Below are 71,897 nucleotides of genomic sequence, written 5' to 3'. Positions count from 1 at the left end.
ACACCCAGGGAAAAGAGAGAGAGAAGTCAGCTCTATAATAATTGCTTATGCAATTTTATTTTACTTTTAAGATAGCTATTTTATTTGCCCGGTACCCTGCTGCCTGGGAAGTGCACGGGAATGGGAAAAGCGTCTCTCTCCGGAAAAAAAAAAATATCTGAATTTCCTGGTAAAGGACGTTGCCCTTGTTATGAGTATTAAACGGAGGAGGAGCGAAAGCTAGAGACACGGGCAAGATCTATTCGGTCATGTAGACCATCTCCCTGCCAGTGCAAAACTGTTTCCTGTTGGACACTTGTTAGTGTTTTGATTTAAATAAGCGATGACACTTCCCTGGAGAGGTCATTCTGAACAGCCTATGGGGGAGAGTTTGATATATGATAACATGAATATAACGTGATGTATTTTTAAAATGCTTCATATCTGCGTGGGTTGACATTACATGGCTTTGGGACTATCCTGGCCTTTCTACGATCTCTGGTATCAGGCGCTTTCGGACCTTAAAAAAACCCCTAACAGGTGAAGCAAATATTTAATAAATACCTGTCCCTTGGAAACAGAGTAATTTCACAATCCCGAGCTGCAATTATATGGAAATTAAGTCAGGTACAAAGTCAGACACATTATCACCAGCTCTTGCAAAAGCTTTTGAAGGGAGAATGTGTTTACTTTGTGACTCTTTCTTGTAACAGCCTGACCTTCTGTTCACATTCCCATTTGCATTGTGCCTCTTTTCTCTCTTAACCCCCTTCTAGAGCTTCAGGAAATTCTTACTTTGCAAAAGACTGGAAATCTGCCTCCCTCTCGCTTTTCCTTTTATATTTCGATGTGTTTGTGTAAGATAAGTAGGTCTAATAACACTATTGACAAAACTAAATTTTGGTGGCAGGCTTGACTTCCTGACTTACAGATGTTTATTCTTTCCAACGCGTTAAAAATCTGTTGGCAGCGCATATACTGTAAATATTTGAAGTATCCAGGAATGATAGAAAACTGAAGTTTAATACACTGCATACCCCAGCTTGGGCTTTCGATATAGGCAAACATATATAGGGCTTTAAGGTGGAGAACTGAGTCCCCATTGCTGAGTATTAGTAGAACTGCAGTAATTAACACTGTGATTTTTTTGGTCTATGTGAAACAATATTTTTCATTCCGATTAAAAAAAAAACAGCGCTGACGTTCTCACCCAGGCATAGAGAATTCGACCCCCCCCCCTCTTTTTTTCGAGATTTTACGTGGTCTTTTATTGTAAGGCAAGTTGCCAAATGAATAGTGTGGAAGGCAAAAGCTGTGGTCTGTGTAGGCATAGAGTGTATATAAAACATTGTTGCCTTCTCATTGGCACATTGTGTGACCGCTGATTTGTCACTTAATAATAGAAAATCACTGTAAAATATCGTGCTTTTATTTAATCAGCAGCTGGTGCCTTCTCGTTCTCTGAAAGTACGTAGCAATTGCTATTCATTTTGCAAATGTGATCGCCAAAGCTATGCCATTTAACAAGGCTAAGAAAAATCCTTGCCTGGTATATTATCACTGGCTAGTCGTGTTGTAATTATACATATCTACAGTGTTGTAAGCATACCGAGAATAGAGTAAGGCAGTGCTTTCAGGCTCTTGGCGTAGCTGAATTTTTGTTGCATAACTGTGAAAATAAAAATGCACTGTTCATCGGTGAGCTGGTGATACAGGTCAGACATCTGCATGAAAAGCCTGGGATCAGGCGCAAATGCCGGTTTATGATGTTTGTTGTTATTTAAAGACTTGACATAAATTTCATCCAGGTCCTGTTTTGTGGTCACCAAATTGACACATTAGATTAGAAACTGAATATAGGTGTGGACACTATCACATCTGGAAAGACGTATCAAATAAATCCATATCCGGCTAGAGATGAATATTATCCAATATGTCATCCCAGATGTGTTATGTTGACTATGCATACATAGTATGTAAGAGTCTGAGAACATATTTCATCTTATTTGTCCATGCCCGGGCCTTTCATCACAACAAAATAACTACAGGCCGCTTAAGAGGGGATAGATTCCTTAAACCACCCAAACGAACTGTACGAACATCTCACTTAAATCTTACACAGATTAAGGTAACATCACGTTAACTGCAGCATTGGCTAAACAGACACAAGTGGAGAGAATCCTTCGAGCTGTACATTGTGCCGCGATCCAGGTGCTCGCTCACACACACACACACACACACACACACACACACACACACACACACACACACACACATTTGTTGTGGCCCAAGACTCATTATAGCAGGGTATGAATGTAGAACGATTAACGCATCATTGCTGATGATGTTCAAGCAGAATATGTTTGCGTTGCGATGATTGCACATTATTCCTGGCTGAATTTATCTTCAGTCTTTAAAAACCAGGCCTAACCGAGGAATTTATTTTTGTTTTCGTTTTTTGGGGGGTCGGGAGGAGATAAATACAGAAGCTTCTCAAGTCACTTTCCTTTCTCTGTGTTGGTCACCCCCCGCGCCCCCCGCCCCGGGAGACCAAGCAAGCCTTTCCCTTCAACCTGCTCTAGAGGGCAAAGAAATGAAGTGGGCAGGCCCATTCCCGAAGCGTTGACAGGTGTGCTGCAGGGCCAATCGCGGCTGCCAAACCCTAGTACCGGCCACCAATAGTGTTTCCTCCAGCCTCGGGGCCAATGGGAGCCGGATCTGAGCCTTCAAGTGAGTAGAGTTTGGAGCTGAGGTGCTTACTATCTGCCGAGAGACATTTTGCAGCGCTTGGCCTGGGGGGCTGGTCCTCTGGTCTAGGCAGAGCCCCAGCGCTGGGAGTGGGAGGGGATACGGACTCTCCACGGGGCGCTGTGGGGTCGGGCGGGGGCTCTTACTATTATTTTATAGGCTAAGGGAGGGTGTTTTTCTAGAAACAATCCGATGGAAAAATCCAAAAATTTCCGGATCGATGCTCTCCTAGCAGTCGACCCTCCCAAAGCAGCCGCCGCCGCCTCCGCACAGACCTCACCGCTGGCCTTGGTCACCTCCCTCGCCAACACATCTGGCCACAGCAGCAGCAGTAACAGCAGCAGCTGCAGCCCCCCGTCTTCCTCCGAGCGCCACAGCGGCGGCTCCTCGGACTGCCTGCGGACTGAGAGCCCTTCGCCGCCGCGGATCCTCGCCGCGCATTGCGGGCTGGTGCCCAAGCCCGGCTTCCTGACCAGCACCAGCAGCACCAGCAGCCATCACCACCACCATCACTCCGCCGGGGGCATGGCCCTGGGACTGCACCAGGGGGGAGCGGGCATCCCCACCCAGGCCGCCCTCTACGGGCACCCCATGTACAGCTATTCGGCAGCCGCTCTGGCCGGGCAGCACCCCGCTTTGTCTTACTCCTACTCCCAGGTGCAAGGGGCTCACCCTTCTCACCCTGCCGCAGACCCCATCAAACTCAGTGCCGGGACTTTTCAGCTGGATCAGTGGTTACGAGCATCCACAGCGGGCATGATCCTCCCCAAAATGCCGGACTTTAACTGTGAGTATCTCCGGGCCAAGCGCTGGCATTGGGGGCGCTGGGTTTGTTATGATCTGTCATTTTCCTTTGAGCCTATCCTCACCACTTCCTCGCCTGCCCTTCTGCATTGCCCGAGCCAGGCTGTAGCGTTCCAGGGGCCTACGGCAAGGATACATTGATTCTCCCACTGGCCTTTCCTCGTAGTTAATGTCCCACGCCATTCAGCTAGCGCCGGAAAGGATTCGGTCAAGACTTCAACCGGCGGCGGGTGTAATAATATATATATTGTATTTGGTAATTATTAGCAGGAGGGAGGAAATAACGATTAACAATGGGAAGCTGGAATGCGTTGCAGCTCATTATGGCCGGCACCTTAGCAGTAAATAATAGACTGATCTTTCTTGGGACGTGAAAAAGGTGACAAATCATTCCTTACATTCTGAGTTCTAATTCAAACTGTACCCTGGGGGGAATTGTGCTAAATAATGAATGAGAACCGAATACCGGTGTATATGAAAATCCATGAAAACTGACGATATTTTTTTTCTTCTGGATGGCAGAGCGATCCTGCTCATATTTGTTAATATTACGGTATAAGGAGTATGAGGTACAACTTTGCAGGGCTCTGTCAATTTCACCCAGAATGGTGCTTTGTCAGATCCTGTCATCCAGGCAAATTTCACAGATCACTTCTTCAGGAAAGAGTTGATAGTAATAACAGCACACTCCTCTCTTAGATGGTTTCAGTGGACATTCTAGGCTATAATTAAATTTTTATTTGGTGTAATTGAAATAAGAAAGCTAAATAAATGCAATCACTTATATTTGAGCTTGTTAAAAAAAAAAACGCGTTAAAAAGCAGAAACACTGACCTGTCCTAACAGCAGCTGGGCTGCTAGGCCTCAATGGAGATGGGGACATTTCTTGCATCTCTGTGTTAGGCAAAGATCATTTTCTTAGGTGTTAGCTCTCTGTGGGAATTACTGGCTTAACAATACCTTAGGTGTAGTTTTACTTAAATCATGCCAGGAAAGAATTACGGGTTTGGTGTTTTTTGTTTTTTTTTAATACACTCCACACACATACAGACAAAAAAGTCCATTGTTTTCTCTTAAATAGATTTGTTTAGACTAGGACATTCAAGAAGAAAAATAATTAGAAAAGCTATCCGAATTCTTGCCCTTTCAAACAAAATGCACTAGTGAATAAATAGCCAAGAGAAAAGATAATGGAGGCCTGGAAAATCACACAGCAGTGAGAAAATCTCATCTGTGTTACTGTTTGTATGCCGGACACTGCTTTTTTATTCTGGTCATTTTAGCAGGTTTGCTCCAAATGAGGTAGTAAAGGCAGGCTCCTCCTCCCCTCTCCTTTTAAAGGCTTTTAAGTTTCTAAAGCAAACAACAACAAAAGAGGAGAGGATGTCCAAGAAATCACAAATCACATGTTATGATTGTGTTGCCTCTTAGAAGGAGCATAAATATCATCCGCAACTACGGAGACTGGATTTGTTGTTTAAGAAGGATTTCAGCTCGCATATTTCCTAATTGATGTTCTCATTTATGTGTCCATTAAATGTGACCGCAATATTTTAGGAGAATAATCTCGCCATCAGTTCTCTTTACTTCCAACTTTCAACCGAGTAAATTTTGACGCAGCCCCGATTTTGAATCCAGAAAACGTGCTGAGATTATAACATCTAATTGTATAGTTCGAAAATATTGTTGAAAATAGATATTTCCTATATATAGTTACCTCACTCGAATACTGAACAATATTCCATGTCATGTTTCATGTCACATTTGTCTCCTATTGTCTGCAAATATAAGACTTGACAACTGAGATAATGAAATAAAATAAATAAAAACAAATGGAACTGATTGGAGAGAAATTTCTCTAATCTGGTGGGAGAGCGGGGGGATCATTGCTTGGGCCAACCTTCCACTGAACATTTTCCCAAAGTCACTTTGGAGTCTGTGTTTTAATTAAAGTTCTAATGTATTGTCAAGCTGGGAATTCGGGAGACTTGTTTAACTAAAGCAGGGGGCGTTAAAGTTAAATGAAGCAAATTGCTGTTCCCTTGAGAGACTGATATCATTTCACCGTGATCCCGGGTTCCTTTTATTGTCTAGCACTTGTTAGGCTCTTGGGAAATCAAGAAGTCCCTCTTTGGTCATAAATTTCCTTGCGGTGAATCTATGTGAAATTATGTAAATAGAGAAGTCCATCTCCTATTGCCATCAGGCGTGGCTTGAGGTGTCTAATTTAGGGAAGGATAATGTTTACTTTAAAGTGCCTTTAATGCTTCTGTAGTAACAATTTGAGGACGGGAGGCTTTCCTGCTCCCCCCTCTCCCCAAGTACTGCACTATTATCAGATCACTCTACTCCACTGCAAAAAAATTCCCCGGGATTTTACTCCGCGGTGCCAGTACATTTGCCTTCGTTGTGAGGGCGGGCCCGAAGGAGACTTGCCCGCTCAGGGCTGTGTGTGTGATAGATACCGGTCTGAAGCCAGGACTGCGGAGATGAGGTACTAATTGGAAGTGGTTTGGGTAGTTTTTCATCGTGGCATGTAGAAAGGTCACCGCTGGGGTTAACTATGGGAAGAGGGCATGCGGCGGGGAGATTTTAATCACTTGTTCCTCTTCCTTTCCCTCCATTTTTAAAAAGAATTTCGCACGGATATATTTTTTCTAACCCCCCCCCCTCACCTGCTGCCTCCCTTCTTCTCTCCCTCGCAGGGGACCAGCAGTTCTCTTCCTTTCCCAACCCTTTCCCATTGGATCTAGCTTGCCCCCCATGGAGGCAGGTGGACGCAGCCAGGGACACTAGAACGACCCCCTTTAATGCTGAAGGTAGCTGGGCCGCGGCAGTCCCAGCTTCGGCCCGTGAGAGCCGGCTGCCCTGGGAGGGTGGCGGGGGTCGGGCTGCTCCCCCCCGGCTGCCCGCGTTGTGCTGATGCGCCGTTTTGTCTCCAGCCCAGGCGCAGTCCAACCTGCTGGGGAAGTGCCGGCGGCCCCGCACCGCCTTCACCAGCCAGCAGCTGCTGGAGCTGGAGCATCAGTTCAAACTGAACAAATACCTCTCCAGGCCCAAGCGCTTCGAGGTGGCCACGTCTCTCATGCTCACGGAGACCCAGGTGGGTGGCGGCTGCAGCGGCCCCTCCGGGCTCAGGGGAAGGGGCCCGGCGCTTAGAACCAGCGGCTCGGGGCTCAGGGACGCAGGATCGTTCAGCTCAGGCCCAGCCCGCCCCGGGCCACCGGGGCGTGGGGGGCTTCCCAGCTCCGTCCCGGCGGAAGAGGGGGCTCGAGCACCTGGATTCAGGTTGGGCGGCTCCGGGGCCAGCCCGCGGCGCAGGTGCTCAGCCCCGAGGCGGCCCCCTGGGCAGAATGGCCGCAAAGCCTAACCTCCTCCCGGGCTCCCCTGCTACCGCTCCCCCCATGGCCGCTGGGCTCGGCCTGCCTCCGCCCGGGCTCCCCTGCCACCGTTCCCCCCATGGCCGCTGGGCTTTGCCTGTCCCCTCCCGGGCTCCCCTGCCACCGCTCCCCCCATGGCCCTGGGCTTTGCCTGTCCCCTCCCGGGCTCCCCTGCCACCGCTCCCCCCATGGCCCTGGGCTCTGCCTGTCCCCTCCCGGGCTCCCCTGCCACCGCTCCCCCCATGGCCCCGGGCTTTGCCTGTCCCCTCCCGGGCTCCCCTGCCACCGCTCCCCCCATGGCCGCTGGGCTCTGCCTGCCTCCTCCCGGGCTCTCCTGCCACCGCTCCCCCCATGGCCGCTGGGCTCTGCCTGCCTCCTCCCGGGCTCTCCTGCCACCGCTCCCCCAGGCTTTGCCTGGCGACCCTCGGCGCCGAGGAGGCTGCGGGCCGCGCGGGGGTGTTTCCAGTCAGGGCCAGCTGCACCGGGGGTTCGCAGCCCCGTCTTACCCCGGAGCGGTGGGGTCCCTTCTAAGCAGCCCCCCGGCCCGGGGGAGGCGCCCAGTGAGGGGTGGAGGCTGGTCGGGGGCAGCGGGGGCTGCAGGCCGGAGAGTGGCCTGGGTACGGGAGAGGTGTTCGGGGGAGGGCTGCAGGTCACCGGGTCCTGGGTGGGGGGGGGGGGCGGAGGTGTGTGGGGTCCCCCCGGGGGCTGCGATCCCCCCTCAGCCCCTCTCTCGCCCCGCAGGTGAAGATCTGGTTCCAGAACCGGCGCATGAAGTGGAAGCGGAGTAAAAAGGCCAAGGAGCAGGCGGCGCAGGAGGCCGAGAAGCAGAAGAGCGGGCTGGGCGGCGAGGACAAGGCGGACGAGGAGCTGCTGTTGCCGGCCCCGGAGAAGAGCAGCGGCCGCCGGCTGCGGGAGCTCCGGGACAGCGACCCCGAGGAGGAGGAAGCCGGACACTGCTGCCCCTACAACTCCTCCGACTGCTCCGAGGGTGACGAGGAGGAGACACAGCCCCGCAGCAGGCACGCTGCCCCGCTGCAGCCGCCCCCCGGCCAGCCCCAGTGAGCCGGCAGGGGGCTCCCCTTCTCCCTGCTGCTGCTATCCGGTCCCAGACCTTTTAGCCAAACTCCAGCCTGCCCACCCTCACCCCAGCCACCTTCCAGACAGACCCCTCTGCCCACCCTTACCCCAGTAACCTCCAGACAGACCCCTCTGCCCAACCCCACCCCAGCAACCAGACAGACCCCTCTGCCCACCCTTACCCCAGTAACCTCCAGGCAGACCCCTCTGCCCAACCCCACCCCAGCAACCAGACAGACCCCTCTGCCCACCCTTACCCCAGTAACCTCCAGGCAGACCCCTCTGCCCAACCCCACCCCAGCCACCAGACAGACCCCTCTGCCAACCCCTACCCCAGCAACCTCCAGACAGACAGACCTCTCTACCCACTCCTACCCCAGCCACCTCCAAACAGACCCCTCTGCCCACCCCACCTCAGCCACCTCCAGACAGACACACACTCCTCTGCCCACCCCTTCCCCAACTACCCCACACACCTCTGCCCACCCCATCCTTAAGCCCCTTCGCCAGACCACCCACCTTTCTCCTCGACCCCCCCTTTCCTCCACCATCCCTTACTCGGGCCCTAGTGACACACATCTGCCCACTGCCCCATGCCACCATCAGCACATACTCCTCTGCCCCATCCCTACACATCTGCTTTTGCTCCATCTTTGCAGCCTTTGGCTTCAGTGAAATGAGTCCCAAATGCAGCCATCTTCCTGCACAGGAGGAAGAACAGCCAATCTTATACCAGTATCTTTTATTTCTACATGGGAAATACTCGGTCTTCAGCTGCGCACAAACCCAGATCCATCATTGCTCTTTGGTGTCAGCATTTCCGCGGTCATGTAACAAACAAACAGAGAGACCAAGCAGGTAATATTAGAGGTGAGCAGCTTTGGTAAGGTTTGGATTTTTTGTTTTGTTTTGAGGATTCTTCTTCCTACACATGCTAGAGAAGATTTACAGTTCACCACAGTGTTAAGAGACATTTAAAAAACTTGAACCCTAACCATGGAAACTCTATTCTTTTGCTGAGTATTGGAGATGTTTTGTGCTTATTATATAGCTGGAAAACTGTCATGAACGTTAAAACTGCTGGAAATCTCAAGACTGTACTGTCTTTATTTTTGTATATTGTATTTATAAAAAGGGGTACCTCGACTTATGCATGCTAAATTATTATCCAGCTTCTCCATCGTCCATGATGGTATGTAAAATAAACATTTTGTACTTGAGCCTTATGTACAATTTTTTGTAAAGGAATAGGATTGGCTACCAGGGTCTGGAGTTTATACCGGGCCCGGAAACATATCATTTGTCACTTTACTATACACGTAAATATGTATATTTCATGGGGGAAAATGGAACGAAATGATGTCTCTGAATCCATACACTACCTGATAGGGGCTGGAAGAAGGACCCTAGATGTATAGTTAAATAAATCGACTAGACGTTGTATAATTTCCTGTGAAAGAGGTTTTTGCCAGATTGTTTTCCAAACTTACTTTAATTCGATCTAAACACTCTAAAGTTTATTTCTGTATTAGTGTTCTACTACCTCAGCAGTCCCCAGAACATCCAGTAGTTTCCTCATACTTACACCTAACAATACATTTACGAGGACAATTTATATAAAAAAAAACCTCTCTATTTTCTTCCTCGTTTTTGCCTGTCGGGCCAGATTCAGATCTCGGTGTAAATCTGGAATAACTCCATTAAAATCTGGAGCGGGATACTGGATTTACCTGCAATCAGAAACTGCTCCTATTTGTTTTTTTATGAAGCAGAAAATAAGAGGAGACGGATTCATGCGAGGGGACTGCTGCTGTGTTTCAAATGGAGTGGCTTTCTGATCTTCCCCTAGCTGCATGGTGAATCCAACTCTGTTTCTGATTGCTTGTTGCTAAATACTCTTCCCTTTTGATTTTGATTCCTCCCTGCCATGCAATTCAGCCGGCTTGGCCTGGCCCTAAGGCCCGCTGGTAATAGCTCTCTCGGATCTGTGCAAATGTACAGCCGAGCAAACATTAGAAGAGAGTCAAACTGCGGAAACATTTCACAGGAGAGCTGCAGTGGCTGTAGATTAATAAACCTCTGCAATGTGGCTCATCAATCAGCGAGCTGCAGAAGCTGCGAGCATGTGCCCTACACATGGAGGAAGGGATCCTAGCTGGGGACAGAGAGGACCGAGCAACGATCTGCATATGCGGGGTAGCTTTTCACCCAAGCGTGCTTAGCAGGAGACATGCACCCTCCGGAGCAATCTGCTGCGCAGGATCCTCGCTCCCCTAAACTGGGAATGTGTGCACCTACTGCTCAACGCAGCCATTGCATGTTTTAAAAACGGGCACACAGGCAGGGCAGTCAAACGCGGTGAACGAAACACGCTGTTTTCATGGTCGCGTTTAAAACTTATTCCCTCTGGGACGTGCATCATTTATGCGAATGGACTACAGAGGCGAGCTCTTCATTCCTTCAGTGGAAACACTATTTAGACTGGATCATTAACACACCCCTGCATTAGAAGCACGGTTTCTATTGCGGAAAGAAGGATGTTTAAATAGACTTTAAAATGATCAATATTTAATATAGGGTGAGATGGAGAACAACCGTCCTTTGATCAACATCTGTCTATAATTTTGCTATGAAGCCATTTTGCTTTATCTTACCCTTCCCTCCCTTCACAATTTTAAATGCAAAAATCTAACCCAAATCCTGGCTCATATCTTATTTGCTCCATCCCATACCTAGCACATATAAATCAGCGCTACTTCCTTGCCTGAATGACTCTCCTTTCCTGGTATATTGCCACGTACTGTACAACCCCAACGCGTGGGAATGCTAGCTAAAAATCCTAGCAGGATTGAAGTACCACTTCCATTGTGAACTGCCCCCAGTTAAAAGGAAGCAATTGGGTTATTAGTGTTCAAGTGGGAAAAATTAAAAACCAACCGTCTGAAAGCCCTGGCGCAGGAAGGAAATTAGAAAGCAATGCTAATTTACAGGCATTGTACTAATTCAAGGGCTACCACCATGGAAAGTTGTTGTTAGCCCCGGCAAGCAAAGTGGAAAGGAATCAAATGACCTACCGAAACAGCCCTTTCAAGAGATTTCATGAGGAAACCCATTCCCACTCCATTGTCTTTAACTATTGAATAATGAAAAAGGTATAACGTTATTTGCTAGTTAAGCTTCCCACTTATAGCCCTGCTGTTATAATATTGCTGCATTTGGGAGCCTCCAGGCAGATTTCTGGTGGAGTCAGCATAACTGTCGTCATTCAAACTCCTTAATAGCGGCGAAATTTATCTCTCTAATAAATTTAATGATCAATTCGTTCTTGTCACCGCAGCTCTTCCCCAAATCAATTATAGCAAATTTAAATATAATCACTGGCTCATCCTAACTAACTCGGGGCCACATCTAACAATTCATTCCCACTAATGAATTACTATGCGTCTCTGCTCTCTTTTTAGTCTAATACCATCCTCCCCGGGCCGCTTAGAGATGCAAAAAGAATACTAGCACCCGAGCACCGGGGTAGAGACCAGAGGATTCCAGGAAGGTGACTAATTACCCTAGACTAGATTCTACATTTCCCATTAGGCCAAATCCTGCTCTCCGTCACCCTGCTTTACATCCGGAGTAACTCCGCCGAATTCAGTAGAGCAACTCCGAATTTTTACATTAGGGTACCGAAGAAGAAAATATGTCTGGGGGAGTTTTGCTTACCCAGGAACAGAGTAGAGTAAAAGTAGTTTTATGAATCCTGTTAGCTTTTCTCCCCACAGCACTCCGATTGTGGTCTCGTTTCCACTGGTGTAACTCCATTGATTTTAACGTAGTGACTCCCGGTTTACACAGCTCGGAATCAAGCCCTGCGATTTCAGTAAGGCAGGGAGGATTGGCTCACCAGGTCTTTGTTCTTTGTGTCCCTCAGCCCTCCCTCCACCCCCAAGAACGGGAAAGACAAAACAGGTCGTCTGGGATTCCCGAGCAGCATTCATCCTATCAGCTGGTGCTGCTAAGGTGCACAATCCCTCCATTCCGAGGTTGCAGAACTGCTCAGCAAACATGACATCTTGGCGATCTTGCTATTTTTTGCTTCTTACCCAGAGACTCTCACCCTAACAGAGTTTTCAACTGTATCTGAATATGTAAATTCGGTCACAAAATTATTGCTCTCAAGTATATCCCAGATTGCACGGAAGAATAATAGCCTATAAAATATGGAGTGTCCCCACTCCCGCACACCTTTTTAAAAGTGATTTTTTACAAACCTGTGTTAACCTTTCAAATGAAAACAGTATGGCCCATATAAATTACTTCTATAAAGATTTGGCCATACAAGGCGTGTGAAATACAGTCTGATGCATGGATGAGGTGGTTACTAATGATAATAAGAAAAACAGTTTTAGGTCACTGAGCTCTTCAGGTGTTGCTAAGTCGAAATGTAATCTATAAAGCATATCGTTTATGTATTAGCTTGGCACTCCAGCACCCTCGCTGCATTGGAGGGATATTAAATAAGTATTACACTCTGCCATATATATAGCTTAATAAAGTAGAAATCTGTTCAATGCACAACCTCCTTACATACAAATATGGAAGTATTTTAATGGATTCCAGCATATAGAATATGACTTCAGTTTCCACATGTATTTTATAGCATTCTCTACGCTCCAGGCAGTGGGATTTACAGAATTTATAGACACACTGGATTTAGGAATACATTTCTTAATTTTATATACTCACTATATCAATATTTGTGTGTGCGTGTATATATATACACAGGCACACACCCAGTCCATAAATCCGGTATATGGCCAGTTCTGATTTTACACCCCAGGAAGACTATGAGGGTTGTCCAAGACATAAATTAGCAGTAGAATTTGTCTTTATGTTTATATTAAAACCCCAAACAAATACAAACTTTTCCAAAAGATACATAACAGAATAATTCCAAAGAATGAACAACCGATGAGATGTGAGTTTAGCATATGAAAGTTTTCATCCGCATGACGTTAATTTATAGTTAAATACGTGATAATTAAACAGGAAAATAAACCCGATTGAGGCAGAAATTTACTGTTTGCCTAAGAGGTGTGTGTCCAAATGTGTTTCAAGAGTATAAAAAATAGCCTAGCAGGCTACAGGCAGCTATTCATGGACTATGTATCAAAGTCCTACCGGTGTATTGTGTCTTTCTCAATAAAACTAATCTCTTTAAAGCTCCAGCATCTCACAAGAATACCTTCAGTGTTCCAGACTACAAGGGCAAATATGTTTTTCAGATTCTGTTTTTATGGACGGATTAAAGTTTATTTTCCATAATAGGGCACCTAATAAAACCCATAAAGCTCTGTCAGACTTACAGCTGGTGGCCTCATTTAACACTTTCACTTCGTAAATCATTTTACAGCTTTCCAGGTGTTTCCAAAAGTGGAGGGGGTGTGTGTGTTAAATCTACGTAAAATATGTATCTAAAGGTTTCAGTGGCTGTGTGAATTTGCATTATCATTTGGAAGGGGTTCAGTGAACGTGTTGCTCCCAACAGGCGAGAAATGGCTTTTATTAAAGATTTCGCCGGCCTGGCTTCAGAGTAACAATCCTTATCCCCATGTGCGGGTGATAAAAGCCCCAGAGCGATTAACAAGGAATCCATTAACAAATGCGCCACGCTCCGCTATCCTCTCCCGAAACGGTCCCGCTGGGCCAAGCCGCCGCAGGACAGGACCCCTACGGTGCCTAGCAAAGCAGCGGTGGCCCCATATCAGGAAAGCGATCGGCAGCCTGGCCCGGGCCGCTGATATTCATCTCCGCCAGCCCGAGGTGTCCGCCCGGCCTGGCGCGGGCCGCTGCCCCCTGCGCTGCACGCGCTCCGGAGCTGTGTAAGGCCCAGGCCAGCGCCCGAGGCCTTGGCAGTGAATCCCCGACCCCGCCGGGTGCACACGGGGGAGCGCTGGCTCCGAACGGCTCTCGCAGGCGGGGACTGTGCCGCGCTGCTTGCCCCGGGAGGGGGAGCCCCGGCGTTTGCCCCGAGGAGCCGGGTGAGTTAGTGGTTGGAGGGCTGCAGGCCGCGGCTGGTTTACCCAGATGCCTGAGGCGCCTTATCGCCGCAGCCCCCCCTTTGCCAGGTCAACCTGGGCCCAGAGAAGGGTTCCCAACTCCCCGCTGCGAGTCACGGGGGTCAGCCCCCGTTGGGGGGAAGAATCATAGAATATCAGGGCTGGAAGGGACTTTAGGAGGTCATCTAGTCCAACCCCTGCTCAAGTCAGGACCAATCCCCAGACAGATTTTTACCCCAGTTCCCTAAATGGCTCCCTCAAGGACTGAACTCACAACCCTGGGTTTAGCAGGCCAATGCTCAAACCACTGAGCTATCCCTGCCGCCCTCAGGAAGCCAGGGCATAGGGCATAGGGCACATCCGCTGCTGCGCTTCCTTTGCCTCCTGGCCTGGCCCTCCTCGGGGTGTTATTTTGACATTGCAACTTAGCTGGAGTCTAAAGTCCCAGGCCTGAGCGGGCTCCAGCCCTGAGTCGCTGCAGAGTGTGGGGAAGTTTGGCTCCGGGGTCTCGGTTTGGCGGTGCAGGGCCAGCTGGGAAATTCACACTTCCCCAAAGCCTGCGGTTTTCCCACTGGGCTCGTGATTCAGGCCCACCTCTTGCTAGAGCTACAATCCCGCCGTGCACGCAGGCTGGTGAGGTACAGACACACGTGGCCTGTAGTTGTACCCCTCTTTGGTTTTAATTTCATTATTCGATCAGTCACCATCTAAGACAGGATAGGCAACAGGACTCTTAAAACGTTCATTGCTGTACTTGAGAGGCGGTGAGTATGAACAAAGACCTTTCATGGAAATTTTATTTGAAACAACACTGTTTAGGCATGGATGTCATTAACCAGCAATTTCATACAAATTAAGTGCTATAACAAAAAAGTGAAAATAGGATCCATATGTTCTAGGTAACCCTGCTAAAAGTCTTCCAGTGGGAAATCATATATATAATCTATACCATCCTACCATGAAACCTACATGAACAAAGTACTTTATCAATTAAAGGAATATGGATTATTTCTGAAGTTTCAATTTTTATACTCAGCCAAGACTGTAACAGTTTATTATCTATGTCTTGTTTTCACCTAGTTCTCAAAAAGGCACTTGAATATATTTAATCTTTTTCTTTTATAACCCTTTCCCTTTAAGCTTAAGGGATCACAACATAGGCTCCATTCCTGCAGTTGGATTTGTGCAGGCTCTTGCACCCAAGTGGTTTCCATTGAAGGACCACTTCCTTTAATTCAGTTGCAGGATTGGGGCCTTACTATGTGGAGGGGATATGGATTAGATCATAGGTTCTCAGTGTAGGGGTTGGTGTGACACTCAGCGGGTCACAGTCACCCTGCCCTTTCCATATTGCTAAATGGGGGAGGTGAAGTAGATGCCTCCTAGATGGGAATGGGCTACCAGGGAGTCCTGGTATGTTAAAAGTTAAGACACTTGACTGGATGACGTAACACTGGTCTACAGCCAAAATGCTTCTGAAATAAATGTAGTCAAACTTTACTAATTCTGGGTCACTGAGAATGAAAATGATGCTTAAAATTGTTGATTAGCTCTAGTTTTCAAGATATGCTATTGGGTCAGTATATACGACCTTTGACTTGGGAATGGCGGAGGATAAGTGAGTTATAAAGAGAAGGGATCTCAATTTCAACCAGAAATGACTAAAATACATCTTTGACTGGATCTATGAATAAATCTATGACTGGGTTTGGACAGTACTTGCTTTTTAGGCAAAACAATGAATGATGCAATCTGAAGCTGGTATTGCGTCATACATGATATGAATTGCATCATGTTATTCCTAGAAGTCATGGATGATGCAATCATAACGAAGCTTACATCACTCTGCTGAACAAATTGCCCTATATCAGCTCTAGAAATCATACAGTGTCGTGCTCTCTTATTTGTCAGTGTTTGATTTTGCAAAGGGACACATTTCTGTTTAGCCAAAGTGAGCAGAGATGCCTCGTACTTGTGTGAACAGTGCAGATAACTTCTGCTGTGTTTGTGGTGAAGTGACTTTTGCATCACAAAAGTGCAGTATAACCACTATGGTTAAGAAAGACTATCACCTTTATTTTGGCTGCAAAATTGGAGATCGGGACAAGAGGTGGGCCCCACACATATGCTGCAACACTTGTGCAACAAATCTTCGCCAGTGGTTGAACAGGAAAAGGAAAGCTATGCCTTTTGCAGTGCCAATGATTTGGAGAGAGCCAACAGATCATACCAGCAATTGTTACTTCTGCATGGTGCCTCCAGATGGGAAAGGTGTGTCAAAGAAGAAAAAGTGGACTGTGCATTATCCAAACATTCCATCAGCTATATGCCCAGTACCCCACGGAGAAGGACTGCCGGTTCCTGATGCACCAGAATCATTCTCACTTGAGTCAGACGAGGAAGAGGAAGAGGATGAAACTTCTGGTCCTGAACCATCAATGTCACAGGACCCACATTTTCTCCCATCCTTCTCCTCTGAACCACACCTCATAACACAAGGTGAACTGAATGACCTTGTCAGGGATTTGGAACTACCCAAGAGTAAGGCAGAGCTGTTGGGCTCCAGACTACAGCAGTGGAATCTCCTGGCAGGTGATGTTAGGGTTTCCATGTTCTGTGACCGTCAAAAGGATCTTGTCCCATTCTTCTTCATGGAAGGTGATCTTGTAGCCTGCAACAACATCGATGATATGATGGCAGCCCTCAACATCGTTCACGATCCAGATGAGTGGAGACTGTTCATTGATTCATCGAAGACGAGTCTTAAAGCTGTTTTACTGCATAATGGCAATGTTTTGCCATCAATTCCAGTTGGTCATGCAGTCCATATGAAGGAAACCTGTGACAACATGAAACAACTTTTGAGGTGCATAAACTATGACCAACATCAGTGGCAGCTTTGTGGCGATTTGAAGGTTGTTGCTCTCTTGCTTGGTCTGCAGACTGGATACACAAAGGTCTGCTGTTTTCTCTGTGAATGGGATAGTCGTGCAAGAGATTCCCACTACATCAAGAAAGATTGGCCACTCCGACAGTCATTGGCGCCTGGGAGGAAAAGTGTTCAGCATCCACCACTTGTTGAATCAAGGAAGATTACCACCCTTACACATCAAGCTGGGTCTGATGAAGAACTTTGTCAAGGCCATTGACAAAACACAAGCAGCTTTCAAGTACCTCCGTGGAAAATTTCCAAGGTTAAGTGAAGCTAAGATAAAGGAAGGTGTCTTTGTTGGTCCTCAGATTCGTGAACTTCTTCGAGATGATGCATTTGACCATGCACTGCGTGGCAAGGAAAAGACGGCATGGAAAGCCTTCCAGTTAGTGGCAATAAATTTTCTCGGAAACAACAAGGCAGACAACTACAGGTTGTTGGTGGAAAACCTCCTCAAGGCATACAAAAGCCTTGGTTGCAACATGTCACTAAAGATACATTTTTTGCACTCTCATCTAGATTTTTTTCCACTGAACTGCGGAGCAGGGAGCGACGAGCACGGCGAGCGATTTCACCAGGACATTGCAACAATGGAGAAACGCTATCAGGGCAAATGGAGCCCATCAATACTTGCAGACTATTGCTGGACAGTGACAAGAGATGCTCGATTTAATGAATACAAGAGACAAGCCAAGAAGCGCCGAGTAGACACTGAATAGGATTAAACTATGTACATAATAGTTTTTTGCCTTTTGTTTCATAATAAATTTTATTTATATAACCCTTTTGCTGATTTTTAAAGTGTTACATAAACAGGACAGGTGAAATATTATCATGTAAAGCAACCATAAACACATGAAAAGACCTAGGTTTACAATTTATGATTAAAACTCTACTATCTACACAATATACATAGACATAAAATGTAAAAACTTAAATATCTTAGAAACAGTAGCCAATCAGTTGTTTTAATTGTCATATTTGAATTCAGCACATCAAAATACATAATAAATAGCACATTTTATCTCTGAAGCAGATGACTTCTCAAAAATTGTAGACCAGTGTAATAGGTCTTTCCCAACTCTGATTTCTATGACTGCATGATGAGCCAACTCTGCAAAGATGATGCTTGCAGTGTCATCACCCAACATTCACAGTAGCTATTATGAAATTAAAGATGTTAAATGTTTTATTAAAACTCAAAGGAAAACCAAAGTAAAAATGGAAACAAATCCATTTTTAATTCCTCAGTTGTGCATAGCTGTTGCTGCACATATGGTATCTCTTTGGACCACTTTTTGAATTCCAACAGTATTGTGTCATAGGCACCAGAACTAATGCAAAGGATAAAGTTTCAGCCTTCAGTCACAATATTGTCTCTTTTAGGATGGCTGGATTGTTCAGGTGCTTGGCAAGGGGATATGGAGCCCTTCTCCTCTAGGTCATTGCCTTAGTTCCAGCCACAACTGACAGTACAGGAATGTAGCCATTTGATAGTTATTCAAAGGCTTATGTGAAATGAGTATTGTGGTTTTAGTCTCGTTTGTTTATTTTTAAAGCAAGTAGTGATATAGCAGGTAGGTGCTATTTTATAACTGTTAATGAGTAATTACATAAGGTTGTCCACAGTCACTAAGCTTTTGCCAGGAATAGTCAAAACAGGAATCAAATAGGTTAAACCATATGAGAGCATCTCAGAATATATCTTTCTCTGACGTTCATATGAATCTGCATGGATTGGATGTGGAAGACTATCAAGGGGAGCGAGTTCCAGCTGCAGGACCCTCTGATGAGAATGCTCTACTGCTGCTTGTAGTGTGATTCAAAATAGGAGTTGAGGGTAAGACCCTCTAATCCAGTGATTCTCAAACGTTTTTTTTCTGCGGACCACTTGACCAAGCTGGGGCTGGGAAGCGGGGGTGTCTCTCCCTCTCCCCCCACCGCAGCAGCCACAGAGCTGAGGCTGGGAAGGAGGGCCGTCTCTACCCGGCAGCTGCAGTCCTGGAGCTGGGGAAAGTCATCTCTTTCTCTGGCTGCCGCAGCCCTGCGCATCCCAAATTTCCCCCCTCTTCTTACCCCACTGCCCCCTCCCACCTACCCCCTATTCCTCCCAAGGCCACCACCTCACCTTACATATGTGTCTTCTCCAGGGTCCAGGCACCTAATTAGTGGAGCCGGTGGCCCTTCATTGTCTTGTGTGCGGCCGCCCAGGTGTGCACCTTAGAGGGAACTATCTGTGGACCACCTGAATGGAGCTTGCGGACCACTGGGGGTCCGCAGACCACAGTTTGAAAACCTCTGCTCTAATCTAATCTTTCTACCCAAGTATGGAAACTGTAATGGGGCACAGGTGTTGCTCTCAGACAGGGCCTGATCCAAAGTCCATTGACTTCAGTGGGAATTGTGTCCATGATGGGCCTGATATCACTACTCTCCTGCCTCTTCTGAAATCAGAGAAAGCTCTCTTTTCTCCTTGGCTTGGCTGTAGCAGTCTTTTCCCCACCATCTTCCTGTTCCTTGGCTGGTGTAGGGAGAGCTTCCCATCCTGTTTCAATCTCCTTTAACCCCGGAAGCTCAGTGTTCCAAACCAGTCAGGGTTTTATAGATGATCACATAGATAAATATACCAATGGTGGAGCCCAGCATTCCACTTGTGTCATTTAAAAGGGTGGGGGAAGGTATTGTAAGTTGTGCAGGGGTATCGTCCTGCACGAAACTGTTTTAAAAACAGCTGCCATTTGGTGCAATCTGGCCCATTTCAAAGGCAAAAAATATTGCTCTTCATAAGTGTGTGTATGAGTCCCAGGGATAAGTCATCTCTGGCAGGGATGATTTAGGCACCCCTGGCCTAAGAGGGCTATCAGCTCAGTCCAACCATCTCTTCAGTTTGGTGGCAGAATTTCAACCTGACATTCCGGGGACAAGAATCCCCACTAGCACATGATTGCTTTTAATCCTGCTTCTTCTACATGTTTACTATGAGAGTTTGAGCAAGTCATTTAACCTGTCCCTGTCTTGGTTTCCACTTCTGCACAGTGGAGATAATACTTGTTCACCTATGTCTAGCACAGTTGCCAACTTTCAGGTGGTAAATAAGCACCTCGACTTTCACAATAAGGCAAAAATCAAGCTAATCCAATTTCAAAACAAGGCCAAAACAAGCCAATCCCTAAGAAACCCAACACTTAGTGACTAGATCCCCCTGGTGTGCAGTCTGGGACTGTGGTGGGCCCGCTCTGCACCCTGACTCTCTCTGCCCCTTGCCCCTGCTTTCTGGGAGCCAAAAAAAAAAAAGCTACAAGCCAAAAAACTAGCCAACAAGCAACTCACAAGCCATTTAGGCCAAAAACAAGCCAAATGTCGGCGTTTGTGTTTTTTTTCCCGCAGGTTTGGCATGTCTGATGTCTAGTGCTTTGAGAGCCTCAGATGAAGGCAACATAAGTACAAAATGGTGTTAATATTCAGTATATAGAGTTGAAAATAGCTAGACTTGATAAATGTGTAGTGTAACAATGTAGATACTTTGGCAATTGAAAAATGCGTATTTTCACCTGTATCCATCTTTAAAGTCCATATTCAGACACAGCTTAATGTGGTGGAGGTTTGAAATGAAGGTCCATAACAGATCATTCACACACTCATGATTAGAGAGGAAGGAGGATTTTTGTGCTTAAGGTGCTGGCTTTCCCACACACTTCCTATGTGATCTTGGGAAAGTTACTTAAACTCTCCGTTCCCCCATCTATAAAATGGTGATAATAATACTCCCTTTGTCTGTTTTATCTATTTAGCCTGTAAGTTCTTTTGGGCAAGGACTGTCTCTTACTATTATTATCATTATTACAGTAGTGCCTAAGGCCCAGCCAAGAACAGGGCCCCATTGTGCCAGGTGCTGTACAAACAGCAGGGCAGACTGTCCCTGCTCCAAAGAGCTTATAATCTAAATAGTCAAGACAGACACACATGGGGGGAAAAGGGGTAGAACACACAAGCAGGGTAAACCATGTGATGGCAGCAAATGGCACGTTAGTTCAATGATTTTTTTGGTGGGGGGGAGATTAGGGGTTTACTTAGAAGAGGATCAGTTAGAGAAAGCTGGAAGGGGGGAGCACAGATTGTGACAAGGCCATTTCTATATTATAGACCAGTAGTTTATATCATCTGCTTTAGAAAACAAAGCTGGTTAGCAATTGAATAATTGAAAAAGCACCTAAAAGTTATTTTCCCAGTCTCCTAACTTTAGAATTGCTGAACAGACTTAAAATGCTGCAATTAACTTGTGGGCTAAGAATGTTTAAATCAAGCTTTGGATTGGAGTGAATTTTTACAGCAGAGTGATGGGAAATTGTCTTGGAAAAGCTGATGGACTCTTCTCTAGCACAGCAATAATAGACCCCCATAGTATGAAAGGAGTGAAAAAAAACGGTTACTCACCTTTGTAACTGTTGTTTTTCCAGATGTGTTGCTCATATCCATTCCAATTAGGTGTGTGCGCACCGCGTGCACGATCGTCGGAGAATTTTCTACCCTAGCAACACCCAGTGGGTCGGCTGTGGAGCCCCCTGGAGTGGCGCCTTCATGGCGCTGGATATATACCCCAGCCGACCCAGCGCCCCCTCAGTTCCTTCTTGCCGGCTACTCCGACAGTGGGGAAGGGGGGCGGGTTTGGAATGGATATGAGCAACACATCTCGAAGAACAACAGTTACAAAGGTGAGTAACTGTTTTTTCTTCTTCGAGTGCTTGCTCATATCGATTCCAATTAGGTGACTACCAAGCCTTACCTAGGCGGTGGGGTCGGAGTGAGACATTGCCGTGTGCAAAACCACTGACCCGAATGCAGCGTCGTCTCTGGACTGCTGTACAAGCGCATAGTGAGCGGCGAAGGTGTGGACCGATGACCAAACTGCAGCTCTACAAATGTCCTGGATCGGGACTTGAGCCAGGAAGGCAGTCGAGGAGGCTTGGGCCCTCATGGAGTGGGTGGTGAGGCGAGGCGTCGGGGCTCCGGCCAGGTTGTAGCAAGCACGAATGCAGGACATGATCCAAGAGGAGAGACGTTGCGAGGAGACCGGTGAGCCTTTCATCCGGTCGGCCACTGCAACAAAGAGTTGTGTCGTCTTTCTAAATGGTTTCGTACGCTAAATATAGAAAGCCAGGGCCCTGCGTACGTCCAAGGAGTGCATACGTTGGTCTTGACGGGTGGCGTGCGGCTTAGGATGGAAGACCGGGAGAAATATATCCTGGTTCACATGAAAAGCTGATACTACCTTGTGAAGGAAGGCAGGGTGGGGGCGAAGCTGCACCTTGTCTTTGTGGAAGACTGTGTACAGAGGTCCAGACGTGAGCACCCTGAGTTCAGAAACACGCCTTGCTGAAGTGATGGCTACCAGGAAGGCTGTCTTCCAAGATAGGTAAAGGAGTGAGCAGGTAGCCAATGGCTCCAACGGGGCCCCTGTGAGCTTGGAGAGAACCAGGTTAAGATCCCACGCCAGAATGGGTTGGCGTTGCTGTGGGTATAGCCGGTCTAAGCCCTTGAGGAATCTGACGACCATCGGGTTAGAGAAGACCGAGGAAGCGTGTTCTCCTGGGTGGAACGCCGATATAGCGGCCAGGTGAACCTTGACTGAAGATATTGCCAAGCCCTGCTGTTTCAGGGATAGGAGATATTCGAAAATAAGAGGAATAGACGCCTGCAAGGGGGGCGTGGCCCGCTGCTCGCACCAACAGGAGAACCATTTCCACTTGGCTAAGTAAGTGGTCCGTGTAGAGGGCTTTCTACTTCCCAGCAGGATCTGTTGCACGGGATGTGAGCATCGTAGCTCTGTCCGATTCAGCCATGGAGCATCCACGCTGTGAGGTGGAGCAATTTCAGGTCGGGGTGATAGAGTCGGCCATGGTCCTGAGAGATCAAGTCTGGGCACAAGGGAAGCATGATCTGAGTTTGCACCGATAGCTCCAGAAGTGTGGTGTACCAGTGCTGTCTTGGCCAAGCTGGAGCGACTAGAATCATATGTGCCTTGTCTCTGCGTAGCTTGAGCAGCACCCTGTGGACCAGTGGGAATGGAGGGAAAGCGTAGAACAGCTGGTCTCTCCATGATAGGAGGAAAGTGTCCGACAGGGAGCCCGGAGATCGTCCTTGGAGGGAGCAGAACACGTGGCACTTCCTGTTGGCTCGTGAGGCGAACAGGTCGACCTGGGGAAATCCCCACCTCTGGAAGATGGAATGGATGATATCCGGGCGGATCGACCACTCGTGCGTCTGGAAGAATCTGCTGAGACGGTCCGCTAGAGTGTTCTGGACTCCAGGGAGGAACGATGCCATGAGATGTATCGAGTGGGCAATGCAGAACTCCCACAGGCAAATGGTCTCTTGGCATAGGAGAGACGACCGGGCTCCTCCTTGCTTGTTGATGTAGAACATGGCCGTGGTGTTGTCTGTGAGGACTGACACGCAATGGCCATGTAGGAGACCGAGAAATGCCTGACACGCTAGGCGCACCGCCATCATCTCTCGAACATTGATGTGCAGAGCTAGTTGGGATGCGGTCCACAGGCCCTGGGTATGGTGCTCCCCGAGGTGAGCGCCCCACCCTAGAGATGAAGCGTCTGTGACCAGGTGCAGGGAGGGTTGTGGGGCGTGAAACGGCACTCCAGCGCAAACCGCCTTGTGATCCAGCCACCAGGTGACGGAGGTCAAGACCGAGTTTGGAACCATGACCACCATGTTTAGGTTGTCCCGATAAGGACGGTACACCGCCGATACCCAGGCCTGAAGTGGGCGAAGCCGAAGTCTGGCATGCCTGGTTACGTAAGTGCAAGAGGCCATGTGACCCAACAGGCCGAGGCACGTCCTTACTGTGGTAATCGGGAAGATCTGGAGTCCGTGGATGATGTTTGTGATGGTGTGAAACCAAGTGTCTGGCAGAAGAGCCCGGGCGAGTCTGGAGTCTAGAACTGCCCCGATAAACTCTATCCTCTGGGTTGGCTCCAGAGTGGACTTTTCTTTGTTGAGTAGAATGCCTAACTCGTGGAATATTTGTAGTATTATCTGGACGTGCGCCTGAACTTGCTCCCTGGTTCGGCCGCACACGAGCCAGTCGTCTAGATACGGGAACACCTGTATCCTTTGTCGACGAAGGTATGCTGCCACGACAGCCATACATTTGGTGAACACTCTCGGAGCCGCGGACAATCCGAAGGGAAGGACGGCAAATTGGTAGTGCACCTTGTTTACTACAAACCGCAGGAAGCGCCTGTGCGGGGGGTAGATTGCTATATGAAAATAAGTGTCCTTCATGTCGAGGGCGGCGTACCAGTCCCCAGGATCCAGGGAAGGGATGATGGTCCCCAAGGAGACCATGCAGAACTTCAACTTTACTATAGATTTGTTGAGTCCGCATAGATCTAAAATGGGTCGCAGACCCCCTTTTGCTTTGGGGATCAGGAAGTAGCGGGAGTAAAACCCCCCTGCCCCTTAACTCTGGGAGAACCTCCTCTATAGCCCCCATAGAGAGGAGCCCCAAAACCTCCTGTGTAAGGAGATGCTCGTGAGAAGGGTCCCTGAAGAGGGATGGGGGGTGGGGGGGGGCGAAGAAAACTGGAGAGTGTATCCCCTCTCCACCGTGCGAAGGACCCAACAGTCCAAAGTTATAAGGGACCAAGCACGGTGGAAACGGAAGAGGCGATCCCGAAATAAAGGAAATGATCCTGGGTAGTGGCTGGTGCGCCATCCTCGGGCGCACCTTCAAAAGTTTTGCCTAGGTCCTGAAGGTGGCCTAGGAGGACCCTGGTTCTGACCGGGTTGGGGGCCGGTCGACCTCCGTGTACCACCTCATCCCCGCCTTCTGGGAAAGTCCTGACGCGGACGAGGAGGAGGAGGGTAGAACTGTTGTGGCTGGGGCCTAAAGGGCCTGTGCTGGGGTCCTGGGACATGCATCCCCAGGGAGCGCATGATGGTTCTCGAGTCCTTGAGGCTCTGCAACCGAGAGTCTGTCTTGTCCGAGAACAACCCTTGGCCCTCGAATGGCAGATCTTGCAGGGTCTGCTGCAGTTCTGGTGGTAACCCCGAAACCTGGAGCCAGGAGACGCATCGCATGGCTATCCCAGACGCTAGTGTCCTGGCGGCCGAGTCCGCAATGTCCAAGGAGGCCTGTAAGGAGGTCCTAGCCACTTTTTTCCCTTCCTCCACAAGGGCCCCGAACTCCTCCCTCGAGTCCTGGGGGACCAATTCCTTAAATTTATCCATGGAATTCCATGAGTTATAATTGTACCGACTCAGGAGCGCCTGTTGGTTTGCGGCCCTGAGCTAGGGTTACCATATTTCAGCAAGCAAAAAAGAGGACGGGAGGAGCCCCGCCCTAGCCCCGCCCCTGCCCCTCCCACTTCCCGCCCCCCCAGAACCCCCAACCCTCCCCCCGTTCCTTGTCCCCTGACTGCCCCCTCCTGGGACCCCTGCCCCTAACTGCCCCCCAGGACTCCACCCCCTATCTAAGCCTCCCTGCCTCTTGTCCCCTGACTGCCCCAACCCTTATCCACCCCCCCACCCCCAGACAGACCCCTGGGACTCCCACGCCCCATCCAACCACTCCCCACGCCCTGACAGCTCCCCCGCCCAGAACTCCCAACCCATCTAAACCCCTCTGCTCCCTGTCCCCTGACTGCTCCGATCCCTCTCCCCACTCCTGCTCCCTGACAGCTCCCCCCCAGAACTCCCAACCCCCCCCCCGCTCCTTGTCCCCTGACTGCCCCCTCCTGGGACCCCTGCTCCTAACTGCCCTCCAGAACCCCACCCCCTACCTAAGCCTCCCTGTTCCTTATCCCCTAACTGCCTCTTCCTAAGACCCCCCCCAACTGCCCCCCAGGACCCTACCCCCTACCTGTACCCTGACTGCCCAAAACTTTCTCCACTCTCCCCCAAAAGCCCCCCCCCGAACTCCCCCCCCCCGTTTCTTGACTGCCTCCTCCAGAACCTCCCTGCCCCTTCTCCTGCCCCCTGGCCCCCTTACCCTGCTGCTCAGAACAGGGTGTTGGGCTCTGTGCAAGCCGGACACATGGCTGCGCTCCCCAGCACAACACACAACCCGGTCCCTGGCCCTGCACAGTGCTGCCGGAGCCGGGCTGCCGGGGAGGAGCTGCCGGCTCAGAATGCAGGGAGGGGGGGGAGGAGCTCCTCTACAGCTGCTCCGGAGTCCAGCCCGTGACTTTCCTGCAGCCCTCCCAGCCGCTCGCTCTGCTCTGCCGGGGGTGGGGGGAAATCCCGGACATTTTGAGTGATTTACAAATTCCCCCGGACGCTATTTTTAGCACAAAAAGGAGGACATGTCCGGGTAAATCCGGACGAATGGTAACCCTACCCTGAGCTGCAGACCCCCCGCTGAGTAAACCTTGCATCCAAACAAATCAAAGCATTTAGCGTCCTTCGATTTGGGCGCTGCCACCTGCTGGCCATTGCGCTCTCTGGCGTTCACTGAGGAGACTACCAGTGAACACGGCGGAGGGTGTGTATAGAGGTACTCATGGTCTTTAGAGGGGACAAAGTACTTCCTCTCTACACCTCTGGCAGTGGGAGGGATGGAGGTCGGGGTTTGCCATATGGCATTAGTGTTAGCCCGGATCGTACGGATAATGGGCAACGCCACCTGGGATGGGGCATCAGCTGAAAGGATGCTCACCACCGGGTCCTCCACCTCCACTATCTCCTCAGCCTGTAGGTCCATATTTCGTGCCACCCTATGCAACAAGTCTTGGTGGGCACGGAGGTCTATTGGAGGTGGGCCTGAGGCTGTTGTATCCGCCTCATCTGGGGAAGATGAGGAGGACGCCTCAGGGGGTAAAGGATCCATGTGCGGGTCCGTCTCCAAGGGACCCTGATGTGCAGGATCCCCTGCACCGGGGTCTGGTGCCTGCGTGGGTGTTGGCGCCGGAGCCTCCATGCCCCCTAGGGGAGGACGGGAGACGGTGGCCTCAGGAACCCTGGGCTCAGAGTGTGCCGAGCGAGAGGCCGCTGGTGGAGCCCCTTGAGCTTGGTGATACACCCATGGGGTCCAGAAAGACCAATGTGCAGGGTCCTGTCTAAGGTCCTCTGCCCCCTCCTGCCAATGACCCAAGTCGTCTGCAGCCTGACCCTGAGCAGGGTACGCTGAACGGGAAGCTCCTTCAGATGAGCGAGACGCTGATCTCGAGGGCCAGGGCGGTGCCGAGCATGGTTGCAGGGACTCGTCCTGGTACGGTGCCGAGCGGTGCCGGTCCACCGGGCAACGGTCTCTGCGCGGTGCAGGTGAACGGTACCGGGATCGAGAACAGTGCCGATGGCCATGTCGGTACCGGGATCCGGATCTGGATCGGGAAGACGAAGACCATCTGTAGACTCGGTGCCGGGAGCGTCCTCGCGAATGGGAGCGGTGCTCATACCGGTGCCAAGAACTGCATCTGGACTCCGACCGGTACCGATGCTCAGGTCGGTGCCAAGAAGTAGAGCGGTGCCGGGAGGAAGATCTGGGCTGCGAGTACGACCGGCGCAGAGATGAAGATCAGTGCCGGGACTGCGAGCGGTGTCGGGACCTGCTCCAAGACCGGGAGCGGTGCCGCGAGTCCACGCTCAGAGATGGCGGGCGTATCAGGGTAGGCTTGTCCCTGGATTGCACCGTACGAAGGGCATGTGGTGCTGCGGGTTGAGACGGCGCCGGCTCCGTGAGGGCGATGAGGTCTTTCGCTGTGGCAAACATCTCCGGTGTAGAAGGGAGACAGGGCTTCACCACCGGACGAGGCAGTCAACCAGTCCGCACCGGACTCAACGGCCCTACACCCGGTGCCGGAGTCAACGGTGCTGATGACACTTGCACCCTCTGGCGCTCCGAAGCCGGATGCGGCTCTCCCACCGGTGCGGGGGGAGCCAGTGCCTGTTGGACGGCAGCGTCCTGGGTCTTGCGGGCCTTTTATGTCCCGGAGACAGGGACCGGCGCCGAGGGGCTTGCGGCGGACGCGGTGCCGAGGGAGGATGGTGCCGTGGGGCTTTATCCGCGTCTGCTCACGGTGCAGAACCGGAGGGTGCCGCTGGGGCACTACGCACCGAGGCGCTCGGTGCCGGAACTTGGCGTGCCGAAGGAGGATCTGGGCTAAGTGCCGCCTCCATGAGGAGCTGCTTAAGCCTAAAGTCCCGCTCCTCTTTGGTCCTTGGTCTGAAAGCCTTGCAGATCTTACACTTGTCCGTCTGGTGAGACTCCCCTAAGCACTTCAGACAAGAGTTGTGGGGGGTCTCCCGTTGGCATAGGCTTAGCACAGGTCGCGCACGGCTTAAAGCCAGGAGCCTTGGGCATGAGCCTGGCTATGCGCCGGGGGGAAAAGGGGGGATAATAGCCCCCTTAACCCCCGCTAACTATTTATAACTATTAACAACAAACTACTAATCTAAAGTATATAACCAACAACTATCTTCAAGAACTAATGAGTAAAGCTAGGGAGAGTGGAGAACAGCTATGCCGCGGCTCCACAGTTCCAATGACCGTCACGGGCGGTAAGAAGGAACTGAGGGGGCGCTGGGTCGGCTGGGGTATATATCCAGCGCCATGAAGGCGCCACGCCAGGGGGCTCCACAGCCGACCCACCGGGTGTTGCTAGGGTAGAAAATTCTCCGACGATTGTGCACGCGGCGCGCGCACACCTAATCGGAATCGATGTGAGCAAGCACTCGAAGAAGAAGGGTCCTATCTAATTATTATAGGTGAGATATAAAGCTAAATGTAAACCCAAGGAATGTGTGCTGTGACCGAACATCCTTTACTAACAGGGCTGTGGGGGGAACTCAGCAAAGACATAACAAATCTTTTCAATATTAAAATCCCTTTTTCTCCATGAATTTCTCTGTTTTGGTAAAGGTGTCCCAGAGTCAGGGGTTACAGTGCAGGGGAGTAGAGTGGAGTGCAGCAGCTCCCCCTTCTCTGCTAAAAGCAAAGGGAAATCTCCCCTTTCCCTGCCTGGCTTGGGGTAAGCAGCCTTCCTTCAGAGCTCCCCCTCCTCTTTGTCTAATGGAGGGAGACCTACCTTTCCTGTTTCAATGTAATTTCTTTAACCACTGCCCAGAATGCATCTTTCTGTGGCATCACCGATATTAGAAGTCTCTTGTAATCCTCCAACCGCTTTGGCATAAACCGAGAAATGCTAGAGCATTTGTGGAAGGGAGTGTTGATTTCGTTGTTTGGTTGTGAAAATATCAATTTAATTCCCCACCCCCAAAACCCAGCTAATGAGGCATCCAGCAATGAAATCTTGGACTTAGGTTCATTTTCAACTTACCTTTATTGTAACTCCTGATCTGTCTTTTCTATCAAGTCTGAGTAGGGTGACTGTATTTCCCAAAGGGAAAACGGGCCACCCTCTGGGGCTGGCCCCAGCCACTTGCCCAAGGCCCCCTGCTTGCCTGAGGTGCCCCTCCCCCCAGATTGTCACTGGTCACTTGAACCTTACTGGGCCTCCGCTCGAGGCTGTCACTGGTCACTTGAACCCTGCCACGGCTCCCCCTCACAGCTCCCCCCCACAGCATGAGGCTGTCACTACTTATTGGTTGCCAAAACCCTGCTGGCCCCCCACCCAGGGTTGTCGCTAGTTGCTTGAACCATGCTGGACCCCCACGCCCTGGAACTCTTCCTCCCCGCCCTTCAGCCCTGTCTCCCCTCTGCATGGTGCTGGCATCTCCATTCGCCCCCTGTGCGTTGCTCCGCACCCCACTTTTTTGACAAAAGTGGGCATTTGTCCCATTTGCTTTTGCCAACTTGATCCGTTGCGATCGGCTCCATCTTTGGTGGGGGAAATAAAGTGAATTTAGATAGACTTAGTATGAAGGGATAGAGATTTATACAGTGAAATGAGTAAATATAGGGAAAGAAAAATTCCTGTAAATCCTTTGGGGGAGTAATTTTCTCTTGTGTGTGTTTGTTCAGCACCTCGCATAGCAGGAACCCAGTCAGAATATAAATATTTACATATAATAATAAGTTAAGTAGGAAAAGTCTAAATTTCTTCCAGGACTAACTCCTATACATGATATTGTGTCTGAATAATTACAGAACCTCCGTCACAAACATCTCAGGAATGGAGGTTGTTCGTAACTGAACACAACGTATGGTTCTTTCAAAAGTTTACAACTGAACATTGACTTAATACAGCTTTGACACTTTACTATACAGAAGGAAAATGCTGCTGTTAACCATCTTAATTTAAATCAAACAAGCACAGAAACAGTTTCCCCACCTTGTCAAATCTTTTTTTAAATTTTCCCTTTATATTTTTTATAGTTTACACTTAACACAGTACTGTACTGTATTTGCCTCAGCTTGGCAGGGCTCCCCTTCAGTCTCCAGCCTCAGGAGTGAGCAGAAGGAATCTATCTTCTCAGGTGACTGCAGTCCAACTGAGCTCCACGACCCACCCTTTATACTCCCTGTCCTGCCTCTTAACTTCTGATGGGAGGGGTGAGCATGGCCTGACTCCACTCACCTGGGTTCAGGGAATGATTCTTCCCCCTCTGGCTAATGGGAGACCACTCACCTCACTACAGTGCCCTAACCCCTGGACTGTAGAATCATTCTCTCCCTTGCTCTCTTTCTCTGGATCAACAGGAGACACTGAGGGAGACCCATGTCACGCTATCTCATAGCTCAATGGTTAGAGCATTTTCCTGAGTAGTGGGAGACCCTTGTTCAAATCCTTTCTTACCCCCTCAGACAGACAGGGGAATTGAACCTGGGTTTCCCCACATCTCTGGGGAGTGCTAACCACTAGGCTAAAAATTATAAGGTGAGCTGTGGCACCACCATCTTTCTCTCTTCCAGCCAGATTTTGACTAGGATCCCACCTGGTGGTCTCTGAGTACCCCTACCCAATTGGGATCCAGGGGTGAGATAGGCAGAGGAAAACCTACCTTTCCCCAATTTGTGGATTGCTCTGGGGCTTAGGGGGAGATAGGCACCTGGATGCCTAGAGTGAGGCAGTAGTGCACATGCTGTGAGGCAGAAACATGGAAGCCTGGGGAACTTTTATTACAAAAACTTAGACACTAAGGACTTGTCTACACTGCACCACAGTTTGGACTACAGGGGTGTAAATTACAGCATGCCCCAAAGCGTTGCGCTGTAACTCCCCCCTGTGGACACTGCAGGCACAAACTTAAAGGTTCCTAGTTCACATTAATGTAGTTCTCTTCAACAGGACTACACTAATGTGAACTAGGAACCTTTTTAGTTTGCATATGCAGTATCCACGTGGGGGTGGGTTTTAGTGCAGCACTGTGGAGTAGGCTGGTCTTAACACCCCTATAGACCAAGCTGTGGAGTATTGTAGACATAGCCTAAGTGAGGTTAGACACCTCCAGGGGTTAGAGGGCAGCCAAGTGGGGTTTTGGGGGTGGCTAACCCTAGGGTTTAAGCACCTAAGTATCGTTGTGGATCTGGGCCCAAGGTATCACTGGGTGTAAATAAGGGTTTGCAAACCAGGCCTTTGTGTTCTTAAAAAGAGCCTTTTAACTTGCAGGCCTGGGGATAATTTTCAAAAGAAATATATAAGCAGGTAAATGTACCATTTTTGTTGTTGGCTCACAGGAGGTGAAATCCTGGCCCCACTCAAGTTAGCGACACAACTCCCATTGACTCCAGTGGGGTCAGGATTTCACCCAGTGTTGCTGTAGCTCCTTCTTTCTTGCTGGTTTCAAACCTCAGATAAAACAATTGAACCAAATACATAAATAGCGGCAGCTTTCAAGCCTGCTTGTCACGTTCAGCTTACCGAGTGAGTGGCAATGAATTTGCAAGCTTTTCCAAGCAGGCCTAGGGAGAGTAGGTCACCAGCCTGAATCTTTGGTGAACAGCTCCCTGGAGTTCCACTCAAAAGCTTTTATCATTGTAGGCAATGCTTGGAATTCATGATTGCTTTTGACTCAATCTCCTGCTTCCTAATCTTTGCTACCTGGCCGGTGCACTCAAACTACCCCAGACCGCACCTAAAACCAAAACCAAATGACCCATCACAGCTGCCCACGCAGCTTCATAAAAACAAACCATTCAACTTGGTTTCAGAGTAGCAGCCGTGTTAGTCTGTATCCGCAAAAGGAAGAACAGGAGTACTTGTGGCACCTTAGAGACTAACAAATTTATTAGAGCATAAGCTTTCGTGGACTACAGCCCACTTAGAGAAACTAAACTAAACTAAAATAGGTGAACTGAACTACACATAAAAAAATTAATCCAAAAACGGTGTAAAATTTTGAAGCAGGAGGAAATGTGATCTTGTGATTAAGGCACCAGACTGGGATGTGGGAGATCTGTGCGCTCTTCCTTGTGCTGTATGACTTTGGGCAAATGTCTTAACTTCTCTGGATCCATCTACATTAGCCAAATGCACTGTTTCATCCAGCTAAGCCTTCCTACCACCATTGTTTCTGCAACGGTTCAATATGTTCACGTCACAGCTCAGTATTTTTTTGTAGAATGGCTGCGATGTATTTTCACGCACAGCGCTTGTTCTCATTCTTGATGCGGCAGAACAATAAAGTACCTAGACCACTGTTTCTTGTACAGCCCTGTCCTCCAGAACAGGTGCATTAAAATATGGCATAGCAATAGGTGAAGATAACCCAGCACAAAATGTTGGTTTTATGAGTTTATAACATCTATTTTTTTAATCTCTAAAAATGTCAGTGATGGAGTATCCAGAGGTGGGTGAGGGATGCGGACAGTCATTTTCAGAACCTTTTGGTAATGACAGCCTGTCAAAAAGCTGTATGTAACTTTTTGTGGAAAAAATCAAACATTAAAATTCTCATTTCATATTTTGAAATTTTTCTTGGGTGCAAAATGGGATGACATCTTCATTAAAATTGTCATGGACAATGTTGTGCTCCCCTCCCCCTTTTTGCAGGACATTCAAATTAGCAATATCTACATTTGCCTTGTCACAATGGACTGAGCTAGTGATTGGTTCCAGCTTGGCTAATGATCCACACGTGCATCGTGAAAAGCTCCACTCTCACTTCACAACTTCAGGATGGCACAATGGTGAAGGGGGGGGACAAGAGGCTTCCTCCAGCCTGCTGTCTTTGAGCATTGTGCCCAGACTCTCATTATGATAGGCACTGCCACAGCTGTAGGGGGAGGCTGCTCTTAACTTTGTGTGTGTGCAATTTGATCAAATATTTGATCTTTTTAATATTACTCATTTTTCTAAATGGACTGACAGCTTCCTTCACTGTGTATTTCACACATGGCTGGATAGATAGAATTCCCTTTGGAGACAAGGCCAGGTGGAACCTTGCCATTGACAACAGGATCCAGGCCCTGGCTAAACTTCAGGGATCTCAATCTCTTGTAGAAGCAGCAAAGAAGCCTGAACTCAGGTTCTGGTATTTAGGTAAAAGAGGAAATAATTTTAAAGAACCTGTTCATCAAAGGCATTTATTTGTGATTTTTAACACCTACCCTTTTGTTTCAAGCATGATTTAGGATCTTATACAAGTTTTTAGTATTTACTATTTATTTACTTACCGTACTTTACAGGTTTCAGTTTACCTAATTTGAAGCCCTTGAAACAGATGTAAATAAATTTAGGAGTTTGACAATCTAAGGACAAAAGTCCTAATAAATATATTTAAAGTGCATAATAGGATTTGCTGTCAACTACCCATTCTTAAACTCCTTGCCCTTGGGTGGTTGTTACGTTTCTTTCTATAACTTAAAGGAGCTTAAGGAAGCCAAGTGATACCAGACCCTGACTTGTGTATGAATCCATCAGTGGAAGGCTACTGTAATTCACTTCTTTTTAAAGTAAGAATGCAGACTGCAACAAGTTTTGGGACAGAACAGCTGTTTTATAGGGGCAGCTGTGATTTGTATGCCTCTAGGCCTTGAGGTAAGCTAAGCTTTATTGGAGGGAGAAAGTTCCTTCAGGAGATGAAATCACAAAAAGTGACATATGGTAGATGTCAGATACTTCCATCTATAATTTCCTGATATCAGGCCAATGCAAAAAAAAAAAAATAAATAAACACAAAAATAGATATAGATCAATCTAGACCCAACCTTTGGCAAACCTACCATAAAGGTCAGATTATCTCATTAAAACAGAGACTAGACTCTGGTCATCCCCAACATCAAAAGATCCTATATTGTTTCATATACACAAGGGATGTAGTCAGCCATACTAAGCTATACTGGATTGTGTGCAATAAAATGTTAGAACAACAATTGTCAATTGTATATTTATTTAGCTTGAAAGCCCTGTCACAAAAGAAAAGTATTTGGCCTACTTTTCCTCCCAGGCAGTAACCTTTAACATATGAAGTTTGAAGAACAATACAAATCAAACCATGCCAGATGTGTTTTAAGTGCAGTATTGAGTTGCACACCTTTGCCAAAGGCAGATACGACAGCCAGGCTTGTGATTGTGATTTCAGAACAGAATTGATATCAGCTATCATCCCCCTTGCACAGGACAATGGAAAAACAGAAAGTTGAAAAGCCTGCAGAAACTTGGGCCATTCAGGTATAGCGTTAAAACCTGCCAAAGGGATTTGCGGATGATTTATCAGTGCAACACTCCAGCCAAAGCTGGAAAACAGACTTTATTGCCCTGTTAATTTTGATACAAAAACCAGGAAAGGGTTTAAAACCTCATTGTCTACTAAAAAAAAAAAAGGCCAGGGGGGGCGGAGGGGCTGAAATGGTGATAATAGATCTGTGTGGATTATACTACCTAGGTTGAAAACTGAAATATTCTGCAATATATCTAACAATGAAACATCACACGTATGGTTTGACTCAATCTAAAGCAAATCTCACAGTATTTTCGATTAGTTTTTCAGGTGTAAGAGACAGAATTACAATAGCTGTATGGTTTTCTAATATACTGTATTTTCCATTACTCTGAAAATCATATTATATTCATGGAATAATAAAACCCTAGCCCCTCAGAAAGGATCTTGGCCATTTTATAAAAAAAAGCAATTTTGTTTCATTCAAATGAACAGGAAACATGTTTCAGTTTTTACTTTGACTAGAGATGAAGAAAAGCCAGCAGGTGTTAAATATTGTAATATTTAAAAATGAGTGAAGCTGTATTCTGCGATGCACAAAGTGGAAGGAAAGTGCTGAAGGACGTATAACTTCCATGGCAGACTCCTGCTGGTGTCCAGTTTTGGAGAAAGGCACTTTCTTTCTGCAGTAATACCATACACAACCCTGTTAAGAAGAGGACGTGCCTTGGCACAGTAAGCTTTACTGGGAAGAAAAAGGCGTTCAATTTATTGTTGCCCAGTGTTTTCCTTTTCAAAATTTCATTCTGTACTTGGGACAATACCACAACACAGACTTGGCAGCATGCAGCAGGTAAATTCGTGCGTACATGCCCGGAGATGCAAATGAGGCATCCCCAAAGTTACTCACCCCCAGCAGGTCATAGCAGTCTTGCCTTTGGGACCATGCAAAACCATCGTTTAGACTGCACACACCACACAGAATTTAAGATACCATACCTATATCCTAGAACTTTCAAATCTCAGTTGATTTCTTTCACCAGTTCAGTGTGTTTGGTCAAATTCTCTGAAGGCAACTTTTGTTGCTCTCTGAGCATTGCAATGTGGAACAGCACCATATTTCAGCAACTTCCCCTGCAAATTCATATTTTCAAAAGATTCTTAGAATATGCCACATCAACATGTTTTTTGACAAAAGTTGTAGGCAAAACTGATTCTTGCTGGAAACAGAAGCAGTAGCTATGCTGTATGTCAGAGGCGCAAACAGCAGTTCTGTGTGATAAATGATAGTTCAGGAAAGACAAATCTCAGTTATAAAAAAAATAAAAACTGACTGTAACTTTAAACTGCAAGGTTAAAGCCAGCACCCTTAATTGCAGTAGCAATTGTGTCTCTGGCAGCTGCAGCAAATTAATGTATTCAGAACCATAAAACGCTAGGCAGCATTTCCATTGGTAATAGAGGATATTCACTTTTGACTACAAATGGAGCAATTGGACAAGGAAGTAACAGCCTGTCACATTTTGATTATTTTAAAGGGGAACATTTAAATTTTCTTTAAGAACAAGGCAAACACCAGCTGGAATAATGTGTGTTTACATGTATAGATTCATTACATATTAAACCAAATAGGTTAACATTTTCCTCTCCGCCCACCCCAAAAGCAAATAAATTAATAGGCAATTGCTGTGGCCTAAATTGAGTGCTTTTGTACTTAGCTTGATTCCATGCATTTCACAGCAGCCTGAATCTCTATACGGTTACACCAGTTTTATGTCAGTGTAACTCCAGCTGCAGGAATGGGGATTTGAGGCTTGGCACTGTCACTCCCAAGGGAACTATCTGCAGCCCAGCATTTGACAGTGTGGCTGTGTTAAAGAGATGCCCGCAGCTTGAAATCAAGTAAAAAAGTAGTCAAGTATCAGAGGGGTAGCCGTGTTAGTCTGGATCTGTAAAAAGCGACAGAGTCCTGTGGCACCTTATAGACTAACAGATGTATTGGAGCATAAGCTTTCATGGGTGAATACCCACTTTGTCATGCATCTGACGAAGTGGGTATTCACCCACGAAAGCTTATGCTCCAATACGTCTGTTAGTCTATAAGGTGCCACAGGACTCTTTGTTGCTTTGTAAAAAAGTAGGCTGAGGTACTTCAGTGGCTCAAAGTTTCCCTGCCAATTTTGTGGCTTCAGAAACATTTTTCCCCCCCCTCACCTGTTGTCGCATGAAAGACCCACACAAACAAAGGAGGAACTGGACTGATTATACAGAGAAATTACTATATAAAGTACTGCCAATAGCCTACAGTAAACTGAAGAAAGCAAAAACATTTCTCTCTCTCTCTCTGAGTGATTGTGGGTGTTACCTGTCACAATACTAGCTACAATATTTTCAGTCAGAGCTGAGAATTTTAAGTTGATTGTGTCTTTGATTTTCTTTGTCCACTGCTCCATGCATCTTGCCCTTCCCAAATGAAGGCAATAACAACCTCAGTAATGGCCCAATGGCTGTTCTGGATGGCATCCCTTTTGCTGGGCCTGAATGCTGGGCCAGTTCAGTTGAGCTGGGGAGAATTTCTTCCAACATTTTATTTTTTTAATTTTATTTTTCAACAAGACTGACAAACAATGAAAAAAAGAAATTCACCATTTTCTTGTTTTCAACCATTTTTACTGTCCAGTGAATTGAGACTTTACTGGGAACCAATTGCAATGAAACACATTTATGCTGGGCTCTTAGATAGAAACAAATTCTTTGGACAGAGGCAAATCTGAGGGAGCCTTACACACTGATATCAAAACACAGAAATCAGAGTGACTAAGTAGTAACTAAAATATTGTGTCATGGATCCCAAAGCACTTTATCAAGCACCAAAGAGACAACTAAGTCAGTATTTCCAGGAGAGCTGGAGAAAAGTGCATTTTTTATGAGTAGGCCCAGTCCTTCCAAAAAAGAGCTATGGGATCTTTAACATCCATAGAGCAGAGAGAGAACCTTCAAACATCTTTGTACTTGAAATGGTACGTTGGTGTATTTAGACAGTAGGCTCCTTGAGGGCAAGGACTGTCTTTATAGCACCAGGCACTATTGGTATTCAGAATAATTAATCAACAATATAAATGTCATAACGCATTCTTTGTTTACACCTGTAGGAAGGTGGGTTAGGTCCACCCCGCTGGGATTTATTGCATATGCATTGCAATAGCATCTGGGGGCATGAGCCTATGGTTCCAAGGAGAGTATTTCAAACATATGTTTAGATCACTAAGCCACCGATGCAGCCTAATGGTATCAGAATAATCTTTGTTTTTTGGCACAACAATGAAGAAATTTACTACAGGTGGCAAAAACAATCATGAAACTATGGTTTTATCTAATATAAGTGAGACAAGGTGGGTCAGGTAATATCTTTATTGGACCAACTTCTGTTGGTGAAAGAGACAAGCTTTCGAGCTACACAGATCTCTTTTCAGTGTCATAGCTACCCACAAGATGGAACAGATTGTTTATCATCAATAATTAATACATATTGTGAGAGATCATTCAAGGTGAAGTGGCCAGTTAACACCTTTGCAGTGATAGGACAAAAAAGGGGAGTTAGTGGGTTACAGATTGTTGTAATAAACCATAAATCCAGTGTCTTTATTAAGATCATGATTTTTAGTGTCTAGTAAATTTATGAATTCACGCTCCCAGGCTCATCTTTTGAAGGGTTTGTGCAGGTTTCCTTTGACAAGAATGACTGAGAGGTCAGATACAGAGTGATCGTTTTATGAAAAGTGTTCACCAACAAGTGGTAGGATGTTTTTGTCTTATTTTTCTGTGAGTTCATTTGAGAGCATAATGATTGTCTGGTTTCGCCCACATACTTGTCATTGGAGCATTTGATGCACTGGATAAGGTACACTACACGTTATGATAGGCATGTGTAGGACCCCTGGATATTGAAAGGTGTATTGGGGGGGGTGGTATTGATCATTGCAGTAGTGGAGATATGTCTGTTGGTTCTGCATTTGTTATGGCAGGGTCTGATGACACTGAGTTGGTGGGTCCTGGCCTGTTCTACTTTGTATTTAGCTGTGAGTACCCTTCTCAGACCTGAAGAAGGGCTCTGTGCAGCTTGAAAGCTTTAGTGGAACAACATAAGTTGGTCCATTAAAATATATTACCTCACCACCTTGTCTCTCTAATATCCTGGGACAAATATGGCTACAACAACATTGCAAACAAACAACATATCATATAAATACCAGACTTCACCCAGTCCACAAGAGATGAGCTGTTATGCAAAGAAAATTAGAGGGACCTTCAAACAGCTGGATGGATAGAAGAGTAGGTATTCTCTTTTGGAAGATAGTTTGAAAGCCTGATACTGAACTGATGGCTATCGCTTGCTCTCTATTAATAGTAAAATCTGAATTAAAAAGTTTAATAATATCTCAAATAGTAAACAGCTGGCAAAATTTTAAACTAGAAGGCAGCAAAACAAGCACCATGAAGCACAATACAATTGCACTAGGCAATTAGGTTAAAGTATTAACATAAATTATGCTGTGATATTTAAACTCAATATAACTGAGCAAGATAGGTCTTCAGTCAGTCCACCAAGGTTTATAATGGAAAACATCAAAAGATCTTTTCCTGACAGAGATGCACGTAAACAAATCATAGAGTTAATCAATACATCTCTTTCAACCCTAATCTTCTATGATTCAATTTTATTTAAAACTGGGGAGTAGTTACAAGACTTACTCCCCAAAGACTGCACCCTCTAGTGGCCTGTTTTACAACAGATAATAATACAATTATATTATTAAAAAGCTTTCACATTAAAATCATACACCATAATATAGCACAGAAACAAAATTCGGTTTTATTTATTCTGTAAAAAACGAACAGTTCTGAATATCAAACCCAATCTTACTCCATGATCTTCCAGGAATTAGGAAGGCTAGAAGCTTGGGGTTGCTGAACACTACCTCTTGCTGACTGATAAGTGGTATTAACTAAACTTTAAAGGAAACTCAGCTATCTTGCCTGATGATAACTGGCAAATGAGGTATACAGAGTGGAGGTATATGGGGAAGACAATAGTTTTTAAAGCAATGAACAATGTATAAAGATATATACTTTTTTCCTTCTTCAGTATTTTATGTTTCTATTTCCCCCCAAACTTGAAACCATTTTTTAGGAGTGTACAATCCTACATCACCTCAAAATAGGGGGTCCTTTGCAGCATTACAATCCTGCTCAGCATCTCAAGTCTTTGGCCTGTGAAAAACATTGTCAAGATCAGCTTTGTGGTTTCATGAAGTCCTTATTTTCCACGCAGGCTTATTTGAAAATAAAACTATAGTTTTAATCTGGATTCTCTGGCTTGCAAAGTCCTGCTTACTAGTTCGACTCTTTCTTTTAGTAAGCTGGCTTCTTCAGCGCTTTTGTGTGCTTGTACGTTCTTCAGGAAAAAGTGGGAAAGGAAAAGCTTCAAACCTTCACGCAACATTCCTAATTTTGGGTTGTCAGTTAACCTGAAAAAGACCGACACACAAATCAGAAATAATTCCGGTTTCCTACTTTCCAACTGAACAATGTTATAAATTCTCTTTTGCTATGATGTCAGGTTTTGAGAAAAATCAACCTGAAAATTTATCAAGAAAAGCTCAACTTTTTTTTGTTAAATTTAATATTAACAAGTGCAGAACTACACTGGTTTGGCAAACAGTTGAACATACTTCACATGCAATCTATTTCTCAAAAGGTAGTTTGTAATTTTAAAGTATTTTTTAAGAGACTTGACTTAGTCAAAAATGTTTGCCACACGTTGCTTACCTCCTGCATCTTTTAATGGATGGAATAAAATTTGAAAGACAGTACATGGCAATACAGACTTTCCACTTTATGTGTAGTTCTACAAATGTAAACATTATCTTTTACTACTTTAGTATTTTTGGCAGATCTAATTCCACAGAATATACACTATTATCTCTTCCATTATTAAATATTTATATGGCACCATTTCCATGGCTCTTTAGAAACAAACTAAGAAAGCAAGGTTCCTTCCTGGAATAGCTTACAAACTAAGGCCCTGACTGCAGTGCAAATACACAACATGTCAGGAGACCAGATTACCTGTGACCCTTATTCAGCACTGTTCCAATATGTAGAGTGGATGAGATCTTAAAAGCATTCCGACTGTAACCAAACTAATGTCATAGTCACTTATACACAGCCATCTATTGTGGGTATAGAATCAGGTCTAAATTTTAGCCACTTCAGTGCGATTAAGACATTTCATCTGATTACCTCTAAAAGGCGTTCAGTTAATAACCCTTACCCCTTTAATATGAAGAATAGAGATTTCTAGATAAGATGCTGCAATGCTAAAGAGAGTTAACTTCCCCCTGATTAATTCCATTATTTCCTTTCTGCAACAGGGAAATGTTGTAGCAAGAATAATTCTGCCATGTGACTGAATTCTAGTTCCATACATAGGGTAAAGATTTTTGGGGTGGCTGGTATGTCAGCTTTGTGCATTAACAGTTTTATTGTTCTTGCTTGATAGTGATAGTTGATGTATTGAGTATTTCAAAATTTGTATTAATGTTGTGTGTAAAATTCCATAATATATTTATACTGCAGTAGCACCTACAGACCACAATTAAAACCAGGGCATCATTGTGCCAGGTGCTGTATGAACATATCAGAAGAGATGGACTTTTCGCAAAAAAGCTTGCACTGTAAGAAGTGAAGCGTCAAGGGCTTGGGGTAAGCAATGGATAATTGAAATAAATACAATAAGCAAATCCCCTTTGTGTGTCCAATCACTGCTCACCACATGTTCTCTGGGAAGATCAATGATCACCTACCTTCCAAAAATGCTGGTAAGTTCTTCCAAGTCTGTTTTTATTAATAGTATATATAACACTTGCCGCAAGAAGTGGACTTTGGGTTTATCCAGTTCACTGAATTCAACTACCTAGTTAACAAGACAGCAAATGTTAGACTTAACACTGAAGACCTCTTAAAAATATTTTAAACTAATTAACATACTTAAGATGCTTTAATAGGTCTCATTTATTCAGTAACTTATTATTATGCTTGTTGTGATGCCATCCAGGACCAGAGATAAAAAATAAACCAATCATAAATTAAAAAAATATGCCTTGCATAATTTGAGAGTTTAGAGATGAAAAACTAAGAATAATCATGGTAGTTCAATCCAAAACACCTACTGACCTCACATAGATATTGAACAAGAGTGGCAACAGAACAGAATCTTGTGGAATCTGGCATGAGTGCGCATGCTGATTGCATGAGCAATCGTCCAATACTGCCTTCTAAAACCTTGCAGGAAGGAATGAAGCCACTGAAGAACAACCTGGTCACCTCTACCTGATATACTAAGGCAACCAGATACCCAGGAGATAAATACTTTGAAGGTACCTAAGACAGAGTGGACCCAAAGGTGAATCCAAAACACACTTAATGCACAACAATATTTTTAAACAATATATTTATTTACAGACATTACAATACTTATCACTGCAATATCTGAGTGCCCCCAAAGGCTGCTGGCAGATGCACTAAAAATCAGCATAGGCACCTGTGATGTTGCACTCCATGTGATTTTATGAAAATATGCTAATGAGCGTGAATATAATGTAACTGGAATAGGCTTGATGCAAAAGGTCTCTTGTAAGGTATCATTACAAAGCTTATAATCTACTGAGTGTGTTCATCCTATTTGTATGAATGTATCATTCTTGTATCTGAAACTAGAAATATGAAATATAACTCTGAGGTCCAATTGTTATTATGCAAAGTGTGGGCCATTAATGGCGGTTTAGAATCTTGATGGCTCCCATTAACCAGGACAATTGACTGTAGATGGCTCTGTTTACTTGCAAGCCTTCCTGTGAGTCAGGCCAGGCAGAATGAAGGTTTGGGGGCTCATAGGACATGTGACCATGTCACCTGGTACTGGAATCCATCTTAAGCCTGGTGCTTTTCCATTTAGAAGGAGAGGTGGGACCCAGAGAGACAAAAGATTCCTGCCTTGTGCCAAAAGTATATAAGGGGGCGGAATAGAACAAAGGGGGCTGCAGTCATGAGAAGTCCTCTAGCTACCACCTGAGCTGGAGCTAACAAGAACTGTACCAGGGGAAAGGATTGGGCCCAGACTAGAAAGGAGTCTAGTCTGTGAAAGAAGCTTATTGGAACATCTCTGAGGGTGAGATTTTATCTGTAATCAGTTTCTTAAAGTATTAGGCTTAGACTTGTGTGGTTTTTTTTGCTTGGTAACTTACTTTGTTCTGTCTGTTATTACTTGCCCAGGTCCTGGCCACCGTCCGGGGGGCTCTGCATTTTTATTTAATTTTAAATGAAGCTTCTTAAACATTTTAAAAACCTTATTTACTTTACATACAACAATAGTTTAGTTATATATTATAGACTTCTACAAAGAGACCTTCTAAAAACGTTAAAATGTATTACTGGCATGCGAAACCTTAAATTAGAGTGAATAAATGAAGACTCGGCACAGCACTTCTGAAAGGTTGCCAACCCCTGGGCTATACCATACCCAGACTTCAGACTGAATGAATTAGGATCTTAGGGCTCATCTACACAAAAGTTGGACTTCTTTATCTATATTGATACAGTTAAAGTGGTACAACTCCCTTAGTGTGGATGCCGTTATACCAGTATAAAAGCTGCTTTTTTCAACAGAGCTTGTTCCCGTAAGGGAAGTGGAATAAGGGCTTGTCTACACTGGCACTTTACACCGCTGCAACTTTCTCGCTCAGGGGTGTGAAAAAGCACCTGAGTGCTTCAATGTGCCAGTATAGACAGTGCACCAGTGCTGATAGTTATTCCCCTCGTGGAGGTGGGTTTTTTTTAAGCACTGGGAGAGCTCTCTCCCAGCGCTATGCCGCGACTACTAACATTGCTAGTGAAGATGTGCACTATGTTATACCAGTTTAAGGCAACTTTATACCAGTAAAACTGCAACCATGCTAGGGGTTGTACTGGTATAGCTTTCAGAAAAATTATCACTCCCCTGCCCCCAGCTGACAGTCACACCACTACAAAAGCTGTGTGTAGGCCAGGCTGATGAAATCAGTGGAACCCAGGTTTCACCCACAGCCTTCCTCAAAACACGAAGGTTTGAGATAAGGAAGTAATAATCAAGGTCATTAGTATCAGGTGATGGTTTTTTGAGCAAGCTCTTAACCACTGTTTAAATGGCTTGGCATCTTGCCCTCCCAAAAGGAAAGCAATAACAATCCTTATCAGTAATGGCCCCAAACTTCACTGCTGGCTTTCAGCAGCTATAAAGAGCATGTGTGTGTCTGGTAGGGATTAACCAGCAACTCCACCAGGACATTCAATACATGAAAAAGGGTGAAATTCCACCAGTAAAGACAGGATGAGGTTGGGGGGAAATAGTGTATTTCCTTAAACTCAAATTCTCTTTTAAAAAAGGAACAATTAATAATTTACTGTTGTCTGCAATAGCCCAAATTCTGACAAAGAGTCCTGTGGGTATTCAGCCACGAAAGCTTATGCTCCAGTACGTCTGTTAGTCTATAAGGTGCCACAGGACTCTTTGTCGCTTTTTACAGATCCAGACTAACACGGCTATCCCTCTGATACTTGAGCCCAAATTCGGTTTCTCTTCTGGATAGCCATCTTAAGTACTTCTGTGACTTCCATTACCAGGGTATCTGAGCGCCTCAGTCTTTTTTAATTAACTTAACCTTACAACACCTCTGTGAGGCAGGGAAGTGATACTATCCACATTGTACAGATGGGAACTATAGGATAGAGAGATTAAGTGACTTATCCAGGGTTACACAGGAAATCTGTGGCAGGTCAGGGAATTTCACCTGGGTGTTGCAAGTCCCAGACTAGCACCCTAACCATTGGGCCACAGTTCTTTTAAAAATAAATAAATAAAAAGTAAATTAATCTAATCTGTTTGGCCATTAGAACCACTTGTATGAAACTAAATCAGATCCCTACATTTGGGGCAGTTTTAGAAAACAGGCAAGTAAAGTTCACCTTAGCTAGGAAGTTTGGAATAATTTGTTTCAAAACTAAATAACCAGCTGTAATACAGATTAGATAACAAGGAACACACACACACATTTACCATAAAACTAACACATGAGGTGGAAGTGCACAAATATTTTAATAGAGACTATGCTGACCTTGAAGACTGATAGGGAGAGTGATTTTGTCTTTAGCAAGTGGGCCAACAGAGAAACCAGGTTGGAGAAAGTAGTGGTTGACAGGTTTCCCAAATCTCGGATTTTGTCCCATATACTGAACTGGAATGTCATCTAGGTGTCAGAACAAAAACAAATACAAAATAAAAATTGAAGTCCAAGTCAAATAATTAATATGTAATATCACAACAGGCTCTCAAAGCCATCTTGGCACCTTTTCCATTCAGCTACTAAGTACAAAACACATTATTACGCTTATTTAATAAGGTTGTTTGATCATTTGCAAAGCACTGGAAGCCAAAATGAAAGAGATGTTACTTACCTTGTATAGTAACTGGAGTACTTTGAGATGTGTATCCTTCTGGGTCCTCTACTGGGGGTGCACACTTGCCTTCCATTGGAGATTTTCGGCAGCAGCGCCCTCTCAGTTTGCACATGCATGCTATGCATTCTCATGCTTCACACCAAGGATATACAGGGCTGCATGGGCAAACTGCCCTCAATTCCTTCTGCACCTCAAAGCCCCAAGAAGATCAGATGGAGGGTGGGTTGTGGAGCACTGACAGGGCCAAACATCTTGAACTCCAGGTATTGTACAAGGAAGTAACCTCTCATTCTTCTTTGAGTAGTGTCCCTACGGGTGCTCTTTGTGAGGTGACTCATTAGTAGTACCCCTAAAGGAGGTGGGGGCTTCAAAACTCAGTCTAAGGCTGTGTGCAGGACTGCAGAGCCAAAGGGAGCACCTGCTCAGGAAGGCTTAGTGTCTGGAGAAAGTGTGAATCAAAGCCCATGTATTAGCCTTGCTTTTTTCCATTAACAGACATCCTTTAACAGGGCCAGGCACAGTACGATCTCATGGAAGGGGCAGGGTACATTAGTCACATAACAGGAGAGTATGCAACCAGAAACCCACTTAGAAAGCCTTTGGATAGTCACTGGAACCTCTTTAGTTCTGTCCACCATGAAAACAACCAATCTCAGGGAGGTCACAGAGGTCTAGTCCTGTCCTGATAATAATCCAACGCTCTCCTGATAGCTAAGTTATGAAGGACAGCTTCCTGTTTTGACTGATGAGGCTTGGGGTAGAATACCAGGAGATAAATAATAGATTGATATGAAAATCTGAAGTAACCTTGGATAAAAAAGGTGGAGGTGGTTGAAGAGAAAATTTTTATCTTTGAAAAAGACAGCATAAGGAGAGTCAGCCAGTATAGCTCCCAGTTCTGCAACCCTTCAGGCAGAGGTAATAGTCACTAGGAATGCAGTTTTCATGGAGAGGCTCATAAGTGAGCAAGTTAACAGTTAAAAGGGTGGCTTCTTCAAAGCTCTGAGAACTAAATTGAAAGTCCCAAGTGGGAATAGGGTGTCTAACATTAGGGAAGAGGTTTTACAGACCCTTTATATATCTCAACGTTACAAGGGGAGCAAATACTTATAAACCTTTTACTGGAGAATGGAATGCTGTGATGGCAGCTTGGTGAACTTTAACGGAACTGTGCTTTCTTCAAAGTAAGTAAGTATTCTAACACCTCGGAGATGGGAAGAGTCAATAGGAGACAAACTATGGTGAGTATGCTAGTGGTAAAACCTTTTCCATTTCTGAAGACAAGTCTTTCTGGTAGAATCTTTTCTACCGTTCAGCAGAACCTCCTGAACGGCTGTGGAGCAAGATTTTGCTAGCATGAGAACCATCAGGTGCTAGGCCTTGAGCTGCAATGTATTCAGATTGGACTAAGGACATTCCCGGAGTCCTGTGTGAGAAGACTGGGTGTCAGTGGAAGATTAATGGCCAGTCAAAAGGAAAGATTTGCCAGGTTAGTGCAATCAAGATGACCGTGGCTTTGTCCTACTTGACTTTGTTTAGGACCCTGTGGATCAGCGAGCGTGGGGGAAATATGTATAGGAGATTCTTCGCCCAGGAGATGAGAAAAGCATTCCACCAGAGAAGTGGCAACCCAAGCCTACCATTGAACAGATATGTGTGCATTTCCAATCAGCCTTGGTGACAAAAAGATCTGTTTTTGGATATCCCCAGGTTAAAAATTGTTTGAGTACAGATTTGTTTAATTCTCAGTCATGATTTTGAGCGAAGCGCCCGCTGAAGCTGTTGGCTATGGTGTTTTGGAGACTGGGTAGGTAGACTGCTGAAATCAGGATACCATGGGCTATGCACCAGTCATGGCCTCTGCAGAGAGGGAAAGGGCTCTCGCTACCTCTTGCCAATTTATATAATACATACTGGCCTTATTTTCTGTTGTTATGTGAAATGATTGTCCTTGAATCACGCATAGGAAGTGCAGACAGGCATGTCTGACAGCTCTGTGTTCCAGAACATTGATGTGTAAGGTGGACTCTTGGATAGACCATCTGCCCTGGAAATTTTGGTCCTGAAGATGAGCTCCCCATCTGAGGAGGGACATGTCAGAAACTAAAATGTCAGTGGGTGGAGGGTGGTTGAAGGGGACCCTTGAGAATATGCTTTGTCTGGATTCTTTCACCATTCGAGGGAAACTAGAATATGACAGGGGATAAAAAGCAGTTTGTTTAGAATGTCCCTGTCGGGTGTATAAACTGACCTGAACCAGGCTTGGAAGCAATGCAGGTGCAGCTGAGCATGAAGCATGAGAAAGGGTACACTCTGCCATGTGCCCAAGAAGTTGCAGGCATGATCTGGCAGTGACTTGAGGACTGATCTGAACTTGCCCAATCAGATGTGACAGAGCAAGAAACCTCTGGCAGATAACCTCTGGCTGTGGTGGCATCTAGAATGGCCCCTAAAAACTCTATCCTTTTTGCAGGTAGGACAACACAAATGTGAGCGGGAGACTGAGACTGACCACTCCTAATTAGACACTGGTGTAAGAATGTCCCTTGAGGAGCCAGTTGTGGAGGTAAAGGAAAACAATTAACTTCCCCTGATGAAGTTATGCAACTGCCACAACTTATGTGAACACTCTAGGAACAGTGGCTAACTCAAAGGGAAGGACCCAATAATTGGTAATGGTCCTGCCCCACCAAGAAGAATAGAAATTTCTTGTGAGAAGGGTGTACTGTGATATGAAAATGCACATCCTGAAGGTCAAGGGTTGTAAAGTAGTAGATCTAGAGGAAGAACAATGTCACTATCTTGAATTTCTGTACCTTGACAAAGGTATTCAGCATCCATAGATGTAGAATTGGTCTCCATCCACCCTTATTTTTTGAGAACCAAAAAGTATTTGGAATAAAGCTCTCTTGTGTTAAGTGGGAACCAGATCCACTGCTCCGAAATGGAATACCTCGTTTCAGAACAGATTAATCAGATGGAGTAGAACTGAATGGAGTACATCAAAATTATAACCTCCAAGGCACATCTGTTGGAGATAATCTGCATGCATGAGGTGTGAATATGGGAGAGAAGATCACCAAAAGGTAGAAAATTGAGTGAAGTAAGATGGTGCAGCAGCAGGTCTGGATCAGAGGAATGTTCATGGCTCTCAACTGAGGAGTCAAAAGGAACGTTTGGCCATCGTCAGCTGCTGATCAAAGTTGCTGTAGTAGTTGAAAATTTTCCTTTTTGAAATGTGGGTTTTTTCCTAGGTGGCTCTGGTGGTCTGTGGAAAATGGAGAACTGGGAAGGGCATGATCTCTGTGCCATCTGAGATTGACTAAACCTCTTTTTATTCGCAGGCGTATATATGCCCCACGAATGAAGGATCACTCTGGAGTCCTTCAAAGCATGCAGCAAATCATACATAGTGTCACTGAATAACTTTAGACCAGCAAAAGCGAGGTCCTCTGCTGTGTTCTGGACTTCAGTCCTCAGATTTCCCTGTGAAGCCATGATGCCCTGTGTCATGGATCCACAGGATCTGTGCTATGTCCAAGCTTTTAAATAGTCCTGTAGAGGAACTCCTTCACTGTGCCAGATGCCCAAGAGGTCCCATTCTTCCTTACAGGTAGACCACCCAGCCTCAATGCATCCAAGACAGCCTCTGGGATCCAGCACACCTGCTTCACACTGTAAGCTCTGCCCAGCAAGTCCACCTGAGATAAATTCCTACGTCTAAGACTTTTACACTCTTCAGGGACCTATGCACCTCAGCAAGTATTTGCAGTGACACCAGGGAGCCTTTTCAAAACAGAGAGGGATTTATTAGCTAATTGAACAGAGACTATAGAGAAGATCTTATATTAGCATAGAGCAGTGGTTCTCAATTAGTGGCCCAATTAGCACACAGCTGCAGCCTAGTTGTGTGCTTTAAAAAAAAAAATTCAAAATGTGCAGCTCTGGTCTGGCAGGGGGTGGGGCTGGGGCTGGCTAAGGGAAAGACAGCGTGTGACAGCCCTGCTGGAGTGCTTCTGCCAGCAAGGGGCTGGTGAGTGCCACAGGGGGGCAAGGTGCGGGAGAGAGGGTCTCTGGGGAAGTTTGGGGGGCTCTATGCAGTGAGGAGCACTGGGCAGCATAGGCACAGGATTAGGGGTTTGCCTGGATGCTGCAGCACCCCCATATTTTATGTGGGGCTCTGCTCCTGGCCCCATGCCTGGGGGCCCGGCTGCCTGGCCCTGCACTCACGGCTCCGCTCCTGGCCCTGCTCTGTGAAGGGGTCTGGGCATAGGGGACTGTGGGAGGGGTTTTTTTTTGGGGGGGAGGGGGCGGTGCTGGAGTTCTCAACCTCTGGTCCACATAACACATTGTGGGCCACATAAATAGGTTGAGAACCACTGGCATAGAGAAACAAAGATTAATACATACTTCATTTTGGCCAAGCCAGTGTTCCACCCAGCCAAGCTGCCATGGAATCATTTTCTGCCTCTGGCTCTCCATTTCTGTCATCAGACCCAGGTGAGAGCTGCTGATTCACTACCATAAGCCAACTTTTATTCTAGTATCCTGACACCTTTCGGTCCATTGATCTTGAGCTGGGGCCTTTGCTCTGCTTCCCTGCTGAGAGGTGGGGGGGAAATCTCCTTCCTCTTGATTATTGGTTGCTAGGTGTGAATGTCCTGGCTCCTGGGGTTCCCACTGTCTTTCAGAATTCTCCATTGATATGAGTCAATTTCAGCCAGTCCTTTTAACAACCCATGCATGCCACCCCAGACAGTTACAGAACACAACACCTAATGTCTCTTGCTCTGCCCCAAGAGTAGATTTAACTCTTCTGCAACCACTAGGTAACAATGCAAAGTATAGCGGGAAACTGAGGCACAGCAAATCATAATCTTAATAGTATTACAAAAATGCATCACTTTGTCACATCCTGTACATGACTACAGTTGTAGCAATGGAATGAGCTGCCCTATCAGCTGAATCCTGAGAAGTTTGCTGGGTTGTTCTAGCCAAGAACTGCCCTTCTGCAATGATGGCTTGTAATGGTTCTTTGTGCTTTTGCGGTAGATGTTCAATGAAAGAGCTAAACTTCATATAATTAATGTGACTGTATTTTTTCAGAATCTCCTGACAGTTAGCAGTTGGGAATTGTAGGGTAACAGAAGAGTAACTCTTCATCCCCAAAAGCTCCAAGTGCTCGTGGTCCTTGTCAAGGGATGTAGGCTTCGAATGATGTTATCTATGATGCTCATTTACTCTAGTCATGGATGCAAAATTTGGTGTGGGGTGGGAAAATAAAAACCTCAGAGCCCCTAGTTGGGACATAACACTTTTTATCTGGTCTTTTTGCTGGGGGGTGGGGAGGAGGGCAGTAGTAGGAGTCTGCCAAAAGAACTTGGCAGACTCTAATAGTCCTTCATTTATAGGAAGGGCAGCCCATGCTGATGATGGTGTGTGCACGATGTCAAGCAATTGGTGCTGTCTCTCCTGCACTTCTTCTAATTGGGTCTGAAGGGTGTCTGTCACCCTCTTCATCAGATCCTGAAACTTTGAAATCATCAATGTGAGATGGTGGGGAGGGATGACAGCTTCATCTGGAGAGGAAGAAGAAATATTAGACTGTGGCTTAGCCTCCTCATCTGCTATCCTTTCCTGGTCCTTGAATGTATCCTCCTGCCTTAAAGATTGCTGTGGAGGAATAGAAGGAGTTGGTCAATGTTGTCAAAGGATGATCTACATGAGCACTGAGCACTTCAGAAAACTCTTGCTGGTAAGCCGCCAAGGATCCCAGTATGTCCACTGGGAGGATCATACAGGAATGGAGGGGGCATGCAGGGTTGATTATAACGAGTGGGATGTTTGGCAGGCTTTGATGGTAGAAGTTTGGGAATGTCCCTCAACAGTGCAGGTTCCAGATAGTCAACATAGGCAGATGGTCAGCAGAGCCCTGCACATAAATCTGGGAGCCTGAAGAACTCTCCTCTTCATTGCCTGGTGGAGGGGCAAATGGTGATTGAGTTTCAGGAGTTTAAGCTTAACAAAGAGATGGTTAAGGGATGACTTGATTACAGTCTATAAGTGTCTACATGGGGAACAAATAAAATGGGCTCTTCAATCAAACTGAGAAAGGTATAACATGATCCAATTGCTGGAAGCTGAAACTAGACAGATTCAGACCGCACATAAGGTGTAACTTTTTAACAGTGAGAGTAATTAATTATTGGAACAACTTACCAAAGGTTGTGGTGGATTCTCCATCACTGACAATTTTTTAAATCAAGATAGGATGTTTTTTTCTAAAAGAAATGCTCTAGAAATTATTTTGGAGATATTCTCTGGCCTGTGTTATACAAAGGTCAGAATAGATGATCAGAATGGTCCCTTCTGGCCTTGGAATCTACAAAGGAGTAACCGGCCATCTTTCAGAACACGTTGGTACCGGCAAAAGGTGGGGTACCACAGATATTACTGGTTGTGGTACTGAGAATCCTAAACTCCACAGAGGAGACTCATGCTCCTCGGAAATGAGCAGATTATTTGTGAACCTGAACTCTTGCAGTACCAAGTGAAGTTACATGGAGACTTGGTGAGACCCAGTCATAGAGGTGTAAGGTTCTGAGGGTTGTACTTACTGTTCTGGTACTTGCTCAGCTGATGATCTAGGTACCAGTGAGGCAGTGAAAGATGAAGAGTGCACTGCCTTCTTAGTAGAGTGCACAGATTTGGTAGTCTCTCACCCAAGTTTCAGTGGTACCAAGGCTTCAGTACCATGGACAATGGAAGCAGACAAAGACTTAGGCATAGAGAATACCTCAGTATTGAGAGCTCTGCAGACACTTTTGCAGAGTGGAGGGTCTCCGGCATGGTAAACCTTTTTGAGTGATCTTTCTGAGGAGACCTGGCACTCATCTTGGAGGAAGGTTTTTCAGATTCACTTGCAGATCTGTCCCTTACGGTCCTGAGAATGAGCAAGCCACGGAAGCTGACGGCGCATGTGTGTGTAGTGAGGTGTTCTGAGCCCAGATCTGCTGCAGGACAAACACAGCCCTCTATCAAAAGGAGCTGGAGCTTTTTCCTCTGTGTTTCTTCAAGCAGCTCTTGAAGCTAGTGCAAATTTTGCACTTAGATGGTATATGTGTATCCCTGAGGCAGAGGATACAGCACAAATGGCCATCACTCGGGAGGGTTCCCAGCCAGTTGGGCAATGTTTTGAAGCTTGGGGATCTAGACATATCCCACAAAGGAAAGAGAGGATTCCTAAGGAAGGACCTTGCTGAGGACGAGGGGGAGGCATACCGCCCCCCTCAAAAAAACAGGAACAAAATAAAGTAAAATAACTAAAGAATAATAAAATAAAGTAACCAGAGATCTAAAATTGACCAGAAAAGTAGAAGCTGCACTTAGGTAGGCACAACAAATTGCTCCATCTCAGGCTGAGGCAGCTGAAAATGAATTGAAGGCAGTTCACCTGCACAGCCCTATATATCTTCAAGTATGGGGCATGAAGATCCATAGGGTGGAATGTGTAAGCTGAATGGGCACTGCTACTGAAAAATCTTGGATTGAAGGCATATGCACACCTCAAGTGCAAGCAGGGACACTACTCAAAGCAGCAGCAAACTTATATTAGAAGTTGCTTTGTAGCTTGGAGATGATACAGGTAGTGTTTAGCAATCACAGAATTAAAATATACATCTATATGTAAATCCAAAAGAAAAACCTGTAAGTGGTCTAATCAGTTTACATAAAAGCCTACTGAAAATGAAGCACACTTAACATATACATTTTATTATTTTTTGTTTTTGTTTTTGTAAAAACACTATCAAATCTCTCATATATAACTCCTCCACCCCACAAGCAACATGTTTTGGAAGACACCAAAATAGACATGCTAGCTGCAATACATAATTTATCCTACTTACACAAATTCCATGGACAAATACCTGCTTAAGCCCTGTCTTAAATGGGGCTGTGTGTGGATGCAGGGGTCTACTCCCAGTCCCTCAGGATAGGAGCCTTCACTTTGATTTATATATATTAGGGATTAGGTAGAAGATTTTAAGGCCCATTTTTTCTGACTACCATGTCCACAAAGGCAATACAAACTGCAGCAGTTACATATTTTGTTCATCTAGTCACATTTGATGCATTAAAGTATATCTCTAGGACTAAACTCTTGCAATACTATTACATTTTATTGGTTAAACAAACATTTTGGAACTTTATACATATAAAACAGGATATTTTTGTTGAAAAAAGCAAACATGTACAAAAATATTCACCACAGTGTTATTTTCTTCATATGTTCTTTGTCAAAACACCAAAAGGCCCCACAGACCTTTATAGTGACAGTTACAATTCATGTTTTTTTCCTTAAGAATAATAGCAATCTTGTAACTGCAGTAGAAAGGGAGAAGCACCTCTGAATGGTTCAGTTTTTACAATCCTACCACTGAAAAGCAGCAAGGGGTCTATTCTGGATGCAAGGGATTCTTTCAGGATATTTACACCTTCCTTTTCCATCACACAGTTTCCTTAATTTAGATCCTTCCCAAAAACCCATTGCAACATACTGAACTATTATTGCTCTGGCAGGGGCATAGACACAGGTGGACCACAGCCCACCCGATTGGCACCCAGTCCCACCCAAATCTGATTAAAAAAGATTGAACCAGATTGCTAAGAGGTGCAGTCTTTTAGAGGCAGCAGCAGTTTTACATATTGCTCTGCTCGACTCTGCTTCCCCATCAACACAAGCTCAAATTCTGCCCCACCATCTAGTCACTGGTCCCCATTGGCTCTCAGTTCCAAAACTATCAGCCAATCAGGTTCTGGCCAACCATTCACCCCCAATGTGGAGGGCATACCTCTGGCAATGGGAAGGAAGTAACCAGAGCTGAGTGGTGTGGGATGGAGACAGAGCTTGTGTTGATGGGGAACGGAGCAAAGCCCAGGACTGGGAGCAGAAGGCCATGTGTCAGGTCACAATGCCACTTATTGGCCCAACCACCTGTTGGTCACTCACACAGGGGATGTGCTTCGGTTACAGGGGAGGGCTTCCAAGTGACTCTAGTTACTGCCTCTGCATTGGCAGAAGTGCAACCTGCCTTGCCCCCAGACATGGGGGGGATGGGTGGCCTCAATCAAATATGCAACATAATAATATACAATATAAATGATTTGCTGTGATGTCAGACCTTTGTTCACTGCCCACCACCACAAGTTGGGTCCCACCCAAATTTCCACTCCTAGCTATACCACTACCTTCTGGACAGAAGTAGCTCAATAAGTTTCCTTAAGTGATGAGCTAATCACCAGATTTTATTTATTTATAATAGTTGTGTAGGCCAAGAGACTTTTTCTGTGTTATTATATGATGCAATAAATCTGTACAGCCAGAGTGACAAACCTCTAATAATAGAAATCCCAAAAGAATCTCAACTTAAACAGTACCACAACAAAGTAGGAACAGATCTTAGTTTACCTGAAATCTTCTATCGTATTCACAAAACTTGTTAGCCAAATATGCATAGAAGGGGTTATATGTCTTCTCCTGTAGGCAACAGTCAATGAGAACATGAACTATCTCTCTCTCTTGGTGATCTTTAAGTCCAAGCCTGCAATATCAATAACAGTAAAAAATAATGAATTGAGTTTAAATGAAATCTAACTGCCTTAAAGTAAGAGCCACTGGCAATTTCTCTAAACTAAGACCATTCTATTGCAACTGAAATGGAATCCTTCAAGGTTTAAATTGAAATAAGCTGTCAGCAGTATACGCCAACCCAGTTTCGTCATGGAGAGTAACACTATGCATGTGGCATGACAGAGTGACCCAAACAATCCTGGGCAAGAGGAGAATGAGAGACATGCTATCAGTTTCTGTGCAGGAAAATGCAGGTGATATTCCATATTTGCACTTCCTCTCAGAAAGTGATAAGGACTGGCACTGCAATCATGGATAGCCAATCTGTCCTCCCACCTTCGGGAGGAGTCTCATTACTGTGGCAAGAGCTGAGGCCTGGAGAACTGAGATGAACTGTACAGGGAAGAAGATAAGGAATGAGCTAAAAGCCGTGGGATCCCCATTCAAACTGGCTAATATTCTTTACTATGATTTTGGGAGGAAATGGCTGCTTTCACATACATCCTTGGCAGGGTTAATGGGGACAGACAGGTACCTGGAGCCGTTAAGTTCTATGAAAAAGCTATGAATGAGAAAGAAAACATCTTTAAAACCCTTTTTGGTTGATGATATGAACCTTTTTATCTCTTGGTCACCAAGTCAAATCTACTCCAGATAGTGACTGAAAATAGTGATTAGATGGTGGCTGGGTTATCTAAGTGAAGTGAGTTTGGTGGTTTCAGTCCAGTTCCTAATAGAAAACGTCTACTTTAAGAACACCAACAATAATTACAAAAACACAATCTGTACTTATTGGCACACTCGTTGGCTGCCTCAGCAGAAAGACCAATGACTGAATGGCCTTCTCACTCGTACAGCTGGCCCAACTAAAAGAGGATTCAGACACACTGGCAAGGAACAGTACCTTGTGCTGCACCTGTTCTGCAATTAAATATGATTTAGTCCTGAGTGCTGTCAAACGTTTGGCAGCACTAAAACCAATTTAAAAGAAAAATGTTTAGTGTTATAATATAAAGAGTGTCAGTCACAATTTGTATCGCTTTGAGATTGGACTTTCATCTGGCATTCATGTGACTGAAATATCCTGTCTACCTAATTTTAGAACGTAAGCTCTGCTGGGTCTCCCCTGTTTTATACAACACAGTGCAACCAAATTTTAGTTAGTAAAGATCTAAGAAATCTTAGATGGTTGCGTACTTCTCAAGAGATCTGCCACTCCATTTGTGCATACATGCATACTAGGTTTACAATGCAAATACCATCACACAACCAAGATTAGAATTTAGGATTATATCATGTACACATCTGGATTAATTTTTTTTTTAAATCACCTGTTTGTAGGAAGCTAAGACTTCAAGTTTGGTTGTCCAATGAGAAAGCATGATTGTCCCAATTTTCAGGCTGTGGTCTCATTCTCTCAAGTAAATGAAAATGAAATTTTGTTACTGCTCTGATTGTCTGAAAAAACTTTTCTGCATTCTGTTTGTTCTGTTTTGAGCTATTGTGACAGGGTTTCTCATTTTTATTCTCTTGTTAATGGGTCTGGCTCTTGGTTAGTCTTATATGTTTAGTACTGTGCTCATTTTAAAACATTTTAAAATGCCATTACCAGTACCAGTTTGAGAAAATCAGAACTGAGACTAGGTTTTCAATTGAAGTAAAAAGTCTGACACACAGATAATATAATGGATTTTGATTCTCTGGTTTGATACGTAGACTTGATCATATAGAACACTACTCTAGGCCTCACCTAATCCTACCAGATTTTGTTGTTCAGTAGTTTGTTAAAAATGTGTGTGTGCACAGCCATTTGATATGGATTTCACGGATTTAAGTGTAATTTTAGAAGCAACCATTGATTCAGAGCACTCTTCTTTTCCTCACTCTTTAACTCTGTTACCATTACCATTTGTACATGGTCATGGTGTGCTAATAGTGAATGGTGCCAGCTGTAGCCATGTGAATCTGCATTCCTATGTTCAATGGCAGCTTGAAGCATACAGATCTGATTTTTCTGCTGTTTTGCCTTTGAAGACCTAGACATTTTTCCCCTTTCAAATATAAAAGCCAGGATGATCGTTCACCACTGTGAGTTCCAGCATAAAACATTTTAGCTTTCGTAAAGTCACAAACAACAAAAGATTCTCACCATAAAAACGAGGTTTGAGTCAAAATGCTGATTAAGTCCACCATGAAATACATAATGCCCACAAATATGCATGTCTTGAGCTCCTTACAGATAGGCACAATAGTAAGAGGCCAATACAGCTCCATCAGGAGCTCTTTAATGACATAGACATCCTACAAAATGTGGAAACACAGCTAAATTGCTAAGGATGAGTACAAAAGAATAGCACAAACCCTTAGGGACAAATCAGAAAGGCTAAAACACAAAATGAGTTACATCTAGCAAAGATGTAAAAAGGACAAATAAGATGGGGGTCTTTAAATACATTAAGAGCAAGAGAAAGGTGAAGAAAAGGGTAGGTCCTCTCCTTAGCAAGAAAAGAGAGCTAATAATGGACAACATCAAGAAGGCTGACGTGTTTAATACCTATTTTGCTTCAGTCTTCCTTAAAAAGGTTATTTGTGACCAGATACTTAACACAATTAATATTAACAACAAGGGGTAGTGGTAGTGGGGGTAGGAACGGAAGCCAAAATAGTGAAAGAACAGGCTAAAGAATATTTGGATAAGTTAGATACATTCAAGTCAGCAGGGCTTGATGAATTTCACCCTAGAGTACTTAAGGAACTAGCTGTAGTAATATCGGAACTGTTACCAATTATCTTTGAGAACTCATGAAGAACAGGTTAAGTCCCAGAGAACTCAAGAAGGGCAAACATTGTACCTACCTTTAAAAAGGGGAACAAAGAGGACCCATGAAATTATAGACTAGTCAGTCTGACTTCGATACCTAGAAAGATACTGGAACAAACTACTGAAAAATCAGTTTGTAAGCACCTAAAGGATAACAGGGTTATAAGTAACAGTCTGTACCCCGTGTTCACCCCTTTTATAGGATTATGATAAAGCTTGTAACAAAATATGCTTTGTGAGGTATCACCTGAAAACTCATCATTTGCTGATCATTATTATCCTGGTAAAATAGGTGGGCCTACATTGTATGTAAAGATATACAATTCTATTGTTGGATATTACTAAGACACGTTCCAAGTCTGGAGAGCAGTAACAAAGCAGTTCCTCAGAAACAAAAGGCTAGCCGACACCTCAGCCAGGTGTTAACAAAATCAATGCAGGAAAGAGGATGTGGACAAAAAAAAAATTCTACATCTTGACAAAGAAACAGCTTGGGATTCCTGTCTACACAGACGTTCTGTCTCCTGAACCTCAGCTAGAGATGATTCTTGAAGAAGAGAAAGAACTATAAGAAGGGAGAGCCAAACACCCCAAATTACTCCTCTCTTTCTCTCTACCTAAGGCATCCACAACACCTGAAGAACAAAAGAAACAACTTTTGGACTGGGGGCAGACCCATGACTGAAAGTAATTCAGCCAGTAAGATTACTGAAGCATGTGGTGAGAGAGACCTTTGCTTTGAATTCACTTAGCTTGTTAAGTTAGGCAATAGTTGTATTTTACTTTTATTTTCTTATAACCAGTTCTGACTTTTTTGCCTCATTACTTTTAGTCACTTAAAATCTATCTTTTGTAGTTGATAAATTTGTGTTATTGTCTGATCTAAACCAGTATGTTTGGATTCAAGTGTTTAGGAAATGCCATTTTGGGATAACAGGATTTGTGCATATCATTTTCTAATAATAAAATGACACACTTTATATGAGCTTGTATTATCCAGTAGAGAGCTGGGCAATACAAGACGCACATTACTGGCGGAAAGTCTGGGACTCGGAATTCGATGGGTGTTGCTCTGTAGTGTAATTCATGGGTGCCTGGCTATAAATTCATACAATCTAACTGAGAGTGATTTACATGCTTGAGTCTGGGTGTGAGCAGACCAGCAGTAGTAGCTCTCACAGTGAAGCAGTGTAAAAGGCATCCCAGGCTGGAGAATTGAGGTGACACAGCTGTTCAATAGTCCAGATTATACCCTGGGTAATGTCACAGAGACCACATGGATTTGACAATAACAAATCATGCTAAACCAATCTAATGTCTTTCTGTAACAGCATTACTGGCCCAGTGGATAGGTGGGAAGTTGTTTTAGTAAGGCTTTTGACACAGTCCCACATCACATTCTCATAGGGAGATGAGGTCCATATGATATTACTATAAGATGGATGCACAACTGATTAAAAAAACATACACAAAAAGTGGTTCGCTGTCAAACCGTGAGGACGTATCTAGTGTGGTCCTGCAGGGCTCTGTCCTGGCTCCAATACTATTCAACATTTTCATTTATGTCTTGGATAATGTGGTGGATAGTATGCTAGCACTGTGGAGGACAGGATGAGAAATCAAAATAAACTTGACAAAATGGAGAACTGGTCTGAAATCAACAAAATGAAATTCAATAAAGACAAGTTCAAAGTAGTTCACTAAGGAAGAAAATCACTTGCACAACTACAAAATGGGGAATAATTGGCTGGGCAGTAGTACTGCTGAAAAGGATCTAGGAGTTATAGCAGATCACAAAATGAATGAGAGTCAACAATGTGATGAAGCTGCAAAAAAGGCTAATATCATTCTGGGGTGTATAAACACAACTGCAGTATGCAAGACAGGAGAGGTAATTGTCCTGCTCTTCTCAGTACTGGTGAGGCCTCAGCTGGAGGACTGTATCCAGTTTTGGGGCCACATTTTAAGAAACTGGACAAATTGGAGAGCAACCAAAATGATAAAAACATGACCTATGAGGAAAGGTTAAAAAAACTGGGCATGTTAAGTCTTGAGAAAAGAAGACAACAGTCTTCAAGTGTGTTAAAGGCTGTTATAAAGAGGACACTGATCAATAGCTCTCCATGTTCACTTAGGAAAATAAGTAATGGGCTTAATCTGCAGCAAGGAAGATTTAGGTTAGATAGTAGGAAAAACTTTCTAATGATAAGGTAGTTAAGCACTGGAATGGGCTTCCAAGAAAGACTATGGAATCCCCATCATTGACAGTTTTTAAGAAGAGGTCAAACAAATGCCAGTCAGGGATGGTCTAGGTATGCTTGGATTTGCCTCAGTGCAGGGGACTGAACTAGAAAAACTCTCAAAATCCTTCACCCCTATATTTCTATGATTCCACCATAGAAACCTAGAGTGTCAGGAAGATACTGCTGAAGTAGCTCACAGTTAGCAACAGCAAAAGCTTGAGATTAACTCCCAAAAGGCATTGGCAAACATAATAGAATAAATTCAAACTTTTAAAAGACAAGGATATTCAGAACTACAAGACTAAAGTTGTGATTAATGCAGTGCACAACAACATGATACTTAATCTAACTGGTGTGCAGGCCAAGTTTAAACAGCCTATATTCACTGCTTCAGAGTAGCAGCCGTGTTAGTCTGTATCCGCAAAAAGAAGAACAGGAGTACTTGTGGCACCTTAGAGACTAACAAATTTATTAGAGCATAAGCTTTCGTGGACTACAGCCCACTTATGCATCCGAAGAAGTGGGCTGTAGTCCACGAAAGCTTATGCTCTAATAAATTTGTTAGTCTCTAAGGTGCCACAAGTACTCCTGTTCTTCTTTATATTCACTGCTGCTTCACCTAAATTCTGGCCAGAAAGTTTCTGAGTCATATTACAGTAAAAGCCGTGTTATCCGGCACCGGTTAGGCACAAATTCGGATAACTAAGGTGGCTCAGGGCAGGGGCATGGGAGGGGGTGTGGGGCGCAGGCTCTGGGAGGGAGGTTGGGTGAAGAACAGGGCTTGGGGCAGGGGCATGGGAGAGGTTTTGGGGTACCGGATCTGGGGCAGCACTCACCGCATGCGGCTCCCCGCAAGCGGTGACATGTTCCTGCTGCTCCTAGGCAGAGGTGCGGCCAGGTGGCTCCACGGATTGTCCCCACCCCGCTCCAAGCGCTGGCTCTACATCTCCCATTGGCAACAGTTTCCGGCCAATGGGAGATTCAGAGCTGTGGGGGCAGTGCCTGCAGGTGGAGGCAGCGCACATAGCCGCCTGGCGACGCCTCCACCTAGACGCACTAGTGACAGGTCGCTGCTTGTGGGGAGCAGCCAAGGTGAGTGCTGCCCAGATCCGGCACCCTGAAATGCAGGTTTCTAGAGTTTTCCGGTTTATAAAGTGCTGGAAAACACAGTTTTTACTGTACCTTGAGTATCACAATTCCTAAAAATGTTTTAATTCTCTATGTGACAGCATCAGCAAGTCTATGTCAAAGAGAGCTAGAACTTTTCCATCCTTCACGAATCTGTTGTACACCCATTGTAGTCTAGCTGATGGGTCTGTCAGTGGCTCTATCAGCAAGTACAATAATAAACACAGCTTTCTGTATGGATTTCTCAGTCACTTCCCTAAGGGAATGACTGACAAGGAAATTTAGATTTCTATAATTCTGGAAAACATGTTTATGTTTATTATAATCCTTATTTTAGCATATTCTTCTATGCCACATTCTTTCTGATTACTTGGCCCAGAGCCTTCAGTTGGTATTAACATATACCTCTGCAAAAAACAAACAAACCCTCCTTACTCCTGAGTCAGATCAGTTTTCTTTGCTCCATTCTCAGTTAGTCCCTCTGGGCACCCTCTCATCTGGCGAGACTAGCAGTTCTATGCTGCTCTCCCTGATGTCACTTACCCTGCGCACAACTTCCCCTGCTCTCCCTGATTGGCAAAGAGGCAACATGAAAAGTTTCCAGCCCAGATAGCACTTCTATTTGTCCCTGGGTTTCAACAGGATCCTGGTGTGTACTTACTTCAAAAGTTTTTCAAATGCATCCAAAAAGTCTTCACTACTCATCAAGACACAAAATATATTTCTCCTGATGTCCGTGTTCATTCTCTGCTTACGAGCAAGCTCCAGTATCTTTGAACTCATCTGAAAAGAAACACATTTTTAAAGAAACATTTACTAACTATGCATTTCATTTTGCACTTGCTATAGGAAACCTATTTCAGTGAAACTTTTCTGATATGATTATATATACATACCTTGAATGAGCTGTGAAGCAACAATCCAAAGACCTAGTGCCCTTACCACTGGAGATGAACAGAAGGAGTATCAGGACTTGGCCTCCAAGCAGTGAGATCAGATAACTGACCAGCGAAACTGGACTGAAAGTGATGAAATGAGTAGTCCTTCTCTAAGAGGCCACGCCCTTCTCACCATATTTCTATGCACTTTTAAAAACAGTTCAACCATATGATTTCTAGGGGGACAGCTGGCCCTACCTATAAGGCTACAGACTGTGGAATCCATTTCCAATTTGAGTCCGCCTTTTCCATTTCACCTTACAGTGCACCACAAAATCTTTTACAAATCCACAAGGTCGAAGACAGAATTTCAGGGCCAGGGCAAGCGTAAGTCCAAATACTAACCACAGTATCACAAGGATATTTGTTCATGTTTCTCAAAGACAAAATTGCTTTGGCACTTTGAATGATTAATAGCAGTCGTCATATTTACCTTTCCTACAGGCAATTTGTGCTGAGTCTTGCTGTTAGTATTATCAATCATTGGTGCTCCGCTCCAAGATGACCCTACTATCCACCAACGGCCAACCTGGTCAGCACTGAGGAGAGATTCCAATGACACACGAAGTTGAGTCTCTCTTCCAGAGCCACTGTTATGAACCTTTTATAACAATAAAATGTTTTCAGTTCCAAAGAGACTTTTTTTTCCTAACAAATTATGCCGTGATCGAAAACCTTTAACAAGTTTCCCAACTATGCTCTCAGACGTTTCTCCCCACAACCTCTCTCTCCAAACAAGATCTGCCAAAATCAGCATACTTCTCATTTATTTTGATTTACATCACAAGAGAGTGCCTAAATCCAGGAGCTCTTGGCATTTTTAAAAAAATGAATTCCAACCAAAAAGACAAATCCAATGAGTAGGTGGATGGAGATAACCTAACACCTTCGTTCAAATTCTAATTTGGAGTTGCAAGTTAAAAATAAACTGTACTGTCCTATTTTCTAATGAACATTTTTGTTCACATAAAATCACCAAAAGTTTTGGAACAGTTAATACTTGATCAAGAAACGAGTGGAAGGGAAGAGATGTTACAAGTGCACTAGCAGAGCTGTGTAAAAAGGTTCTACAGCACCTGCTTGCAACATGTCTGTCTCTAGCCTACTGTATTGAATTCCTGACATGTGTGTAATGTATTTACACAAATTTCAGAAAAAAAAGCCCAACGGTGAACCAGAAGAGTGGCTTAATGGTGTAAGCCTCAGGTCGGAGATACATGGACTCTCTAGAGCCAAACTACAATCCTGAGGAGGGTGGCAGCTTCTCTACCTGCAGAGGTACATATTTTACTATGTGGGGTTTTCCAGGTAAGATCTTAAAAATTAATGGCCTGATTCTCATAAATGCTGAGCATTCACAAATCCTGCTGAAGTCAATGGGAGTTGCAGGAACTCAACACCAGGGATGATATCTTGGTCTGTTCTGCACAAACATCAAAAGATCCCACAAGCACAGGGATTTGTCTCAGTGTCCTTGGATAAAAAAATGTCTTCTTTCTCTAAATGTTTTGCAGCATGTTGGGCGCTGACTAACATCCAGAGATGGCAGCATTTCAGTGGTGTTCTCTGTATACAGTCTGTAAAGTCATTTGGAATTCATGGGGACAAAAGGCACTTTTCACAATGTATCGTTCAACCTGCACTGTTACACAAATTCCAAAATAATATTAGTAGGTCATCTGGTCTACACTATATTACTAGTAGCTTAAAAAAGGATCTTGCAATTACTTCCAAAAGTATGATTTAGGGGAAGTAACAGTGCCCAATAACATACTAAAAAACGTTTTTACCAGTGTTCTCTGCAGCTTGCGCAGCTTCTCAACTGGCTCAGGGTCATACCCTGGGATTTTCCGCATGTCATTGTTTTTTAGTGCCAGCATAGTCTCTAGCATAAAGCGAATCTATGGGTAAAAGAAACAACATTTTTCCAGCGTGTCTACCATACTGTTATTTAACAAGTGGAAAATTTATCTTGCATGTACTACTGCACATGCATAAGCATCTCACCCAGCAATACATTCTGGAATCTAGATTATGACATCACAAATAAAGAATACTAGCTAAAAAACAATATTCATTTTAACTCCCACTACATGTATTTGTACTAGGTTTAGATTCCAATTTAATTTTGCTAAACAATACCACAGCCATTGAATTATTTTGGACTTTTAAGTGTACAAACTGTATTATTCCAAGAAGTAGATGCATCATCATTTGCATAACACACAAAGCAGACAGCTATTTCAGGGCATGCTGGTGTCTATGCTCTGAGAACAAACTTCTAAGTGCACATTATTTTCTATATGTTAAGTAAGCTAATGCAACAATAATCTCATTGGATGCTAACACTATCTTAAGGTCTAATCAGACTATCGCATGAAACAATTTTAGTAGATAAACTTAATACAAAAATTAAACAATTTGGCAAATTAACAGATTTAACCAAGTCCCTGATTAATTCTGTTCATGCTGGGAAGTTTGTGCCCAAACATATCCAAAATGCATACATACCCTAGACTGGTCCTCAAATTTCTTCCCCACAGCATTTGCTTTGTTCTGGGCCTCACTAATCAGATCCTTCAGGGCCAAAGCATCATCTTTTCTCAAGGAAAATCCCACATTTTTCAAGAGGAGCAGAATCAGTTCAATGTCCTTTTCTGCAAAACTGCTAACAAGCGTCTTGAGAATATCAAAGATCAGCAGCGAATGCACTACATGAAAATTATACAGATGGCCAATCAAGGCAAACAGGTTATCGCATTCTTTCCCTTCAGCGTCACTTTTATAGAATTCATCAAATTTCCTCACCACAGCTTCCAAAAAGTGAGCACCAACCTGGCAACAGTTGTATGAAAAGAAAAAGAATATTAGAAAGCAATTAAGCATTTTGCATATGTGGATTTCCCCCCCTCGATTTTACCTGCAAAAAGCATAAGCAATGAGAAACAAACAAAAAAAAATTAGCTTATAGGAAAACTGTTGTTCCCATCAGCCAACACTGATTTTCTGTATTTAAATATTCCAAAGGACTCTAAGCTATCGGTTCCATACATATTTTTTAAGATGCATATTATTTGCCTGGTGTCCATTTCACTTTATTTGATATTATATATTTACACATGTAATCCAGTTACCTTTTTATTCCTTTATTTGGTAGTAAAAGCAGGTTTGATGAAATCAAGCTAAGGACTTACTAGAAAAGATTTGTTTAAACAAAGAAAACTGGAAACATTTCTCACTGCAACATAGATTGCTATGCTCCCAGCTGCCAGACTAATGGTACTCATTATTACTCATAGTTAAGGTTACGTTTTAGTCACAGGAAATTTTATTGAAAATCATTGACAGGTCATGGACTGTAAACAAAAATTCATGGCCCGTGACCTGTCCATGACTTTTACTATATATCCCTGACTAAAACTTTTGGGGGGGGGGGGGGGGGCGGGAGAAGAGCGCGCTGTCCAGGGGCACTGCGTGTTCTTAGGGTGGAAGGGTGGTGCCATGCAGCCCGGGAAACCCGCTGGTGCTGGGGGGCAGCAGCGCGTGGCCCAGGACCCTCACTGGTGCTGGGGGAGTTGGCGGGGCTGGCAGGTTCCCTACCTGGCTCCATGCCTCCTCCCCCCCAGCAGCAGAGTTTGGGTGTGGGAGGGGGCACAGGGTTGGGGCACAGGACGAGGTGAGGCGGGCTCTGTCCGGCGCTTACCTGGGGGGCTCCCCAGAAAAAGGCAACATCCCCCTCGCCCAGCTGCTAGGCAGAGGCATGGCCAGACAGCTCTGTGCGCTACCCCAGCAGTGGGGGCAGTTCCTGCAGGCAGAGGCAGCACGCAGAGCTGCCTGGCCAGGCCTCCGCCTAGCAGCTGAGCGAGGGGAATGTCGCCTTTTTCCGGGGAGCCCCCAAGTAAGCGCCGCCCAGAGCCAGCCTCACCCAGCACCCCAACCCCAAACTCTGTTGCTGCATGGGGGTAAGGGAGGTGCGGTGGCCGAAGACTGCCACCGCAATGGCCCATGCGACTGGCGTAGGGGCTGCCTGAGCTGCTCCTGAGCCAGGCGCACAGGCCGCTGCAGAAGTCACGGACGTCATGGAATCCGTGACGTCCGTGACAAACTCGCAGCCTTACTCAGTCATTTTCATACTAGGAAACAACTTATGTGCCATACAAAAATAAACCATATACGGGTAAAACTTGACATTTTAGATTAAAAACATTATTGGTCAGGAAAAGCCTGATAAAAAGAAAAGCACTTTTTTCTGGCTCCTGGTTGTGCACTTAGCACTATTGCTTGTCGACTTCCTACTGGAGATGAGACTCCGACTTGCTAAATAGATACAATATGGGAAAAACTACCCAGAAAATGACAGACTTCTTTATATTTATTTACAGAAAACTGAGCCTACAAAAAGGTGTGCCAAAATATATACGTTTAAATTGTGGACTGATCACCTGTCAAATATTAATTTTTTTAAAAATGAGTTACGCAATTTAAAAAACTGTGTTATTATAATGTTAATGTTGCAGTTAAAATCAGTCAGGAAATGTGTATAAGTTAAGGTTCCAACAGCAATGCTGACTTGGTTGCATTACACTTGCAGAATGGTTTAAGGCGTACATTTTATGGCACACTAATATGTCAAGCTGCATGTTCAACAAGAATGAACAGGAGTATTATGTATTTGCTACATAGCCATATAACATTGCTACAGGATCTTAACTTTTGCATTTTCTGAATCATTTTAACTGCAACCTTAATGTTACCTTTTCAGTTTTGTGCATTTAATATCCTGTATCTTTTTCAAAGAACAAACTTAAGTGCTTAATAATGCATTTAAGTAGTCCCAATTAGATTCTGAAGTCTACATCACAACTAAATCAATAGTATATGCGAGAGTCTAGAAACTGGTTGACTACATTTAATAGTTTTAAACTTATAAAAAGATGAGGGTTACTATTAAAACAGCGCCAAAATTTTCAAGTCAAATGTGGGGTAAGAACCACCCTTTAAAGCAACAAAAGGAGTAAAAATAAATTTTCTATAATGCAAAGGTTGCACATAGAAAAGTTAACATGATTGTGCCCCTCTGATATTTAGTTTGGTTTAAAAACAGCTAATGCAGAAATATTTCCACCTCATCGAGGTCAACACATTACAGATGCAAGAACTACTTGAATATATCTTTGATATGGGTTCTTTCAATTATATTTCTGCATTACAGAATCAGAATAAAGCTTTATGGGAACAGCATCCTGAAACAGCTCATTGTCTCTTGGCAGAAGTTTCAGTGAAATTATCTAAACTCCTGTAATAACTTCCCTTTGACATTACCTGTTCCAACATGTCCGTCATATTAGTAGACAAAGCTTACGTTTATTTTGACTGATATGGTCAAGCCTGAAAATACAACCAACCCTCAAAAAGTTGCTTGATGTGTGTCAAATGCCCTGATCCTGCAAACACTTATAGCTGCAAGCCAACCCACTGACTTCAATGGGACTACTCACATGCATGTGTGAGTGTATGTAGGATCAGGCTTTAGTGGGGCTCCTCAGATGCAGGTGGATTTTTTACTCTATAATGGTTTTAATGAATTCTGTAGTTGGATATACAGGACTCAAGAATGATGTTCTAAAGTAGTCATAGAACAGGACTGGATAATTGTAATTAAAGATGGAAAAAATAGTAGCTTTAAGAAATTTTTCAACACCACAGATAGATGTAGGAAGGAATATAAGACACTAATGGTCTCAATAAGATAAGTTACACTTTATAAAGGTGACCAACAATTTATAGAAGAAAATACTCATTCAGATGCAGTAACAAGTGTAAGTGCTGGTCACTTGTGAGAGCCTGCCTACTAAACCATAACTGCGACCACAAGTCAGCCCAGATTGCCATATAGTGAGGTGTAATTTCAGGGATACCATATACTTACTTTCTAACAATTTCAGAAACCACACATTCAAAAAAGAACCTGAATAAAGCACCACAGAAAGTGTTGTGCAACATGATTAGAAAATAAAACAAGCACAGGCAAAAAGTTACCTCAATTCCCACTGTATGATGAAGAATGCTGACCAAAAGGACATGCTCCATCATCAATCTAACTGGCATCACGGCTGCAGTAACACAAGCATTCATAAGAACATCTGTTAGAGTTTCATTCATGTCCTTTCTACTGTTAGTCATGTATAGCTCTTCCAACTGTCCACTTATGGAGGCCAAATTTGGTTCACTCAACCTATCAGGAGATAAAATTCAGTGTTTGCTTTAGCTTTCTATTACTTCTTACTCAGTACATATCCTCATTTTTTTTTCAGTGTAATATTGCTTTTAATCCAAAACAACAAAAATTCTATTTTTAATGTTTTATTCAACCAGTAGCTCAAAAAGAAAAAGGGACAAATATTTGAAACAGATTTTGGATCTTTCCTGTTCATCAAAATAATTCAGATACACAAATATTTAGTTCACATCTTAGGAGATATTGTCAATATTAATGAAGTAGTAGTATTCGCAAAGAGTTGATGATGTACTCAGTGCCTGCTGAGCAACAGACTGTAACATACCGTATCTAAAATCCAAGAGCACTCAGCCTCATGTTTGTAATTTATTCAGTGTAGTTATAATGAATCTTTATTACGCAGACTATGGTCCACTGGTATGCAGACCCACTGGCACAGACTAAAATTAATGTCAACTGAATGTTTTTACATAAAAGCCACAAATAAACATATTGTAATGAGCAATTATTACTGTAAACCTATTCTGAAGTAGTATAAGATACACATTTCTCCTGAGATTCAGGGCTCAGCAATTTTAATAGTTTTTTTTTTAAAATGCTCTTCTTTCATGTGCAGATTGCACAAATTAAGGGCCTGATTCTACAATTTTTTTTTTTTAAACCACGCATAGTCCCACTGATGCCCATGGAATTATGTTTGGCCGACAACACCTAATAGTGTTTGTGGAATTCAACTCAAAGTTTTAAATTTACTTATCAATTAAAACTTATCTTCTTTAATAGATTTTTCAACTTCTATAAATGTACTTTCTCCAAATGACAGGTTTCAGAGTAGCAGCCATGTTAGTCTGTATCCAAAAAAGAACAGGAGTACTTGTGGCACCTTAGAGACTAACAAATTTATTAGTAAATTTAGTCTCTAAGGTGCCACAAGTACTCCTGTACTTTCTCCAAAATAATTGAGAATAAAAAAGATACTGTCAAAGATGGCATGCACAAAATTTGACTTTTATTTAAAAAAATCGGTTTGCAAGAAAGAAGTCATACTCACTCCCCTCTCTGGCTTGAACGGTGGCTGCTGTAAACACAGCCTAATAAACAACATCAAACATGTTATATTACCTGTTAATTAGTCCTTTCACTGTTTTCTTCAGTCTTCCAAGTTCTTCCCTCTTTTTGTCATCCATTGTATTGTCAACTCTTCTCACTGGAGGGGGAACATACTTCGTAGCTCTATTGCAAAGACTCTTATCAAAAGAGAAAAACAAGAAAATAGGGCAGTACGTTATAAAAAAAAATCTTATTTAAAAATAAATTCATATTCATTTGAAAGTATCTATTTATTAAGTATAAGAAATGGGCTTATTAAGTATACCATAACTTTATTTCTAATCACTATGAAGCTTTTTTTTATTGTAATGCAACACCAATAGTACAAAATTATGCTAAAGGAGCTAACTTGAACAGCATCCAAAAAAGAAACATGCAACAGCCTATCACTTAGGATCAACTCAAATCAAGGTCCCAATTCTCCATGTTATTCACGTGCACAACTCCCATAGAACTCAACAGGAATTATGCAAGCCTTCCAAAAAGTGTGCTTGGGCCCCAAATATACCATCTGTGTTCACAGTATTCAATTATGCATCTGTATCTGATACATCCTCTATTAGGGATGGGATAAATGGTCTGATAGGTCTTTTCCATCACTACCTACTGTAGTCTTACTGGCATGGTGAAACAATGACAGCAAAATCAGAACAAGAACCTCCATGTACATTTCAAGATTTACCAATGCTCATGCTTCAGGGCATTGCCCTATCCCCATAGGGTCAGGAAATTTCACCCTGTAATACATTGCATAAAATTGTCCCCAATTCACCAGTCTAACTTGGCTTTTTGGCTCTGTGACAAGACTGAAGATAGCATGTCTTGGCTAGGGCAATTTCCAATCCCTTACAAAACTCAGATCTGAAGTGAAACTTCATGTGAAGGGTGCAAAATTGTATTTGAAAAGCATGAAGCTATTTGATGCAAAACCTGCCCCCAACATACCTTCGCTTCTCTGGAGGTCTTGGCTTTACAGGGTTTATAGTCGCCACCATCCTCTGGGGACATGGGCAACTTTCCGCTTACTTTCCGCTCATTCTCCCAGTTTCCTTCCATATCTGCCTCCTCTGAAGTTTCTAAAGTGTCCTCCATCCTCCCCTCCTCTTCTTCCTCCTCCTCCCCCTCCTCTTCTTCCTCCTGCCCATCTAGCTCCCCCTCCTGATCATCATCTAGGGACTCCAGATCTAGATCCTCCTTATCAACTTCATCCTTCCCCTCATCCTGATCTAGGCGCCCCTCATCAGCCGCCTCCTCCTCGCTGCTCTCCTCATACAGGCCGGAGAGGGTGGCCTCGGGCTCCAGGGCCCCCAGCACGTAGCCCAGCCCATCCCGGGCGAAGCTCTGCGGCACGGAGGAGGCTCCCCGCTTCCTGCGCTTGCTGAGCCCCAGGCGCCGCTCCAGCCGCCGGATCTCCTTCTCCTCCTCCTCGTTGGCCGCCAGCAAGGCCCGTTTCCGCGCAGAGGCCGCAGCAGCGGCGCTGGGGCGCTTCTCTGGGAGCCGCTTCGCTTCCTCGCGGGGGCGCTGGTGTCCCGGGGGCGACGAGGCCGGGACCGCGGCGGGGAGGGGGCATCGGCCCACGCCCTGCGTCTGCTCGCCCCGGCCAGCCCCTGGCGCGCCCGGCTCCTCGCCGGCGTCCGGCTCCTGGTGGTGCAGGCGGCGGCGGCGGCTCCGCTTGAGCCTGCGCTTCTCCTTCCTCAGCTCGCGGCGGTTCCTCCTGCCCCGGCCCCCCGCGGGCTGCAGCCCGGGCTGCGGAGGGGCGAGGTCCCCGGCCGCCTGCACGAACTCCTGCACCGCCAGCCGCAGCTTCTGCAGCCTGCCCGGCTGCCAGCTCCCGCCGCGGCCACCCCGGGCCCCTGCCGCCCGCGTCATGCTCCCCGCGGCCGGGCCCACAGTCACGCTCCGCACCGCCTGGGCGCCGCCATCTCGCCGAGGCAGCCGCCAGCCCCTTCCGGCCCGTTGGGCCGCGGCCTGGGGCAGCAGCGCCACCTGCTGGGGCGGCCCGGGGGGGCAGCGGGGCGGGACTGGAGCTCGGAGCCCTTAGCGCGGCGGCGGCAGGCCGCGCAGCGAGCATCTAGCGGAGGAGGCCTGGTGCCCCCCGTGTCCCTGCCCCGCATCGCTCTCCAGGCCGCCACGCGCTGCTGCCCGGGACCGTCTCTAGGCCGAGGGCTGCCACATCCCGGCCGTGGGAGCTCCCTGCTCCAGCAGCGCTTCCCAGTTCACACCAAGGGCTGAAGAAGCCCGAGGCCTCTGTCCTGGTACTAGGGATCCAGCCCGCCTGTAGCAGCCCCGTGAATCCCGCCGCGCTCCACACCGGCCCTGTATCTTCCACTGACCTGCCCCTTGGGTCCTGCCTCCAGCGCAGCATCTCCCTATGGCACCGGGAGTCTGGGACTTCCTTTCTCCAAGTACCTGTTGTGGGTACCGGGAGGGAGACGGGGGTCTAGGCCTGCCCTTAGCTAAAGGCCCTCCCTCAACTGGGCAGGAAGGAGCAATGAACCCAGGTCACAACTGAATAGGGGGGGCAACAAATGGAAAAAAAAACAGGGATGGGAGTGGAGGTATAGGGTGAAAAGCAGGGGCCTAGAAGGAGACACTCAGTGGTTTGAGCATTGGCCTGCTAAACCCAGGGTTGTGAGTTCAATCCTTGAGGGGGCCATTTAGGGCTATGGAGCAAAAATCTGTTGGATGATTTAATTGGGGATTGGTTTTGCTTTGAGCAGGGGGTTGGACTAGATGATCTCCTG

At 45.1% G+C, this 71,897-nt stretch overlaps 2 protein-coding genes across 2 annotated transcripts; one reads left to right on the top strand and one right to left on the bottom strand.

Annotated features, from left to right (window-relative positions):
* The first annotated feature begins 2,745 nt into the window (after window positions 1–2,745).
* MNX1 (motor neuron and pancreas homeobox 1) lies at window positions 2,746–8,987 on the top strand. The gene is made up of 3 exons (XM_005297264.4): window positions 2,746–3,514; window positions 6,474–6,634; window positions 7,653–8,987. The coding sequence occupies exons 1-3, from the start codon at window positions 2,920–2,922 to the stop codon at window positions 7,971–7,973; spliced, it is 1,077 nt and encodes a 358-aa protein (XP_005297321.1). The 5' UTR covers window positions 2,746–2,919; the 3' UTR covers window positions 7,974–8,987.
* Window positions 8,988–39,340: 30,353 nt separating this feature from the next.
* NOM1 (nucleolar protein with MIF4G domain 1) lies at window positions 39,341–71,118 on the bottom strand. The gene is made up of 11 exons (XM_008162985.4): window positions 70,099–71,118; window positions 69,166–69,290; window positions 67,845–68,040; window positions 64,317–64,640; window positions 63,596–63,706; window positions 62,239–62,406; window positions 61,529–61,650; window positions 54,514–54,646; window positions 44,702–44,833; window positions 41,357–41,466; window positions 39,341–40,018 (listed from the first exon to the last, which is right to left on the bottom strand). Exons 1-11 carry the CDS (start codon window positions 71,020–71,022, stop codon window positions 39,841–39,843), a joined length of 2,523 nt encoding a protein of 840 aa, XP_008161207.2. The 5' UTR covers window positions 71,023–71,118; the 3' UTR covers window positions 39,341–39,840.
* Between the last annotated feature and the right edge of the window lie 779 nt (window positions 71,119–71,897).

Source organism: Chrysemys picta, chromosome 2, assembly GCF_011386835.1.
Source record: "Chrysemys picta bellii isolate R12L10 chromosome 2, ASM1138683v2, whole genome shotgun sequence".
NCBI lineage: Eukaryota > Metazoa > Chordata > Testudines > Emydidae > Chrysemys > Chrysemys picta.
Note: the sequence above shows the minus strand (reverse complement) of the source record. Positions and strands in the feature narration are given on the sequence as shown.

Coding starts and splice junctions, on each gene's coding strand:
- MNX1 (XM_005297264.4), top strand. CDS start 2,920: ATGGAAAAATCCAAAAATTTCCGGATCGATGCTCTCCTAGCAGTCGAC. Junction 3,515..6,473: donor CAAAATGCCGGACTTTAACT/GTGAGTATCTCC, acceptor TTTTGTCTCCAG/CCCAGGCGCAGTCCAACCTG. Junction 6,635..7,652: donor TCATGCTCACGGAGACCCAG/GTGGGTGGCGGC, acceptor CTCGCCCCGCAG/GTGAAGATCTGGTTCCAGAA.
- NOM1 (XM_008162985.4), bottom strand. CDS start 71,022: ATGACGCGGGCGGCAGGGGCCCGGGGTGGCCGCGGCGGGAGCTGGCAG. Junction 62,407..63,595: donor GCAAGCTGCAGAGAACACTG/GTAAAAACGTTT, acceptor TTGTTATAAAAG/GTTCATAACAGTGGCTCTGG. Junction 41,467..44,701: donor TCTCCCTATCAGTCTTCAAG/GTCAGCATAGTC, acceptor CTTGTTAACTAG/GTAGTTGAATTCAGTGAACT.